The sequence below is a fragment of the Neopsephotus bourkii genome, unplaced genomic scaffold, assembly GCF_033783945.1.
Source record: "Neopsephotus bourkii isolate Nb327-2 ecotype Australia unplaced genomic scaffold, CSIRO-AGI_Nbou_v1 NB_1376, whole genome shotgun sequence".
In the NCBI taxonomy this organism is placed as follows: Eukaryota; Metazoa; Chordata; class Aves; order Psittaciformes; family Psittacidae; genus Neopsephotus; species Neopsephotus bourkii.
Genome location: NW_026901855.1, coordinates 1,944,482 through 2,007,106, shown reverse-complemented (window position 1 = coordinate 2,007,106; position 62,625 = coordinate 1,944,482). Strand labels below are relative to the sequence as shown.

General features: G+C 51.8%; 2 protein-coding genes across 3 annotated transcripts; one reads left to right on the top strand and one right to left on the bottom strand.

The window, feature by feature from the left end:
- Positions 1-33,921: 33,921 nt before the first annotated feature.
- On the top strand, positions 33,922-51,089 carry SYNDIG1L (synapse differentiation inducing 1 like). Its single transcript, XM_061367368.1, has 4 exons — positions 33,922-34,762; positions 46,019-46,474; positions 47,472-47,609; positions 49,044-51,089. The coding sequence occupies exons 2-4, from the start codon at positions 46,046-46,048 to the stop codon at positions 49,200-49,202; spliced, it is 726 nt and encodes a 241-aa protein (XP_061223352.1). The 5' UTR covers positions 33,922-34,762; positions 46,019-46,045; the 3' UTR covers positions 49,203-51,089.
- Positions 51,090-55,375: 4,286 nt separating this feature from the next.
- Positions 55,376-62,006, bottom strand: VRTN (vertebrae development associated). 2 transcript variants are annotated; one of them, XM_061367366.1, is made up of 2 exons: positions 61,789-62,006; positions 55,376-58,359 (listed from the first exon to the last, which is right to left on the bottom strand). In XM_061367366.1, exon 2 carries the CDS (start codon positions 58,356-58,358, stop codon positions 56,334-56,336), a length of 2,025 nt encoding a protein of 674 aa, XP_061223350.1. In that variant the 5' UTR covers position 58,359; positions 61,789-62,006; the 3' UTR covers positions 55,376-56,333. The 2 variants fall into 2 exon arrangements, with proteins under 2 accessions (XP_061223350.1, XP_061223349.1); XM_061367365.1 differs by lacking the exon at positions 61,789-62,006 and adding an exon at positions 60,892-61,296.
- Positions 62,007-62,625: the final 619 nt, after the last annotated feature.

The following is a 62,625-nucleotide window of genomic DNA, read 5'->3' as shown; positions in this document are numbered from 1 at the left end:
TGTGTGTGTACTGAAAGTTCTTACTAAAGAAATTCTTTGAGATCGATGGGTATTGCTTGTACATTCCCATGTGTTGAGAATCTGGATTCTTTCAGGGTACTCTTGCTTATCTGTTGTTTTCCAGACAAATGGGTCTCAGAGTTTCTCTCCTGTATACTGCCCAGTGTTGCCAGCTCTCCAGTCCCCAACAGTGGGCTTTTCCAGATACTTTGCTGGTCTCTTACCCAGCAGGCTTCTCTTGGTCCCAGGAAGCTACAGTGTTTTTGCTGTCAGTCCCTGGAATGAAAGCTTTTACTTACTCAGAGTAAGTGAAGCTAAAAAAATGGAGGTAGGAAGAATTAACATCTTATTAATTTTATATTAAAAAATTGTGCATTTATATATATATATTAAAAAATGTGTGTATATATGTATAAAACCCAAAACACACAGCTCTCCATCCCCCAGTCCCCCACTGCTATTTTAGGCTGTTCCTAAATCACACAGAATCTCTGGTTTCAACACAAGACGTGTCTGGTGCCTTCCCTTGTCAGCAGGAAGGGAAGTTCAGGTGACCCAGGCAGAGGAGGATCTGGAGTACTACTTAGTGGTCCTCAAGTCCTTTTGACTTAGTTGTCTGGGAATCTTTGCTTCATTGTTTAATCTCTAACTTGTGCCTGGTTTGATGAAAGAATAAAATTTCTCCTTTCTTTTCTGAAACTGCCATGGAATGGGTAATCTAGAAGTTTCTAGGATAACATCCTTTTGCTTAGTTGTTTTCTGTAGATTTTTATCTGCCACTAGATGTCTTTTAAATTGGAATGATTCACCTGCTTCTGGGTGGGAGATGGGGAAGTTATTTTTTTCACCTGTCTTGTGTTTTATTTGATCATAACCGAATTGTCTAAAACTCGAGTCTCTCACCTGAGCGTGGGAACACTGTATGACTTTGGTCTCAAGGAAACTGCTTATGGGAAACAGCTTTTTAAGACTCTGTGCCACAGGTGTTTTTGTTGTTAAGCTTCCAAAACACCTTTCTCAACTAATGAGCAGTGCCTATGTACAGCACTGATTTGCCTAGTGATTTTCAGTGATCAGAGAGTTCAGTCAGCTAGTTTCAGTTTCATCTGTAGATGTTATGGGAGTCTGCTCTGACTTTATCTCATGAGGAATATGGCTGGGATTTGGAACAGCAGCTCTTTTGATTTAGCCCTTTCCATTTCCTGCAGTCAACAAGATCTACCTAGTTATGTTGCTGTCAGAGGGGGCTGGATGTAGTACTGTGCTATTTTGTAAAAGGGAGTAAAAGGATGTGATTAAAAAAAACTTCTCTAACCTCTTGCAGGATATTTTGGCCAGAACTGCCTTTGAGAAGTGTAAGACCTAAAAGCTTGTGTGGGTAAAAGACATCAAGTAAACTCAATTTCTTTCAGCTGGGGTAACTGAGAAATTAAATTTGGCAGGAGGAATTGCTTTCTGAAACAGGAAGTTTAGATCAATTCTTGATCCATTTCACACAGTCTGACCTCTAGGCAACTGTATTTTGGGATCTTTTAAAGAAAAGTAATGCTGGGGAAGTAGCAAACCAGCAGCTATCAAGGCTTCTTTCCCCTAAGCTAAAGCCTGCCTTCAGCCCCTGTTAAGCATGCGTCCTGCATCTTGGAGTAATGTTCTTTCCAAATGAAAATCTGCCATGTGTATTCAGCCTAGCTGTGTTCCACCTCCCTTCATTTACTCTACGCTGATGAAGTAAATCAGGCAAGTTCTGTTCATGCGTAGTGTCACCTCTTTCAGATAATTTGCCTCTCCCTCCCAGGGACTATACACAGCTTGAGGCTTTGGGTCCCAACCCCTGCCACCGGCAGTGTTGCTGGGATTGGCCGGTAAGCTCGTACGTGTGGCTTGCTCTGCCTGCGGTTCTGGCAGTACTGCTTTAACTGCGCTAGGTGGACCCCTTACTCCTTGGGAGTTGCTGAACTGGGCATACACAAGCATTTCGATTTACGTCTGGGATGAGGTTGGATCTGCTCCATGCAGGATCTAGGCAAAAGTTTCTTTGCAGTTGCCTGTTTGGAGACGGGAGCTGAGTTCATCTGGTCTCTAGATCAGAGAAACTGCTAGGAGCTGGAGAGGTTCTAGATACGCAACACATTTCTCTTGGCCTAGTGCTACTGTACAGGAGCAGCTGTAATGTACTGGCTAGAGCTATTAGTCTCCCAGTTCCCAGCAGTGAATGGGTGCAAAGGGCTGCCTGTTACCTCCAGAGTCCTCCTGACTCAGTCTCTCAGTACATGGATTATGGAAAACTTGTGGCCATGTTAGGAATTCAGGAAAGAGTGTCCTGTTAGCAGAGGGGGATGAAAGCGACCTTGGCGAATTTTTCCTGTATATGCAGAAAATGCCAGATCCGGTTCCTGTGGAAGAAAAAAACAAAACACCCAACCTGTCTAGATTTGTACACTGAAGGATGCAGTGATGGCACCACACGGTAGGCTGTGGGGCAAGACCAGCAGTTCCAGAAGGGTGCGGAGGATTAGACAGGGGATTTGGCCCTGCCTGGGCTATGAGGGACTGCCAAGGCATGCGTGTAAGGGGTCCGTAGTGTGGGGATAGGTGGGAGCCCTTATGCTGAGAAAAACAAGTATCAGGAATACGGAGCTGGAGGTGCTGCCTTCTCTTCATGGCAGATGAGAAACTGCAGTGGAAAATCTTTTTCCGTTCCCACATGAAGGAGGATTCTCTCAGTTCACCCACCTGACAAGGAATGAATGATCAAGAAAGATATTTATGGAAACCTATGTTAGGATGAAACTTCAAGGGAAAAGGGCAAAAATCATCGGTGGCACTGACAGGCGGGTAGAAGAAGATGGAATAGAAATACTCACTTTGATGAGCGCTTGTTAGAGCTCTGCAAGCACTTGCTAGTAGAGGACCAGCACGTCTTCAGCCTGTGACTCTGGATCTGTTCTTCAGGTCAGGTATCTACCATCATCTGTGGGTCCCTCTTTTTAGGCTTCAAGCCAATCAGTGGTAGAGAAATCACAGATTTTGTCATGCCCCTTTTCCTGTATAGGGGTATGTATGAGAATGCTGTGCTTGGAGGGCTTCTGTGTGGTATTACTTGCTATGGCAATTTTTTAGGGCACTTATTTTAGGGCAAGTGGCTCCTATAAGACCAAGGGCCAGACTAAGGTGGATGTTAGGGGAACAAGTGTCCCTCTCACCACCACGTTTTCACCTGCAGAATTTCATTAAGCTCAGTCCTTTCCCTTATGAAATTGCATCTGTACAGAGCTGTTGGGTGAGTCAGTACAGCAGCTGGGGTGAGGAGCCAATACCCCCCAGATGACACCCACTGAGGCTTCTGCTTCCCCACGCAGTACTGCATTTCCTGCTGCTGTGGGGCTTGCCTGAATCCATCAGCTGGGGGAGGAATCACTGAGTGGTGGAGGAGGCAATGACAGGAAGGCAGAAGTGCATTAGAGGAAGCCTCTCTTGTCTGTGTCCCATGCTGTGAAGGCAAATGCTTTTGTATCAAAAATGTCTTCAGCCTTGTAAGCATTTTGAACATCCACTGGCAGCTGGAAGTAAAAAGCCAGAATTGTATAAACACCACTATTCACACCATTAGGCGGGACTGGCCAGAGGAGTTAACTGAATTCATAGCAAGCGTGCTGTATTTCCAGGAGGAGCTGCTACAACATATGCTGGAGGACCAAGCTGCACAGTCCTCACTAACAAACACAGTAGTCTGATTCATTAGCAGAGTGTGATAGCATGTGCACCATTCTGATTCTTCATTCTCTTTGCCTGTTTCATATACACCAGTAAAGCTCTCACCCAGCATTCACAATGCTTCTCTGGAATGGGCTGTAGCTGCTGGAGAGGCTGGCAGCAGAGAAAAGGATAACCTTGTGTAATGATGTGTTTTATACAACTACCAGCCAGCCTGGAAATAGAACCCTGATTCAAGGAGATCAAGCATCGGCAAGAGCAAGCTGCAGCCACCTGTATTGTATCAAACTCTTACATTTGGGTATTGCTTTTCTGTTTTTAAGGAGGTGAGTCCTTGAACCAAACACTGTTAGGGGCTAGGTATAGGATTAATGGTGCAGTTCGGATCTTGCTGGGTTCTGAGGAATATGTTTGCTCTGCATGGTTCCCAGGATTAGGCTGCAACTGGCTTTGATCTGTGCAGATACCTGGCCAGGAAACAGCTCAATAGATCACGGACTTGGGGTGGGTTTAGTGTCCAGCTGTGGACAGAAATTCCGTGGTGAGGCAGCTGAAGCTGTTCCTGACAGCAGGATGGGCCATTACTCCAAGACTGTGATTCTCTGCCCTGTGGGGAGCAGTTTGTGCGCTGAGCTTCCTGCCTCTGGCCTTCCCAGCACTTGTATGGTCTTAATATTTCCTGCTTGAGCAGTAAGAGTTTATGGCCCTAGTCTTTGTGGTTGATTAGAGCCCAAGTTTGTGCCCCTGTTTTAATCAGTGCTCATTTACCTTTGGCATCCTTCAGAGGAGCAGAATGGTATGTCTTTCAGTTGCCATGGAAACAGTGAGACTAAATGCACATTTCCATGGCAACCTGCCATTATCTTCAGCTCTATCTGTGGGTCTCATTTTCTGACCATGGGGGTGGGGTAGTGAAAATGGAACTTCATTTCGTAAAAAAATAAAAATAAAAATAAAAAACCAACCATGAAAAGAAAGATGCCACCACTACCACAGCCATCACCACTCCTTTTCTTCCTCTGGCTTAGGCCTGGGGCTCAGAGAGGCCTGTGACTACTGCCACCATCCCATGCGCTGGGCTTCCAAGGTATTGTCTTCAGCTTCTTCTCTCCTTCATCCTTCTAAAAATAGAGACGTTCAGAACAATTTGATGACAATGTTCCAGCACTGCTCTCAGCTCTTTGTTTCCTCAACTAATGCTCCCAGAAAAGGTCCTTGAAGTTAATTGAACTTTCCAATGGATTCCAAAGGTTGTCGTGTCTCAACTCCTTTTGGTCCAAAGGGCCAATGGTTAATTACGGGGTCTAAGTCTCTAAGGAGGGGCCTTTGTCTGCTGGGACTGGAGGCACCAGGTCACATCAAGTTAACATCAGGAGCAAGGGGCCTTCTTACAAGGGAGGCAGCGTGGACAGCTTCAGGAGGTCATCAGAGAGCTAGGGATCAAAGGTGATGCTTCTCGGTTTTGTGCGTGACTCGGGGGATGCAGGGCAGAGAAACCAGGTGTTTGCTGTATTGGTGATGGGTCTACAGCCCCCCAAGCCATCAGTGCTCTCGGCCACTGCTAACATCTGTGCCTCCCCCAGCCACTGAGTCAAAAAAAAAGGACAGAATCTGCAGTACTTTGAGCAATTATGCGCAGCTGTTCCTTAAGCCTGTGTTCATTCTTCTTGTTCTAGCTGGCTTGACCTTTAACTAATTCCTCTTATTCACAGTCTAATCTTGGTTACTGAGGGAAGAAAAACTTGGGTCTTGCACTGTTCTAGCCTGATGTAATAGAGTCATCCATGGAGAGGATGTGGTAGAGCTCTCCTTCCATATCTGTCCCACTATCCTTTCATAGGGGCTGAAGCAGAGGATGATGAAGTTCTGTCCACTCAGCAGTTACCATGGAGGCAAATGTTGCCTTCATAAAATGTCACAGGTGAGGCAGGTGCTGCTCAAGCACAACTCTTTTTCCTTGCTGTAGTCTACCGCAGTGCTGATCGCACATGGTAGCTGTCACAGCCTAGGTTCATGTTGTCTCATCAAGGGGAGAATAAAGACCAAGGAGCGCTGTACATTGCTGAACGTGCAAGATTTAACCCTGGAAGAATTACAGACTGGTCACACTGCCAGTGTTTGATTGGGAGCTACTGCTTAGAAGACACTGAGAATGGCCTCTGAGATGTGGGAACTCTTGAGCTGAGGACCTGAGCACTGGCACAAACTCTGCATGGTTTGCATGGCCACAAATTGACTGGAGGATGTGCTGCTGGTGCTGGACCAGGCTTGACTCGTGAGGTGCAGAGGGTATGGAGGAAGGTTTGCTGCATATGCTCCATGTGCAAAGTGGTGGCTACCCTCCAGCTGCTGTGGTCAGCTGCATGGCAGCCTGAGGCCAGTGGCAGCCTGCAACAGACTCATGAACACCAGACTGCTGTGGGCTGGCAGGCTTGTGCCGTGGGCTACAGCAATAAGAAAGTTTGCCTGCGAGCTCAGTTGTATCCTGCTGCTGTGGCTTGCAGAGCTGCACAGCTGGGGTGGCTTTAGGCTCTTCCCCTCATGTCCATATCAGCAAGCAGGCATTGACTGAGGGAGTGAGACAGACCCTCATTCAGGTTCTCCTTGGCCATGGAGTCAGTTCTCCTGGCCAGCATCCTGCACTGTGTCTAAGCGAGGGTGGCCATGCTCTGGCCCAGGCTGCATGGCAGGCTTCCCTTTGCTCCCTCCCTACCTATGCGTGCCTGACATGAGCTTCAGACCTGGAACATTCATGTTAAATATAGAAGCTTTTCAGAGAAGTTCTAGCAGCATTTGGAAAAGGGAATTCATCAGCTGCCTTTGATGATAAAGGCAGAAATAATGGGGCAATGCTATTGTTAGCAGAACTTTATCTAACAACTCCTGCAAAAGCTTAGTGTGGAGCAGGAAGGCAGTGGGACTGCATAGCAGATCCCTTGGCCACTTAATAAAATGCTTCCCCCAGCTGTCACTGTCCTATGTTCCCAGATAACAGGCACAGGCCAGAAATAAGACTTCCATGGTGAAAGAAGTTGCTTAATCCTCTTCAAGCTAAGCAAAAATTTATCAGTGAAGAGCCAATTCACATGGCAGAGCTGAACTACATGGGAGAAAACTGTGTCTGCAAATCAAATAGAGCTCCAGCACTGTGAAAGGATGAAGACAAAGCAGGCTGGTATGGGAGAAGGGGGAATAGCCCAAACAGATACTATGGGGTGCAGGGCAACGGGAGGTATTTGCTGAGCCTCCCCCAGCTCTGCTGCAGAATCACACGTCTGTGGGCAGATGAGGTTATTAAAAGGTGGGAGGGCACTGACAGCTCTCCAAGTATCATGAGGCAAAAGAAGCTGGTGGGACCTGGGAGCTTCTGAGGAGACGAGGACTGGTGAAGAAATGGGTTAGTGTAAAAAAACCCAAATTGGATGGAGGAGCAAAGTGTAGGCAGCTAGACCAAGGGGTTGCAGGAGCTGAGCAGAGTACATACCTGTGCTTGCTGGGCAGCTGTCCCCCTGAGATACAGCCATAGGGGTGCCAGATCCTTGGCACTGATCCACTCTGCTTTGTTCTGGGTGAACTTTGGATGGTGACAGCCTATGGGGACAGAGCCTCAGCAAACAGAAAGTGGCAAAGTTTCAGAGGTGAAAACCAGACTGGCCAAAGGACTGGAAAATCGCCTGCTTTTCAAGGACTGGGCCCCTCTGGCCTGCAGAAAAGGCAGCAGATCCGAAAAGCAAGGGTCCACAGAGAGCCTTAGTTAATGTGTTACATGCTTAGGAGCATGGGCTACTTCTCCAAATGAATAAAGGCTTCTGTTGTAAGGAATTGAGAAACAGACTTCTGTTGCTTGAGGATGGCCTCTTCTATAATATGCTGGGTGTTGTGAGTTGATGTCCTCTCAATCCTTGCTGGATATGATAATTCTACAGGACATATGAGACCACTAGAAGTGTCAGACTGGGACGGCTTCCTAAAGACTAGGGCTTGGGAGAGATAGGGGAGGTCCTTGGCCCCCTGAGGCTGGTCCAAAGACAAGGTAGTTCAGCAGAAGGACAGCCTTTTGGGAGTTGTCTCAAGTAAAAATTAGGGTATGCCTTGGACAGTGTACGCTACAGCGGGCACAAAGAGGTCTCAGTCACTGAGCTCCTCACTTAATGCTCAGGTGCGAAGCACTTGCTACACATGACCCTGCAAGCTTCTTCTGGCCCAGGGGAACCTGATCACATACTTCCAGGGGTGCTGATTTCTGTTGGTTTTGTATCTGTGCTCCCTTTGCCCACCCCTCTCCTGCTCCTGTTTTCCAGATGCATTTGATTTATACATACTCATCCCCTTCCTCACAGGAATGAGTTTTGGTGCGTGTCAGTGTGACAGAGAAAAATTGATAGAGCAGGCTGCAGAGCAAAGCAGCTGGGATCTTTCTCGGGAGAGCAGCAGTCGTTAATTATAGGAGTCTAACTAAACGCCAGCTGAGGCAAGAAGCATTTTCTAGATTTCCCTCCTTTCTTTTGTACCTCCCTGTGCAGGTTGTCACATCAGAACCAGGATTCGGGGGCAAGTCAAAATGACACCCACCTTTCTGAGTAAAAATGGGATGCCAAGTGCTGGGGAGCAGCTCTCTTTCTGGTTTCCTCCTCTCCTAACCTAGTGCAAGAGGCACTGAGCCTCTCCCCAGTGCGGGCTGAAGATAACATTTGTCTGTCCCTTAAGCTTGCTCCTGCTTCTTCCTGGCCTCAGGCAGTGGTGAGTCAGCTGCTGCTTTACTAAAGCCTCTCGGGTCTGATCTGAGCACCAGCCTCCTCGCCCTGGCTCATCAGGTACCTCAGAATGGCAGGTTCTCCAGGGGTCCATTTTATTAGCAGAGTTACCACAGAACTGGGTATTTTGGTCCCAAGCAGCTTCACAGGGGCATCACAGGCAGAGCCAGCAGCACTAGAAAGGATTTTGTGAGCTCATCCCAGGGGAAGGAGAGTGGGGGAAGAGGGAGGAAACAACTTGAACATCCTTAAAAGCATAATACTCCCTATGTGTGTGCCTCTCTGATATGTTTCTGGCTGATGATCCCAGCACAGGCCGTGCTGTTGCCCTGTTTCAGGTTGCCTACACAGATAACCTCATCTTAACATCACTGGCTTGCTCACAAACTTTGCTCATGTCACCTCATGAGCTGTAATACTGAGATAAGAGCACTTGCCACAGCAGGAGCCTGCCTGCATTAACAACAAAGAGATGCTAAGAGGAAAGAGGGCTACAAACATACCTAGGATAGATAACGCTGATTTGGTCTCTCTGCAGAAGAAAGTTGTTACGTGTTTTCCTTAAAGTTTCATGGGGCTGCCAGGAGCTGTGTGTGCCTAGCCAAGGGAGGTCCTGTCATCAGAAGCTAATTTGGTGCCCCAGATGGATGCTCATGGCCTTCTGCTGGAGCTTGGGCAGAGGAAAAAAGGAAGGGGGGCACTGGCTTGCTAGTTAAGAGACTTTCTCTTTGCTGCCTTTCTGCTGCTCGGAGGGGGAGGCAGAACCCACTCCTGATGAGAGCCTCTTGCCTGTGCTGGGACCTCTCTTAAAAGCTGCTAAACATTAAAAAGGAAAAAAAATCTGTGAGCACTTTGATAGCCCTCACAAGAAAGTGAAGCAGAAGAGCCTTTGAGCTGCACAAATGAGAAAAACCTCTGTACATTGCTGCGGGAAGAAAGGCTGGTGGAGCCAGAATCTGGCAACAGTCCCCAGCTGGCGAGGGACGTGCTTTTCTGACATGATCACCTGTTATGACTGATGCAGAGATGCAGAGAGGAAAAGTGCAGGATCCTCTGTAGGGAATAACTGCACCTCAAACCCCCTAGGGTATCAGTGGGATGGGGAGGGCAAGCCAGCACTTGTCCTCTGCCTCCATACAGGGCTTGGCTCTGGTCTTACGATAGCAGAGGCATCCAGCCTTGCCACACTGCATCTCCTCCTGTGGGACCCCTATCAGCTGTGGGAGCCTCCCATCCAGGCAGCATCCCCCTGCTCCTCATCCCCAGGTTTCCATAGCAATAGGTGGTGTCAGCTATGCCAGGAAGCCACTGCAGGGAAATGAAGGTTTCTCCCTGTCTGGGGCCAGCAGTGTGCTGGTGGGAGAAAAGGGAGTATTCTGATGCTTCTGATGAAATCAGCAGCACCTGGCTTGCCCCAGTTCACCCCAGCCAGGCCAGGGTGCGATGGGTGTGTGTAGCCTCCTGGGGCTCTGCAGGGCAGGTTTTAGGGGACTGCATGCACCTAGAGTCAGCTCCACACAACTGCTGCCCTGCCAGGGGCTACCAGTAACGAATGGATGCCATCCCTGGTTTTGTGTCCTCTAATCCCACAGCCTCTGTCCCTTCCCTAACCCGGCCTGCTCCCTTTTTTCTCCCTTGGCACACTTTCAGTCAGTGAAGTCAGAAATTAATCTTTGGCTTTAATGGAAAGCATGCTGTGTGGGCCAGAGAGGCACAGGCAGCCTTGAAAGCACCATATTCATTCCCAGGATGGGGGAATAGGGCACTGAAGTAAAAGCCAAGGGAGGGGGAGGGGGGTCAGACAGTGGAGGGGAGTACGGGTAGCCAAAGCAGTACCCCAGGAAGAAGAGAAGGAGGGTCCTGGGGGAGCTCCCTGTAACCTCATCACTAAGGGGAGAGTGGATTTCATCATCTGCTAACTATCCCCAGCTCTCCCCACACAGACTGGAGGAAGGGGAATACCTGCCCATTTGAACCAAATAGAAAACTTGTGGGGATTTTCAGAAAGTAAAATAATGCCAATTCAAACTCCAAACATTTCATGCTATTTAGCATTTGTTAAAAGAAATCTTGGAAGATAGGTCAGCTTTGAGCTGGAACTGTCATATTGAAAAAAACCCCAAGCTACTTCATTTAGAAAATGTCTAAACAAAATGTTTTGACATTTTCGGGAAAAAATTATCCCATACATTTTCAGACAAAACCAGCTAACAAATGTGACTGAAAAGTTTGGCGTCCTGAAAACCTCATTTTGAGGCAAGCTTGACATGTGCCAAGCATACTTCATACGCTTCTGGCTGCAGCCCAGGCATCCAAAGTGCAGTGGTGCAGGGCAGAGCCTGGAGAGCTGCCCAGGTATACTCCATGCAAGCTGGGCAGGTCCTGGCCATGCCCAGGGCAGCTCCATGTGGTTGCCTTAGGGTTTCACCTTGACCCAGCTCCTGGCAGGACATCTCTGCCCACAGTGGGAAGGATGCACAGGTAACACAGGTCAATGTGCCTGCCCCTGCCTTTGGCTTAAGCCACAGCTCTGCTGCAGGGGTGAAAACTGGGGCCGGATCATTTTTGGCATATGATGGTGGGGAAAGGAGCTATAAATATGCCAGAGCCATCCCTCAATGTCTCATGCAGCATGGGGAAGAGGTTTCTGGCATAATCACATTCCCAAAAGGGGTTTCTTTGAGAGCCTGAGCACATGGTTTCCTGATCAGGAAGAAAGGAGCAGGCACACGTGCAGAATACTGCATCTCTACCTGGCCTATTGAGAAGTGTACGTGCTTTTCAGCAGCAAGATTAGATGTAAGAGGAAACTGCCATTTGCAGTGTGGCGTACCATTGTACACCAAGACCTCCGGTCTCGCACAACACCTCTGTGCTGGGCACCGGCCACACTACGGCTTTGGCTGCCTATATCTCTCCCCAGTGCCTATCCCAGGCCCCCAGCAGGTCAGAGAGCCTGACCTCTGAGCTGGGCAGGGGGGGCATGTCACAATTGTCCTTGCCAGGTTGGGCTGTCTGGCCTTGTCTCGCTCTCAGTAAAGGAGACATGTACAAGGTATGCCCTTAAGGTGGGAGGGTGGCTAACACCAGTGCCAGGCAGGACCCTCTGCATTTTTCATGGCTGAAATAGCTCAGCAGTTGCCCATCTCAACAACTTGTTCTGGCACGCTGGGAGACCTGGGAGTCTCTGACCTATTTTTATGAATTCAGGATTTTCCCATCTTTACTTCTGCTCCTGCAGCCTGGAGAAGGGAAGGAGGGACTTGGTGGAGGAAGTGTGAGGAAAACGCCTCTGCAAATGTAGGGAAGACAAAAGCAAGCAGCAGATGTGACTTGAGTGTCTGCAAATGCCCAGAGGGACTGGAGTGGTGCTGAAAGCATCTCCTCTGAAAGCTCACTCTGTGGAATGCCTCATCTCGCTGCAACAGGCTTGACACTAGTAGCTGTGGGAAGCCAGTGGGAGCATGGCGTGTGCCCTGAGCACCTCTCAAACCTGACAGCTGCCAATGTCAAAGCTTCCTTAAGTCAAAGCAGACTTCAGGGTTAGCATCCTTCCCTCTGCAGGGTTGAAATATCCCCCAGGCCTGGCTGTTCCAAACTAAGTCACATGTAGCAGCAAGAGACTGCAATAAAACTTCACAGGGACACAGGCTTTCTCTCTGTAGTTATTCCTGGTTTAATAGAAAATATCCCAAGAAATAAGGCTGGCTCCTGCCTGCAACCTGTGCCAAGGCTCCTTGCTGCAGCCAAGGACCATGCATCGGTATGAGGTGGTTGAGATGGCAGCTATGTAACCCAAAGCAGAGAGATGGAGAGTTAGAGGAGCTGCGCTCACTGCCTGCCTGGCTCCCACTGCTGCCTACAAAGCCTTTCTCAAGAAAACACTGCTTGCTCTGACATTTAGAATAGGCTAAAAATCATTACAGGCTCTTCTGGAACATCTTAGGAAGTGAAGCTATTGATTTAAAAACTCAACATCAGTTTTGTAAGAGAGGAGAGATCTCCCCAGCTTCCTCCTGTGAACACCAGCACCTGGGCTTGGCTCACAGCAGGAGGACGTTTATCACTGCACTGCCCTCCATCCCCACTTCATCTCTGCCTTATGCCTTGTGCAGGGTTGTGTGGGAGTACTCAGCTCCCCCAGAGCCTCTCAGTGTGTGGAGGGTGCTCAGGCTCTTTCATTTTGTTGATCCATTAGAGACTGGTGGTGTTTTTAGGCATTTCATGTAAAAAAAGCCCTAGCACCATGTGAACCTGCTGCTTTTCGCCACCTACTGCAGGCACCCGTGAAACCCAAGAAGGTGCCACCTCAGTCAAACCTCTGCCCTTTCCTTGATGCGGGATGCAGCACTGCAGTTGCCCCCCAGTTGCACAGTCTCAGCTTATGCTCCCAGCTTAAACCTAATAGAAATTATTTTTATTCTGAAGATATTGAAAAAACTCAGATGCCTTTTCCCTCAGCACAGCATGGCATCCTGCATCCTGCTCCGGCCCGTTGTACTGATGGCAACTGATAGTTTTACTGGTTTCAGTAAAAACACAGGCAAAGGTCCTCCTCTTCATGCCTCCTCTTCATGCTTGCATGCTCACCCGCTCCAGCTTTGCCTGCAGAATTGAAGAGCTGCCCGAAATTTCCCCATTGGAGCTTTGCTGTCGGCTTTGTTGTCAGCTGCCAGGACAGCCAAGACCTCCTCTTCTCTTGCCAGCCGGCCTCTTTGAGAGACGAGGGACGTTCATCCTACCTTTGTGAGTACATGGACTTACTGGGTACCTCCGACCACTGCTGAGAACAGAGATACTCAAGCGCATGTGTCCCTGCCATGACATGGGTTTGTGTCCTGACCCATCTGCAGAAGCTGGCTGTGCTGTGGTGCAGCCGGTTTCTGACGGCCCTGTGACAGCCAGACAGCAGAGGTGAGGACCCCAGTCCCAAGGGATTTAGGCAATACCTCTAGTGAAGACATTCTGTCATGCCAAGATGAGGCACCAAAGACATCACAGCAGTGCCACACCCAACACAGGGTGACAGCCAAGCTGTTGCCAGCTTAAACAGACCCATGTGCCATGATGGCTTCAGCTTGACTCTGATGTTCTTCTCCAGTGTGGGGGTTTTGCACTTGGGATGAAGGCACAGAGGCAGTGAGGTGCCACGTTCCACTGGCACAGGCAGTGAGGGCTCCAGACCTCCCTGTCCTCCAGGTGCTGGACAGGAGAATGAGCATTTCACACTACCGTGAGCCCCTACACTGTGCTTATCACCAGATGCCAGCCAGCTGTGCTTGGGCACTGCACAGGGCTCTCTGCATGTGTCATGAGCTCCTTAGAGCATCCCTGTGCCCACTGGGAGCAGGCAGGTCACCCCTGTGATGACACTAATACAGCAAACCACAGCAGTTCTCAGCCCCACAAACTTCTTCCCCTGTCAGCAGAAGTGAAATGAAATTGCCTCCACCGCTGGCTCTGGAGCAAGCTCCTATCTCTTGGCACCTAATCAGGGCAGAGATGAAATTTGTTATCTGTTTGGTAAAATGGTGCTGCACTTCATCCAATTATTTTTTCTGATAAGTGTGAGTGATGGAGCTGGCTGTGGGGACTCATACAGTCAGCAGTGTGCCAGCAGTGGGGCCCCTGCCTTGATGGGCACCTCAAACCATACCCCACACAGCACCAGCCAAAACCACGCCAAAGCACAGGTTCTGCATGCTGGCACGACCCAGAAAGGGGCCTGGGGTGAGGTGCTGTGGGAGTCAGGATGGCAGGCAGGACCTTTAGAGCTTGCTGCCCACCAGGGTCATGTCCAAGAATTCCTCCATGTGGCTGCATAGTGGTCACCTCTAGTGAGCACTTGCCTGAGACCAGGGGAGCCAGCCCAACAGAGACAGCTAAAGCCAATGGCAATGAATCGTCTTTCCCATCCTGGGTCACAATTGAGCCCTGTCCAACAGCATCTAATGCCTGGATCATCCAGCTCCAGCATTTCTCCATTCCCAGGGAGAAGCTATCCACCTGTCCTCTTCCTTGCCCCTTGGAAGTCAGTGGTGGTGTGGTTAAACATGAGGGAGAATCAGAAAAGCTGACCTGGCCACATGTGGCATTGATGTGTGGGCATCTGGAAGCTCCAGACAAGGATGGGAACAGAGAAGCAAGGAAGGTAGCAGAGGATTAGGAAGCAAAATGGGGCTAGAAGGTGGGAGAAGAGATAGAAGAGTCCTGCAGAAAGGAAAAAAAGGAGATGAGCCAGAGGAAGAGCTGGTGTGCCATGCAGTGCCCAGCACATCCCAGGCAGTGGGTGAAGGGCGCTGATCCTCCCTGCAGTCTCCTGGATCCTTCCCAGCACCTTGCTGGACCCAAATGGTTAGAATGGGAACCAAAACCCCTCTGTTGAGGAGGGGGAGCAGGCACCAGCCTCAGCTTTTGCTAGTAAATTCGGTGTTTCCAAGCAGGTGGTGGTGGAGGCTGCAGCAGGCTGGAAACCAGGGACATCTGTGAAAGCAGCTCCTACAGCGAGCATCTTTGCACGCCACCACAGCAGCAGCATAAAAAAGATGTTCAGATGGAGCAAGGGAAACAGCCCCTGCTCGCTCTGCTGCCCTTCCCAAACCAACAGACTCTGTCACCTTCACCAGGTCCATGCATGCAGTTGTCTGAGAAGGTGGACAGCCAGAATACTGGGAATATAGAAGTCGAGCATCAGCTTCACGAGATGACAGCTCTTTTCCCCCCCAACCTTTCAATAATGAGAATAAAAAGTGCAAAATAATTCAGTGCAATTCAGCAGTTAACATGCATACAGTTACCAGGTAATTGGCAAACCATTTTCAGGCAGGAATTTGCAAGCTTCTGTGTTAGCAGGGAAAGAAGGAGAAGCCTGTTCATTTAGGGCAGAAAAGGCTGATCTCTATCTAAATGATAGAAATAGCAATGGACTGTTTTTTCCCTAATCTTCTGAATTCCTGACTTTGAGTGAAACTTGAAGTCGTTCCTTTCTGGCTGAGGTTGTGTGAACAGTTCTGGGGGAAAGCCCAGCATCTTTGCTGTCAGCAACTCTGCCCCAGGCCAGCAGCTCCAGCAGCATGCTCATCACAAACCCGGAGCTGGCCCGCAGAGAAACCTGAATTTAATACCTGTTGTGCTCAGGGAGCAGGGGAGCAAGCACCAGCAGAGCACCCTGGAGAGGCAGCCTTGTTCCCTGGAAAAGCACAGGTGATGCAGACTGTCGCTGCAGTGATACTGGTTCCCACTGTTTTCTGAAAGGTTTCCTCTATTTAAATGTTGGCTGCAAAGTGGATTTGCTCTCGAATCCTCCGGCTGAGCAGTGGGGAAATTAATACAATAAAAATGTAGCTATGTAGAGCAGCTCTCCGCTGACCTCTCAGCCTTCCTCTGACAGTAGGCTCTGAGTCTGAACAGGATTAATTTGGCTTCCTTCCCCATTAAAGAGGCCAGCTCCTGCTCACCCCCTCCCCACCTATAGCAGAGCCGAGCTGAGCGTGGTGCCTAGCACTGCCAACACCGCCTGGGTGGGAACAGCGGGCTGCAGGAAATCTAATTTTGGAGAATAGGCAGCTCCTGCCTTTCTGGGATGAAATTTGAGCCAGGGGTGCTCATTCGGACCCAGGGTCATGCCTCATCCCTTGTCCTTTAATACCTCCGGGCACCTCACCAAAGCACTTCACAGAGATGGAGGATGTCCTGGGAGGGGGGAATAAGGTGCTAAAACCTGTCTTTCATATCTGGCTATGGCTATCCCAGTTATGAGATGGGCTGCAGCATTTTTTTTCCCCCCATCTTTATTTTTCATTACTTTGTGACACATTATTAGAGCAAAGCCACCTGTGAACAAAAGGGAGAGGTTCAATACCCTGAAACCTCAGGCCAGGTGCCCTGGTGCAAGAACATTTTAAATTCTAAGGGAAATATCTCATATACTGGCTTAATTTCAGACAGAAACCCCATACACATTATCAAAAGTAACCAAAGATCTATAAACTGCCTCAGCCCATGGAAAACAGACACAAGGTGATGGAGACAGCCCACTCCCCTGACACACCAGGCACTAAAAAGGGTTAAAACACGTGTGGCTCCAAAATGTCTCATTTTTTGCAGACACAGTGCTAGCTGGTAAAGGTCCTCCTGACATGGCATTTCAAACAATTACATTTTAGACCAGCCTGGCTCAAGAGCACACAAGGGAGGTGTTGCTCTGGGCTCTGCTGTAAATAATGCATGTGGATTGCTTCACAAAATAACTGCAGATGACCTCCTGTTTGTCAGCCTGGCAGCGCTGCTTGTGTGACGGCCCCTCCCTGCTGCTGGCAGGAGCATCCTCATCCGAAGCAATTGAGGACACAGTGTAAGAGCATCACATCACTGGAGAATAAGGCATGCCGAGGACTGTGGTCCTAGATTATGAAAAAGGAGTTTTAATGAGAAACAATTGGCTTTAATAAAAAGAAAAAAAGAAAAAGGGATGTGACCTCTGGTAGTGCCCAGATTAGGGAGCCTATGGGCCTGATACTCCATGCCAAGTCCTCTCCTGTCATGCTCAGAGGTTATTCAAGGCTGTAATGCATTCCTCCAAAACATAGGGTGTGGATGAGGTGGGCAGCCACATCACACTATCTTTACCTCTCACCAACCTAAAAAGTCTGTGGCGAGGCAGGCAGGGCTTCCTCCTGCCTGTGGCTGCACACAGCAGCATCTCAGGAACTGCTCATCCCCCAGCAGTGATGCTGTGGCGCAGGGACACACATCCTGTCCTGAACAGTGAGGGGATGATCCCCCCCAGGCCCCAGACAGTCCATTTCTGTGAGCGGGAGCTGCACTCCTGCTGTTTACAGACAAACAGGGGTTTGGGGAAATGCTAACCAACAGCCTGTCACATTGACAGCAATGTTTTCTTGATGACCTGTCAACTACTGATAAAAGCAATGTCCTCACACTTAAGAGCACAAGTCCCAGAATAATAAATCCCACGTTCTTGTCTAAGGTTGCGTGGTGGAGCGAGATGAAATTGGGTCATTGCTGCTGCAGATTTGCCAGCAAAGTTAAGGGACAGATTCAGCAGAAAGCTGGCAGCTTGTGAAGGCCCTAATCCCACGCTTTGATGGGCCTCACAAATGTATCATGGCATTGATGAGTTGATGGGCTGGGCAGTGGGGTATGCAAATCTTGAACTGCAAAAAGCAGAGAGGAAGCAACAAATATCAATGTTCTCTAACGGGAGCACAAAGGAGGGACTGCTGCTTTGGTTATTATGATGATTGGCCAAGAAGCACCGGGTTTGGTGCGAACAACGCATTGGAAAGCAGACCCCAGTAGTGCTTCTTCTTATCCCAAGGAAGCAGTCTCAGGAAAGGATGGCTCCTGCACTGGGGATACAGGCAGGAGCCATCAAGAAAGCAGGTGAAGAAAGCACCCTGCTGCCTCCTGCACCACAGAGCCAGAGAGGGAATCAGTGCAGCAAAGAGCAATCTGGTCATACCCATTTTCACAGCATCGGGAGTTTCCCAAGGATTCAGGGTAAGGCAAGGCTTTGAACAGAAATGGCTTTCAGTATATGTTGTGTCCTACTGATGAATCCCTCTTTAAGGCTTTTTGATCAGTGTACAAGGGAAATCAGCGAGTGAAAACATGCCCATGGACACAGAACCTAATTTTCTGAATGTGGCTAAAGGTACATTTTCAGGGCTGAGAGACAATTAGTCCAACCAGCCCTTGAGCTCCATCACCAGCCCTAATCAAGTCATCTGCTACCAGTGCAGAAGTCAGATGTAAAACTCTGTGGGCTAATGTGTCTCAGTTTAACCCAGTCCCAACTTCTGACACCCCTCTTTGTACGACAGTGTTCCACCCCAGATTGGCAAGAGTTAAATAAGTGGGTTTATATGACAGACACGTCTTTTTCTACTTGCCAAAACACGTTTCAGAGGAAATCCAGAGACCGCACAATCTCCGATGGCCTATACAGACTTTGAGGCTTACGCGCTCTGATCTATAATAAGGGCTCTGAATCAGAGAGCAGTTCCAGCTGTGTATGTAGGCTGTTCTGCTCCTTATAGTCTCTTCCTGCACCCCGTGATGTCCATCACTGAGTTCACATCAGAATTTGTTTTGATAGTCAGAAGACAACTAGGAATAAATACAGCATCCCAGGAGGAAAAGTGGAGCTGATTTGCTAGAGATTTGGGTGTGCAAACTTGAAGAAGAATGGGTTGGGTTATAGCTTCATACACTCTGCATGCTTGTACCAAAAAGAATTGATATGGTGTAAGAGCTGTCTTGGTTCTGGAGAGACTGTAAATACAGGAGAATAACTTCTTTTTTGTGCATTGGCACTCTCTCAACTTCTCTGCAACTGGCCAGGATTTCAGCAGCACAGAGCTGTGCTAAGCCTAGGAATGAGATCCCAGGGAGGCAACAGCTCAGATCTGTGCTGTGGTGGTGTCGTCCTTGATGTATAAAGCTTGGAGCAAGAGTGTGGACAAGAGTAAATGTGTTAATAAACCACTAGAACCTGCCAGATATAAAACAAGGGTCCTGAGAGCCCCGGTGCAACCAGACCCTGTGTGAAGAGCTGTAGCTTTTGGATTCACGAGCACAAGTATATCATTATCAACTTTTTATAGAGGATTTCATCCATATAAAGGAAGCTACTGAGCCTCCAAACTCCAGTGTTTGCTGTCATTCCAAAAATGCGAGTCATTTTGGAATACACTTTTTTCACAGGGATTCCTGACATACAAGAGTCTTGGAAATTGTCCACTATTTGATTCTTCCCTATAAAGATCAGGACAAGGTTGACTGAAAATACACTGCATGGTAAAGCCAACCTGCTCTTTTGAGTTCACCCTCCTGGTAGACACTGAACTTCTCACTCCATTACAGGAGATGGCTGGAGGTGTTGGGTCTAGGTGTCTGCCCTTGATAGGGTCTCCACACCCTTGGGCCATTGTCATGAAGGTGACTTGCCATATGCATGTCACACCACACCCTTGCAGAGGAAACAAAACAGAGGACTGGCCTACGTGCTCCCCAGAGCCAACAAAACAGCAACCACTGGCTTTGTGGGTCTTGCATGTGATGGCCAGGTGCCCAGTGATGTTGCGGGAGGAGTGGTGGGGAGGCATTGCAACAAGGAGTGTGTGGTGGCCTCCCGGACCAGCTCAAGAAGTTTCTTTTCCTTCCACTGAAGACACTTGCTAGGAGGTGTGTCTGACAGCCAAAACAGCCCATGGATGACGGCAGACCTCAGTTTGTAACTTGGAAACTGTTATGAAGATGAATGGTGTGCGTCACATCAAATCAACACCTTAGCAGCTAGCAGCGGCTTAGCAGAAAGATTTGCTCATCAATGAAGCAAGCCCTGTGTTCTTCAGAAGGAAGAGCATCTGTTCATGAACGCTTGACTAATTTCTCATTATCTCATTGAAACAGCTTATACCACTGGAAAAGCATCTCCAGCACCGCTAATGTTCAGCCAACAGTTGGCTACCTGCTTTGATTTACTGAGATCATCAAGAATGACACGCACCATGTAGGAACAGGCGCAGGTATTTCAAGAGAAGAGATAGGTGAAAACACTTGAAGATGAGAAACGAGTGAAAACCACTCTGTTAAAGCGAGGACAAACAGAATGAGCAGGAGCAGAGCTGGTGGCTCTGTGGGGCCTGATCTGTAGCCATGGCCAAGATGCTGGGCTGGGTTTGTGCAGGGGCTTCCAATAAATTTATTGGACCAGCTTCCAATAAATATAGCTGCTCCCTGAGGTCTGGGTAAGGGAGTTTTTCTGTGGGGCTATGTGGGCTATGCCTGTCTTCCATGGCGTTTGCCATGCCATGGTCATATCCATTGTTGTGTTCGTCTGCTCTGTTGGCTTCCTCACTAAGAGCTGCTCCCCTCAGACTTCCCCGGCGTGCTGTCTGCTGTGACCAAGGTCCAGTCTCTGCATGCACTGGCTACAGGTCAGTCCCCTGCCCCCTCAACAGCAGGCTGGAGGCAGAAGAATGTCAGACTCTGGGCTGAATTTCGCATTGCAGACTCCAGATCTGCAGTGGAAAGGTTTGTTACTGCTCCCACCATGAGAGTCAGGCTCAACTGTGGCTGGTCCCTGAGGCCAGCCCCCTTCAGTGATATTTTCCTTCAAAGAGCAAAGGGGAAGCACTCTGCTTGTGTCCCTCTCACTCACTGCAGAGCCCAGTGATTTGTTTCAGCTTCTCCATGTGTGTCACAGAGATAAAGTGATTTGCCTATCGCTGCAGAGCACTTGGTGATGGAGAGCACTTGAGAGCCAGCCCTCACCTTGCTCCAGCAGTAACATCACAGTTCCCTGAAGGAGCTTAGCTGGCGGAGCTGTCCGTTTCTGCCATCCTTCATCACTTTGGCATCTGCTGGCACGATGCAGTTACTCCCTGGGCAGGCTGGAGCTCCACTGCTCCGGCTGCAGGAGAGCTGGGAAAACAAAATATGCCTGGGGTGTGAGGGGAGGAGGGAAGGGGCAGGGAGGGAACCAGTGCCTTCTATTTCCACATCTCAGGTCATTCATCATCATTACGGTTGTAGATGACAGTATACAATTTACCAAGAGATGGAAGTAAGGAGGAAACAGAGCGGAGAGGTGGAAAGAAGAAAGAAAGAAGAGGTAGAGAGCAAAATGTAAGAGAAAAACGGATGCAGTTTAGGTAAATAAAACAACAAGCACAAGGAAGGACAGTGCCAGACTTTGTAAACAACACAGGGACAAGGGAGGGATGGAGAGAAGCAGGGTCTGGCAGGGCAACATGGGAGACAGGAGAACATTTCTCTGGGGATTAGCTGGAAGGAACTGGCTGCTTCCCTGGTGCTCAGGAGTACTGATGGATTATTGACCAGGGAAACCTAACCTGTTCTATCCCGCATTATTTTGTGCAGGGAAAGGCAGCTGATGTTTGGGAGAAGAGGAAGCAGGGGCTGTTGACAGCCTGCCCTCTGGCTTCAGGTGCTGGTGGCACTTGTAGGGCTAAATCTGGGTTGCAGAATGCAGAAAGAGGGGACAGGGATTTAGGAGTCCTCCACCCTGATGGGACAGCTTTTGGAAATAAAATAAAGGAACTAACAGGTGCAGGGAAACGCCAGGGACAGAGAATAATTGTCTGTCTAACATGTGGCAGAGCAGGGCTTCTCACAGAGGTTGAGCAACCACCTAAAGCTGCCACCTGTGGAAAATGCACTGGCGGAACATCTTTTATTTATATAAGCTTCGTGAAATCACACATAAAATCACAGCATCAGCAAACACAGGCAGAGAATCTAAGATGCCTCTACTGAAATTAAAGTGACCTAAAGGACAGACCCAAGGCACTTTGGTTCACATTCAAGGGTCAGGAAATACTAAGGTATCTGGGATTCAGCTCCCCTGTTGAGGCGATTCATTAACTGTTTGGCCAAGTGCCTCTAATCCCATGACTCCATCCCAGCCCTCGGCCTGGAGAAGCGGCCCGCTCTCCTGCTGCAGCGTGGCGTGCACCTTACAGAGTTTATTTGGTCAGCCTCCTCCATTTCATTTCTCTCCCTTCCAGTCCCCAGCAACCCACAGGTTTCTTTATCCCAGCCACTAACCCCAGGGCTGTGAGCCCTGGCTCTCCCTGCCACCTGCCAGAAGGGGCTGCATCGCCAGGCAGGTAACTATGAACCCTTGGGCTAGTTCTCTGTGTGTTCTCTCAATGGCTCGGTGAGTGTGGGTTTGGAAGCCCAAAGAGCCAGTGGTAAGTCACAAGCAGCCTGTGGGGCTTTGCACAAGTGTGCAGTGAAGCGCAGGGTGAGCAGGGATGGAGGGTCTCATTGTGGGAAGTGCAGAACTGGGACTTCTTTCCTTCAGGAATATGGTAGCCTCTGGGTGACTTGAAGCATCTTTGGCTGCCCTCCTACCATGCAAGCAGAGGCCGAAGTCCTGTGAAGAGGAAGGAGTTGCACATGGTTCTTAGCACACTGTCTGTCTGAGGTCTGTCAGCAGCCTGTGAGCTGGATCCAGTCCCTGGGGTGCTTCCAGACAGAGGGGTCTCAGGAAGCCAAGCACTAACCCAGCTCCCCAGGCGGCAGTTTCTTGGTGGCAAGGTTGCAGCTGAGGACACCTGTAACAGTCCCATGGCTGGTAAGGAGCTGGGGTAGCTCATCTGCATGCATAGAGTGTTTGCTCCTTTGCACCCCGAGACTCCAGAGGCAGGGAATTGTGTATGATCACCACTGCACCCCCTGCCGAGAGGAGCTGTTGGCTTCTCCCCAAGTGCTAGCGGTGGCTGCTCCCCACTGATGGCTGTGCTCCTCCGAGGCTTTCCTGGGAATAGGCTTCAGGGGATGGCAGAGGGACACAAGACAGGCTGGGACAGCAAGGACAAACCCTGCAGGGTCCTGGGGACCAGACTGCCCTGTGACTGCAGCATGGCTGTAGGCTGAGCTGCTGAGGATGGAAGGCAGGCAGGGGAAGCACCCACAGACAGGAGCAGATCTGTGTCTGGGTGGGCATGTGAAGGAGGATGAAGGAAGGAGAGAAAGTCCAGAGAAGAATAATCTAAGAAGAATAATCTCCCCCGGGAAGTGATTGGTTCCCAAGTGCTGGATACTTCTAAGATTCATCAGAACAGGGTGCTGGGACACCTAGTCTAGGTCACACTTTGCCAAGGAAGGTTGGACCAGATGAGCCTTGAGCTCTCTTCCAATCTGATATGCTCTGCATGAAGCAAGGGCATTAGATGGGCACTTTGCAGCAGCTGCAGCTCCATGCTGCCTCCTTCACCTGCCCTCCTCTGCCTCAGGACCAGAAGCCCTAGAAAAGGCAAGGAGAGAAGCCTTAGGGAGTTGGAGGGGGCCCCATCAGCTCCACAGCCCCTCACACGCTGTGAACTCATGTTCCCAGTGGGCTCCATCACTAGGTTGTCCCCTCCTCGGACCTTGCCACTCGGTGGCATTTCTCAGCCTCTGCAATGAGGCGCTTCTCCTGACTGTGGTCCTTCATGCTGGCTTTTTATAAGACTCTTAATGAATTTCAGTGTTTGCCTCTTGTAGAGCTTGGATTAAGCAGAATTTTAATGAACATTAAGAGTAATACCTTTAATTGAAAGATAGCCTCCGTCTGAAGTGAAATCTTGGCTCTGCAGGAGTCAGTGAGAAGCTTGCCAATAACTCACTTGAGCCAGGATTGTACCCATTAGTGTTCAGGACGATTTCAGGCTCTAGCTTTTTCACAGGTTTAAAGAGAAAATGCCACAATCTGCTGTAATAGCCCAGCTCCCTTTAATGAGCAAATTTAAGGAAATTGGTGCAGAGCAGGAGGAGAAAATGGGATGGTGAAGAGAAAGCTAAAAGCCTACTGTACCAGCAGGGTGATATTCTTCCTGTGGTGCTCCTCTCCCTGCAAACCAAGCTTGAAGTTCTGAAACCAGCGTGGGCACCTTCATGCAGGTTCTATCCCTGGCCCTGCACACCCAGCCCATGTTCAAGACTTACCAAACTGTTGTGCCTGGCTTCCCTATGGTCTGGCTTGCTCCATAGCATGGACAACCCTGGCTCTAGCCCAGGTGCTGATCAAAGTCATGTCTTAGCCTGCAGCCGCCAACCGTGCTCCTTTATCCTTTATCCTTCTTCAGCTCATGCTCAATGGCACCTGCTTCTGTCACCATAATGTGGCATTGATGGCTTTCTCTCTGCTGGCTTCTTCTTGAATCATCTTTAATCTTCTCATCCTTACCTCTGTAACTTTATCCCTCCTCTCTTTTCTGTTTAGCTTCTGATTACCCTTCCTGATCTCCTGACCATTTTAGTTCTAAACTCACTTGAAGGCACTTCTGTATCTGGCTTTGTGCTGTTGTGTGAAGCATCCCAGATACTCACCCCACATTTCCTTCTTTTAGGCCCATGCAGTACCTGCTGGCAGCATATTGCCTATCACTGCCATCTCCATGTGTTAGAAAATGGTATTTACCAAGCCTACATTGCAGCCAGGTGAGAAACAAGAGTAATACTAATGGTGCAACATCTTCCAAACCCAGACCCTCTTGCTCAATACCAGCATAGCTGAAGGAACAGAGTAGGCTAAGGTGAGGACAGAGGTTTGACAAGAAGATTTGGCAGGCAATTCCTGTGCAGGTGGAGAACAGGACTTTAGGACATCCACAATAAACACTGGTGAAGGCTTTAAGGACTAGTGAGGCCAAGTTTGTCAATGCGCTGCTCTAAAGGCAGCAAAAGTGAAGATGATATGATCAATACAGCTTTAGTCAGCAAGCCAGCTTGCTGCTGTTTCCAGAACAACCTACAAGGCACAATGGAGAAGCCCCGTGGAGAGGGAATTACAATAATTGAACCAAATGGCCATGTGGGTGTTTACTGCTCTCACAAGGTCACCAGGGGGTGAAGTAAATTAGGGTAAAACCTGTGCAAATCACACAGCTGGGGTAAAACAAACAGAATGCTCTTTGGTAGCCCACCTCCCCAGTTCCCAGGGCCAGCAAAGCTGCTGCAGGACCCCCACACTTCAAAAGCAGGCTTGTGTGGCATGCAGTGCGAGGGAGCAATACCCAGCTGTGAAGAACTTAGAGCATCTTTGCAAGGTTGGCACATCGGTCTGGAGCAGAAGCTTGGGTTTAGAACAGAGGACCTTCGGACAGCTGAGAGATGCTGCAGTTGGGAACGATGTGCAGCCACATGCTCTGGATGTGCTGCTATGAGCCAGCCCTGGCTGGGACACCTCGATTCAGAAGCTCATTTTGTTCTTCAGTACTTACCTCTCAGCCTCCATGCTATGGCCCTGAGCCCACAGGGCTGCGTGTGCGGGTCCTTCCCAGCCAGTGCAAGGAGGTGGAGGAGAAGGGCAGAGAGCCCCTTCAGGACAGCCGAGATGCTGTTTGTGCTGATGGGTTTGACACGGTGCGTTAGAAATGCGTCAGTGGCTTTTGGAGAGCCAGAGGGGCTTGTAAAACGTTTTTATTTTGTACTCTCACCTTTTAGAACTGTACTTTGGAGTTTGCATCTCTAACTCACTCACACATAACAGTATCTTAAGGCAATTGATTATGGCACTGTCCCTCCAAACTATTACTGTTTGTGTCAGAGCCTGGCACACCGAACACTTGAAATACTTTCCTGTTTATGAATTATCCTTGAGGTTGAGGCAGTTACTGGTACAGCTAAATCTATAACCCTGAGAAGGTGCCCAAATGAAAAACAAGCAGCCGCACAGACGTCATTCACAGCTGGCTCTTACAGCCAAGCATCCACAAGAAAACAAATATATTGGCTACTTCTTAGATAAAGTTCCCCACCATGGCCTGCCTGTTTGTGTATGTACCTTGGAGCTAGTCTGAGCCAGTGTGGTACCAAAGTGGTTGCAGATGCTGCTCTTGTCACAGGTCCAGCTCAGGGATTGTCCTGGGGTTAGAGAGGCAAAGCTGAATGAGCAATTTATACAACCACTGTTTCAGTTCTGAACCTCACTGGTGTTGTATTCTTGTCTCTATCCCCAGGCAATCTCGCCTCCCAAGGTTTGTAAGACTCTTTCCCCTGTTAATCTAGCTCCTACAAGGTATATATCAGTAACTGATGAGAATGATTATTTCCCTGCTATGGATTTCAGATGGTGCATCAGGGCCACCCACGATAGCATTTGCTCTTCAGCAGGAAGAGCACTGTCCTTGTCCTGATTGAGAGGGAGCTTCAATTATAAGCACTATTTTTCTGGTAGTTCATATTTTTCCACACAAATGCTACCCTTTGAGATGCATTTTGTCCTGCTTCCTTCAGCCCATAAGTGGCTTATTTCATAAAGTTTGATAAAAATCTGTTTGGCTGGTCTGTGTTATTCTGATAGGAGGGGGGTAAACTAGATTTAGCACTATGGATATCTTCCAGATAGCGTTTTTTTTCTCTTCCTGCAGTCTGATCAGTAACACCAGCATATATCCCTCAGCTACTCTGCTCACACACAGGTCCAGTGCTCTCATTATGTTGGAGGACAACTTCTTTGGTTATAAAGAGGAGTTTTAAGTGGATGGCACAAGCTTTAGCAGGGTCCAGATCCTGGAGGAGCCATCACCCTGAGAACATGAGACTCCACAGATGCCCGTAGAAAGTTCACCTATGCTGTAATCACCTTTGTCACTGTTCTGCACCAAGCTCTCCAGAGCCTCACCACAAGGCAGGTCAGAGCAGGAGGGGTGTTTCCCAGCCACGCAGATGTGTTTGCACAACCCCTTGCAGTACCCAGCCTGTGATCTTCTGCAGGCTCCAGCTTTAGAGGCTGCTCATTGCAGTCCCTCATGGAGGGCTCCAGCCTTGAGGGCATGCAGTACCTCTAGTAGCACCAGAACAGGGCAATGATGGCCAACAAGTGGCCTAGGTTGTGCCACAAAGCCCATGCTGGGCCTCTGGGAAGCCATGGCTGTGGTGTAGGAGCCTGAAAATGTCCCCCTGACAGCTCAGCACATCCTTGGCTTGTATCCCAGAGCTGCATTTCTTCCATTTTTCTTCATGACAGATTGCTCCTGGGGGTCCCCTTGCCTTCACCTCCTATTTCCTGGCAATTTCCTTCTGCCACTCATCAATTTTTGTTATAATCTGAGCATTTCACCATCAGAGCAGAGGTAACAGTGCACGAACACTGCCTGGAGCGGGCTCACTGCACTCCAGCCTCCCACCCAGCAGACTGAAGACAGGCCCCAGAGTAGCCTGACCACGCTCACAGGGCAGCAGCAAGGCTTAGATGCTGAGAAGGCTGGCCTGGTCAGGGAGGTGGCATCATCCCATAGCCTTGCCATCTCTCCTGGCTGGGTGCAATGGTCTGAGCCCACAGACATTGAGCTACTGCCCTCAAAAAGCTAAAGCCGTCCTCAGTTAGTTGCCAGTAACCCATTCTCCTGCTTCCCTACGTTCCTCCCTCCCTGACTCACCCATCCTTCTACTGCATCTCTTGCCTGCCATTGCCCCTTCACCTCTGTCACCCCAAGCTCCTCCAGACTCCTGTTTTGCAAGGTGAAGGGTCCAATCCATGGCGAGTATGGACAAATCAAGAGGTTTGGTGAGACACAGGCTGCTCTGGGCAATGCTGATCAGTGGCTCAAGCTTTAGGAGCTGATGTCCATGCCTTGCTAGAGGGCATTTACACAGATCAAATGTTCTGTTGGGAGGATGTTGAGGGGGCCATAGGGTTATTGAAAAGCAGTCTGAGGGCTTTGTGTGGAGAGACACAAATGGAAATGCTGACCTTGTCTGGAGATCAGAAATGGGCTGCAGAGCTTGGTTTGGCATTAATGAGCTGAGAGCAGAAGAAGGGCCTCTCTGTGGAGGTGCCTGCCCTCAATTTATGCATTTTCTCCCTATTAAAACCATGTCAGTCCCTGGGCACAGCAGCTCCAAAGCCCATCTCATTTTGTCATTTGAATGAAGTGTTTGATCTGAGAATTATTATTATTATTGTTTAATGTTTGACTGCTGATAATGCCTTTGGCACTCAGCAGGAGCATATGGGCAAGACAAAACCCTGGCCCAAGGCTTTAGGACCACAATTCCAGCTTCCAGTTAGTCACAAGACACCAGAATACTGTTCTTAATGAAAAACGATGTGACGCATATGTGGTATGAGTCATTATAATGTTAACTACTGTTACTTCAAGCCTAGACATCACCAAGATCACTTTCCTCCCCAATGATTCATGTGCCTCATGCATGAGAGTTCAGTCTTCTTTTTTTTTTTGGTTATTAAACTGAAATTCAGTATTTTTTAAGTGTTTAGGGGGCAAAGCCCTTCTGTTCCTGTTTGTCAGGCTCAATTTCCTTAAAATTTCCTCAATTTCCCAGAGGCTTGGTACCGCGAAGGAGGAAAAAAGGAGAAACCCCAAGATCTATGCAAGGAGGTTGCAATAGGAGGCTCCCCTGGTGCAAGCTCCAGTCCTCACCATGGCTGGACCTGGCACAAGGTCCAGCCATGAAGTGGAGGTTGGCCCATGCACCACTGGGGCTGAGGGCAGGGGGTTGCTGGAGAGTCTGAAGGAGTCTGTAGGATCCTGCACATAGGGATGCATTCACTGTGCAAGGACCTATGGGGAAAGTCCCTGTGGTGCTCACATAGCTGCACCTTGGTATCTTCTTCCTAACACTGCCGCCTGCCTTTCATATGGGGCTTCAGCAATCTTGTAAAGCATCATTTCCAGAGGCTTTGCCTCCTGTCGATAGCTGTGTCAGGAGGTCCCCAGGGCTCAGACTCTGAAGATGCTCCGTTCAGCAGTTAGCGAATGGGAGACCTCCTGTCAAGCAGGTGACTGCCACTGCAGGTAGTTGCTGTCTTTGCTGGTGCTAAACTTAAACCCTCTGCAGCCACATCATGACACAGAGGCAGCCTGAGAGCCCCCAGCCCCCTCCATGTCCCCACATGCACAGGCTGGGACAGGTCCTGTCTCAACATGGATGTTTGGGGCAGAGCAGGGCAACTCTGAAAAATGAGAAGGAACAAAAAAGAAAGAAGTAGATGAACCTTTGAGGAAATGAAGGATTGCAGATCAGGCCCTTATGGAATTACAGGATCGAACCCTGTTGGCTCAAAGCCGACCGTGGGATATGAGGAGTTCACTCTCTGTCATCTCAAAACGTGGCTCAATCTCGCTGTTTTATTCTTGTCCTCCAAGGCCCATGGGACTGGTGGCTGCAGCCTGTAGCAGCAGCAGAAGCAGACCTGGTAGCAGGAAGGCTGAATCATGTCCGTCAGCCATTGACCTCACTTCCATCCTGATCAAAGCTGTGCAAGGTTTTCCAGGCAAGCACATGTTATGGGATTCTATTCTTGGGACGAATTATGTCAAAATGATAGCCTCAGTTTATGCCCTAAATTCAACATAATAGGATGCAGAAGTGCACAGACAGGTCTGAAACACTCTGCCCTGGCGCAAACACATCTGTGTTTTTTCACAGCAGAAGCTCACTGAGCCTTGTTGGTACAGGCTACATGGGAGTACAGGTTTGGGGTTGTGTGGCTTTTCCCCCTCGATTTTCTTCATAATCTGGGGTTTCTCCTTCAACAGCAATCACAGCTCTGTCATTCAGTGACACCATCCAAACACTACATGATTGCAGAATCACAGTGCATCAGGGTGGGAGGACTGTACCGAGGTCATCCGTGGCAGACGCGTAGTCCCACCAGCTCTGCTTTGCTTTTTAAAAGACTGTTATCTTTCATGGCCAGATTTACCACAAGGTTCTGGCTGCAGGCAAAAGCAGCCAAAGCATATGGACCAGCTATTCTGGGTTTAGAGCTGCTTTGCCTTGCAAGAGCGATGCAAAGGAGCTAGACAGCACACAGGGTTCCCTTCCCTATCCTGCTCATTCTCCAGATGTCTGCTATTTGCCTGAACACATCCCCAACGTGACGTGCATGCAACCACACACACCACCTCCTTCTCCCTCCTTGCTCCCCTTCACATCCTTGTACCTCCCTCACTGTGGCCCTGCTCTCCCAGCCTACACCTTGGCTGGATCCTGTCCAAGAGCATAAGCACTGAAAGGAACATTTGGTATTCAAGAAGATATCTTTGCCTCATGAAGACTTGCCCTTTTCCATGATGATCTCCACAACCAGTTGTCCCAAGTGGAACAGGCATCCTAGTGACTGTCCTGGAGGATGGGAGTTTCCTGTACCGTGAGGAGCTGGAGATGCTGCCACATTATTTAGGCATCCAATAAGGCTCTCTGTCTGAACCAAGGGTCCCACTGAATGGCTATTCACAGCATGTCAACTGAGATCTTAATTACCGCAGAATCCAGGTGCTCTGGACAGCTTTCCAAAGGCACCTGCCTTCCCCATCCATCATCTGCTGAAGAAAAAGCAGGCAGCCTGAACGCTGCTCCAGTACTGCTGACAAGGGGCAGGGAGAAGAGAGCCCTGCTTTGACATGGCTGCACAAGGCACTCTCAGGGCCAGGAGGGACCAGGGGAAGGTAAGAAGGGACTTCCCTGTGGATTTTTCTGCATTTTTCTGGATTTTTTTAGGCTCAGCCTCCTCAGAAGCCCATATTTACTGAGAGGGAGGAAAATGACACTGATCTCATGAGGATGCCATTCACACATATTGCAGACACGGGCTTCTCAGGACCTTTAACTACATGGGAAGTTGGAGACTTTCATGTTATCAAGTGCATTAGCATTAGTATTAGAGACATGACACAATCTGGTGCTGGGTGCTCTGTTCTGTAAGGGACCTGCAGCTTACTCCTTGTTTACTGCTGCCTCTTAAACAGCCAGATTTCCTCATGAACACTTAAGAACTTCATTCTGGCTGCAGGGCCTGGCGCTTCACTCTTACAGAAGTCTTTAATTATTTCTTTTACTGTATTTTTCACAATAAATGCTCTGAATCTGTCTCCTAAGTGAAAACCAACCCTCAACTTGTCCACACCAGCTGAGTCACTGCCAACATGGTACTGTAATATTTTTGTTATTCTCTGTATCCCTCCATGAAAGCAGTCTGACAGCATGCTGGGGTTTTTTTCCTCACCACTGTGCATTAACCAGATGGTTTTCACTCTATTGTCCACAGATACACCCACATCTCCCCCCCCCCCCCTTCATGCTTCTAGTTAATTTAGAAACCACTAGTGATTATGAAGCGTTGAAGTTATTCCTTCCAATATGCTTTACCTTCTCCTTGTCCACGCTTAATTTCTTCTCCCATCACACTGCCCAGTTAATTAGTTTTGGCTGATCCCTCTGAAGCTTCTCTCTCACTTCTAGATTCCACTGATCTGATCATTTCTAACAGCTGCAAAATATAATCTTAATCTGTTCAGTGCTTCCCCCAGTCATCATAAATCAGTCCTTCAAATCCCCCCACTTCTTTTGCCAGCACAGGGGGCACCAAGTGCCTGATGTCCTTTGGTCCCACTGATGCAGCCACCTCAGCAGCAATGCCCAGTTATCTCAAGCATGATTTGTTTCCCTTTAACTGTGTCTCTGCTCTGTGTTTCTGCTTCTTTGAGGATGCTCTGCAGCGGGGTCCTCGCCTTTGCAGCGACCTTACAGCTATAGGGGTTTTAGTAGTTTCTGTCCCCTTCTGGCACAAAATCTTTCCTCTCAGCTCTCCACTTGCAACTGTTTGGCAGGAGTTCAGGCTTTCGGTCTTGAGTAATCTGGGTTTTTTGGCCGTCAATGAAGTAATGTTACCAAATTTGTCGTCGCGTATTTATCTGTTGCTATGTCTGTAGTTAAATGAAGAATGTGAAGCTCAGGACATATTGGCAGGGACGTTTTAATGTTTGAGAGAACATAACCAAAAAGAAAACCCCACTTTCCTGTGTGAGGCAGCTATGAAACACAAGCACAGCTTTTTTTCCTGTGCATTTTATGTCTATGGCAACATTTTTCCTACTCACATTTTGGAGGGGCATCATTGACCTGGTATAGAAAGTCCAGCACGATAGTGCATCAGCTAACATTTAATTTCATTTTCTTCTGCTGGATGGGCTCTTCCAGAGGTATCCCTTTGCAGCTGAGAGCAAAGGACATTTCCTTATCCATTTTCTTTTCATTCATCCCAGTGGATGCATAAATACGACAGGAAGGTTCAGTGTAGTGGGATGCTCCCTGCATTTTCCTGTACTCCCTTCAGAGTCAGTCCTGTTCCTTCTCCGGGGAGCAAAGTTTCCAGCTGACAGCTATCCGCAGTACCCTGGGGGTGGTTCATCTCCGACTGACTCTTCTAGGTCACACCACCCTTCTATCTCATGTCACCTCCCAGGGGCACTGCCCCTCTCTAATCTGGACTGAATGGCTGCAGTTACAAAAGCAAAGCCCCAGACCACATTGCTTTGTCTGGTTTTTGCCTACCTCCATAAGCACTGGCATGAACGTATAGTATCTGTGCATGCATACATTTCTCTCAGAGCCACCTGAGGCTGGAGAGGCTTTGATTTGGGATGCTAATGTCGCCTTATCATTGTTACAGCAGGAGAAATAGTGCTGCTAAGCAGTGTGCCTGCAAAAGCTGGTGAGGGCAAATCCCTGCCCACCGATCAGCTGCAGAGCCTGCATGTTAACTCAGCATTACGTGCGGCCTCGGTAGGGATGGAGCAGCCACCCCAGGCTGATGAACACAGCCGGGGGTGATGGTGCAGGGGCGGCACAGGTGACCATGCACATCGCGCTTACCATGGCACACCTCCATCCACCATCCTCCCTGCTTGCCCGCTCGCCTTCTGCCAAGTGCCATGGCATAAATCCAAGGTGGCTCTCTGGGCCTCTGCAAGCCATGGATGAAGCTGTTTCATCTGGAGACCAAGCTTTTCTTTCAGACTCCCCCACGGCATAGGGAGAAGGGCTTTCAAGCCCACGTCTTGCTTCCCTTCACCTCCACAGCCCCTTCAGCCTTGACAAAAGGCTGCTCATGCACGATAAGGCCCTCTTTGTCTGTAATTGGTACATGCGGAAGTGGCCACTACAAGCCATCTGCTCCATCTCTCTACCCCGAGGCAGTGTCACTTGCTGAGGATATTTCCAAAGGATGCCTCCAGCCTGGACTGACAGGTCTCAGATGATGGAGATGCCAAACCTCCTTTGCTATGTCCCAGGCCCTTTCCTGTCTGTCCCACTCCCTAGGGACATGGGAACTATTCTCTTCTTAGACCCTCTCAAGCTGTACTGGCTGGGTTTGGCCAAGAGGGACACCTTTTTTCCCTTGGGATCGCTCTTTCCGTAGCAGCAGCTCTGCCCTCTGGCTGACATCCTGGAAAACAGCCTTCTGGCTGAGGCCTCCAGCCTCTGGCTGGCATTTTGGGATCACATTCTTCCCAGATGTGCTCGGAAATGCCAACAGTGGGACATGTGGATCACCCACATGGAGGGAAAGCTGGCCACCCATCACTGGTTCTTTGGGGAATGCAGACACTTTGATCCCATTCTTAGCCCACATGAACCAGCTTCTTTGGTTTTGCAAAAGGATCTTGCTGCTACTGGAAGGATGCACACCTTTCTGGGAGCTGGAGCAGAGGGGAGGCTGCCCCAATATCTCATCCCCTAGCAAGAGCCCCAGGCCCTCTGGGAATGGGATCTGGGGGCCCACCTGCCCTGGAACATAACCCATCACCCTTCAGTTCATCACCTGGAATAAGCTCGGAGGTCTTAGAGACAAGCCTGGCCACCCAGAAAGGAACGTTGTGCTGAGAAGCCTCAGTGTGTTCCCGAAGTGGCCCTGGTATGGGCTCTGAGGAATGACTGCAGGGTGCGCAGGGCAGTGGACATGGGTGGCTGTGGAGCACACCTGAGTCTGCCTGGTGCAGTCTCCTTTTGGCACAGCAGCACTGGGGATGGGGGAAGGCAGACAGCTCCCTGACCACGCTGAGCAGGTTCCCCCCCACTGGACCAGGCTTCAGCTGCAAGTGTATCTGTTGTCCTGGTGCTGGGGCGAGCCTCTCGGGAAGCACTCGGGGAGGTTAGAGCAAGCGGGAGGACAGTGCAGGGGTCGGGGAGCTGCTGGAGCCTGGTGGAGCAGCACAGGCTCCCTGGGGCATTACCTGCACGGGCGGGGGGCGTGCAGGAATGATGCGGGAGCTGCAGCGTTGACTCCCACTGTGCTGGTGTAAATCTGGATTAACTCCACCAACTGGAGTGATGCTCAGGTGTGAAGAGGCAAATCGACATCCCACCCTGGCAGAAAAATACCCGGCTGAGCCAGCAAATAAGCTGCCTGCCCCTGGGATGCAGCCGCCGGCCGGGCTGCCTGACCCCGCAGCACCGGCAGCGAGAAATCTCATTTAGCCTTTTCCTTTAAACTCTGCTTGCTGGCACTGTATCTTCCCCTTGCTGGGGGTGTAGCAAGGGCTGTGCCCTGGGAAATGCAGCGAGCAGGAGAGAGAGGCAGGAGTTTCATCCCCGTTATCTAAACCAGCAGGAGAAGAAATCACGTCGGGAGAAGAGGAGCGATGCTAACGCACAGCTCGCTCCGGCTAGCGAGCCTCGGGAGCTGGTGATTCCGCAGCCAGCCAGCCGGCGAGCGCGGGGTCTCTGGGCACGACCGCCGAGTACGGCTGTGCTGCAGCTAGAGGGCTTCGCTGCTGCCGCACACACATCCCGTGTGCTGCCGGCTGCGCTGCCGCACACCCAGGCACCGGCGGGGCTCCGCCGCGCCGCTCCTCGCCTCTCCCGCTGCCCGCGGCCGGCCCCGCCGCAGGGCCGCCCGCCCGGGCCCCGCAGCACAGGCGCTGCCGCCGCCGTCATGCCTGCCGCTGCCGCTGCGCTCCTGCCGCCGGGCCGCCAAGTTGGCGGGTGAGCCCCTCCTCGACACGCAGGTAAGGACCCGCGCACCGCTCCGGGATGGGGCACCCCCCTCGGAGGAGGGCGGGCGGCTTCCCGGGGGATCCGGTCCCCGGGCCGGCCTGGTGGGGAGGCAGCGAGTGCCCAGAGAAAGACAGCCCTGCTTCAAGCTCCGATGGCCTCAGGGGGGTCAGAAAATTTGTTGGGGGCTGTAAGGATGAAAGGCTGCGACCTGGAGAAACCAGGATTGGATTACCTGATCGGAGGCTCTGGGGCGGGCCAAATTAAAGGATTTAAGCAAAAGTTTTGGATGCCAGGTATGTCAGAGTGGCTGCAATGGCATCTTGGACCCACAAAGCCATCGGGGCTCCCTCCCGGGAGGCAGCTGAGCCACTGACTGAAGTTTGGGGTGGTTTTCTTTCACTGAGGAGCTTCAGAGGCCAGCAGCAGCCAGCCCACTGCCATCCACCCCAAATGGGCATCCATGGGATGCACCCAGCCATGGGACCGGTCCAGGAACCTCGGTCAAGAGGGCTATGCCAGTGCATGAATTGTGCCAATGAAACTCCCCTGAACAGCACCATCTCCTATAGCTCTGGGGACACCCTCCCAGCTTGTGTCTGCAGGAAGAGCTGCACGTTCAGGAGTTTAGAAGGGAAGCACTTTCCATCTCTGCCCAATGTCTGTTCATAATTCCTTCTCCAAAGCCGCTGTGGGTTTCACAAAAGCTATGGTGCTCTCCCCAGACCCTCTTCTTGGGGCTGCCTGCTTTGCTTCTGAGAAAAACATACCCCTTTCATGAGCTCAGGATCTGCCACCAGTAGAAATCTTTTTGCCAGGAGGAAGGTAGCACTGTGTAAATACCAGGGATAACCAGCGTAGCGGGGTCTGAGCCTGCCTGCAACACACAAGACAAAAAAAGCCTTGGTCTCGGGGGGATAATAGGTGGTTACTTTGTAGGCTGTCAGGAGGAGGAATTACCGAAGCCAAAATGTAGTGACTGCATTTCTCTGGCAAAAGTTTTTTGTGTCATGAAAATGGCTGGCAGAGCTAAAGCTTTAGGGAGCTGAACCACTTCACTTCAGCTCCCTGAGCCACCATCACAAGCAGGTAATAAACACAGGTATTAAAGAATGAGTAATTTGCTGCAGCTCCTGCACAGTGACTTTGTACAGCAGATCGCTGCTTTCGCGTGGTACCCAACCCCTCCCTGGTGCCCTCAGCCCAGCCTGCAGGTGTCATCAGCGCTTGTGGAGGACTTGCCCGTTAACATCACCCTCTGCCACCTGCAAGCTTGTCAGAGCAAGCCCCAAAGGGGCCAGCCCTGGCTACCCTAGTAGCCTGTGGCAGAGCAGTCTGTGGGCTGCAGGGAATGGCCCCTGGCACAGGCGTGGGCACTTCAGGCCCTCCTGGTTTGACTGCCCCCTTCCTGGCCCCTCTGTGTGGGATGGGATGTTCTCAGGAGCATCCTTGACCTTGACAGGCAGTCTGAAGCTCTGCCCTTCCTGCCCCCAAGTGCCCCTAGTGCTGCCCCATCTGCGTTAGACCCCAGGCACTGATAGACTATGTCCCTTCCCCAAGTCTCTCTTGACCCTTCATCGCCCTCCCTCACATTTAATATCTGTGCTTGGAATTGTTTTCCAGCTGCTCTGCAAGCGTGGTCTCTGAATCAAGAAGATTTTGTCTCTTTTCTACCTACTTTCTAACTCCCTCTCCCCAAGCCTGGGACCGCCAGGCACCAGCTGCAGGATGCTGCTCTGCTGCTGCTTTCAGGGGGTAATCTCAGGCAAGGTCTCCAGTCAGTATTTGTCTATCTGTGGAATTACAGATAGGCAAGTGATTGACTTTTCTGGCTGAAGGGCCAAACCACAGCATTAGAGAGGGGAAAAAAAAATCCATTATAGATGTCCTCAAAATTGTCTTTCTGTTGCTGCTTCTCTGTCAAGTGAAAAAGGCATCAAATCAGCCCAAGGCTTTGCTCAGCCTGGAACAGAAGGCTCCAGTCAGCCCCAGCATTTTTCAGGTGTATCACTTGAACCAGCTTCCTTTTGGAGTCAAACACTTCTGGTATCCTTTGAAAACCAGAGCTGGTCACAGGATTTGTCCCCATCTCTCTCTGGAAACTCAGCTGTTGGTGTGAAAAATTGGCCAGGGCATGGCTCGGGGATGAGATGCCCCTTGCAGCAACCACACTGGTGCTGCTCCTGAGCTGGGCAGAGGTTTCTCTGCATATCCTCCCAGCTCCTGGGGCCTCCAGGGAGCAAGATGGAGGGTGCTGGAGCTTGTCCCTGTGCACGGTTATGCTGGCAGGGAAGACCCATGAGCAGGGTGCCCTTACTCAGCCCTTGTGGGGCCACCAGTACTGCTCACCTAGAGCAGGGCCACCTCCTGCAACACCGTGATTCCAGACAGGCGCAAGCAGCAGCCTGAGCTCCTTCTCAGGAAAGGCTGATCTAAGTCCAGTGGTGACATGGGCAAGGAAAAGAAACAGCGCAGGATGAGAGGGAAAACATCCACACAGCACAGGCAGGACCAGCTGAGAGGGCCCCCCAGCAGGGCATGGTCAGGACTTGACAGGGCAATAGAAAAGAAAATGTGGCATCGTTTTGTAGTATCTCTTTCCATACCATATGGAAGATAGTTTAGCATCATCCTCTGCATGATTCTGGCCACCTGGGACTGCAGGATGGACAAGAACCATGGGATGGCTGGGGGAAGCTGCTGCTTTTCCTCTTACCATATTCCTGAAGACAGAATCATAGACTCGACTAGGTTGGAAAAGACCTTTAAGATCATCCAGTCCAACTGTTACCCCAGGACTGCCAAGTCCACCACTAAACCATGTCACTAAGGGCCTCACCTACATTTCCAGGGATGATGATTCCACCACTACCCTGGGAAGCCCATTTGGTGAAAAAGAAAATTCCTAATATCCAATCTAAACCTCCCCTGATACAGCTTGAGGCCTTTACCTCTTTTCGTATCACTTGTTACTTGGGAGATCAGCCACCTCCTTTCTCCATCATCCTCTCAGGCAGGTGTAGAGAGCAATAAGGTCTTCCCTGAGCCTTCTCTTCTCCAGACTAAACAACCCCAGTTTCATCAGCCGTTCCTCATACGAGGAATAAATCTCTCCTACGTCTCTGGCCAGTGTAAGCTGCCTGTCCTTAAACACAGAACGTGCATGTCCACCCAAGGATTCCATTTCTTTGGCAATAGCAAACATGAAAGAGAGGTTCAACATTTGTTTTGGATTGCATCTATTGACCCGGATAATAATTTAACACCTTGAAGTTTGCCTGACTGCAGACATTGGCCAGAATGGGAAGAGAGAGATCCACTTATTTGCTGATCCAGGAGATCAGCTTACCGCTGATAACTACAGGCTGTGTTTGGAAACTTAGGGCTTGGAAAAGTAAGCTAGAAAGGTGTCATCTCCACAGCATAAGTTCATTTTTAAAGACAGAGCAGATCACTGGAAAATGAATTAAACATCTGAACTGTAGAGATGCCTTGTGTATCCCCAGGAGAATCAGGCCACAGCAATCAAAGTGGATATAGCCCTGAGCTGAAGGCAGGCAGATGGTGGATAAAATAAACAGGACGGTAGGGGAAGGAGGGTGCTGGCATGCACTAGCCTTTAGGGTGGTTATGAATCACTGGAGTATGGATATGTTTTAAACAGAGACAAATGAGCAGCCCTTAAGAGCCGCTTTACATTGCCAGCTTCGATTGATAGCAGGGGGATTTGCAAAGAGATGTGAGGTTGGAGTTAAGTGCTGTGGCTAAGCTGCTCTACCAGCAATCTGCAGCTGCCAAGGGAGGACAACTGTCCCCCCAGCGCCTGCTGACAACTGAATGCTACATCCCTGCCTCATCTTGGTGTTGGCCGGTGTGGGTCTCCCACCTAGAAGAAAGCCAGGTCCCATCTAACAGATCACTTCCATGCTGAGTGATAGGCAATGGCAGGGAGAGCATCCCTGTGGCAGGCTGGGCTGGAAGGCTGAGGAGTACAGGTCTGTCCCAACACAGGGTATTGCTGCTCCCTGAGGGTGAAGCTCACCATATGCCACCAGACCAGGCAGCCCTGAGTGGTCTGTGGAGAGGGAGCAGTGGGGAGGATGGGATGCAGGGTCCCGTGGCAGCAGCAGCCATGAAGTGGCAATGGTCTGTGGGACTTCATGGGCAGGAGAAGAGCCTTGAAGCGGAGATGTTGGGATTGGAGTAAAGGGTATGGGTGAAGCAGGGCAAGCTGGGAGAAGAGCATGGAGCCATCTAGGATACCCACCATGTTCAGTTCAATAATAGATATAAATAGCAACAGATAAAACCTGATGTGAAACTGAAGACTGCAACTATTAGCATAAGAAAATCACCCATGAGCAAAAATTACAATCCGCAGGCACGAGCTTCTGTGCATCTTCCAGCAGCAGTGAGAGCATCCTGGTAATAAACACATCTTGTGGGGCCTCTATGAGATCTCCTGTGGGACGCTTGCTGTCTCTTCAGGTGCATTAGGCTGGGAGCCTGGTCTTGGCAAGGAACAGGGCTGCATCTGTGTTGGAAGCATTTGTGCTTCCTGGAGCCCATGGCCATTCTAAGTAGTTTTCTACATTGAGGGTAGGGTGACAATGCTCTTCTCTCCAGACAGCAGCCTTAGGACATTTCCTTAATGTGGTCCTGAGCTGAGGAGGAGGAGGTTGAAGCCGGGACCAAGCCTGAGCTCATGTTTCAACAGGCCAGTGGTGTGGATGCTGCAGAAGGCAGGGAATTCACTCTCCCCTGACCCTGAGCTGGCATTTTTTTGCCTGAGGTGAATAGCCAGAGCCCATAGGCTTCCCAGGCTGTCCTTGCTGGCTGATGCCTCGAAAGGGCTGGAGACATCGAGTAACAGCCCCAGCAGCCTTCCCACTGGAGAGGCATCACCCTGACCTCCACTGCCTCTGAGCACTCCTGCCGGGTTCACAAACAGAATTGTGAAGGAGCCTCCAATGACAGCTATGGTTGGCATTATGTGCCCCTTTAAAGCACTTCACTGGGACTCTGTCGTTGACAGAGCTGCAGGGCTGGGGGCTGTTAGGATGCAAATCCAGCAGGAGAACCCCGAGCCTGTTGGACTGCGCCAGCGTGGCTGTTGTCCATCTCTGATCCTGTCTTGGACCCGTCATAACGCTGCTGTCCAGGTCACTCCTCCGGCACCGGGGCAGCCCCAGGAGCAGCCTCTCTTGTCACCTACTCTCTTCCCAGCTCCCACGTTCCCAGGACCCCCGCACCAGGACAGCCTGCGGAAACTTCTGACAGCCACCTTATTCACTTGCTTGCATCTCCAGCTAAAAAAAGGATGCTGAGAGAGTCCAAAGCTGCTAATTATACACCTAGCCACCCACGCAACCATGTGTTTTATTGCCACGCTTCCTCCTTGACAGCCCGGTGAAGCCTTTCCCGCTCTCCCTTGCATGAGGGGTGCATTCCAGTGGGGTACGTCCCGTGGCCGCATCCCTGCTTGCGAGCTCCGACTCCAGGCAGGCGCTGTGCTCACACCAGCCAAGAGAACGCCAGCCGTGGGGTGTGATGCGGTGTAGCCGTGGCCAAGGGTCTGCCCAGACGGGCGCTGCCCCAGGCGCTGCGTGCGGGGACCCCACGGTGCTGCGGGCGCTCGGCCCTGGGCGGCGAGCGGAGGCCGAGGCCGGTCGGGGCCGCGGTCGGTGCGGCAGCGGCGGTGCGTGGAGTGCCTGGGACATCTAGCGGCCACCGCTCCGAGTGCCGAGCCCCGCCGGATGGGTGCTGGGATGGGGGTGCCCGGGCTGGAATGGAGAACACGGTGGCAGCGGGGCACGGTGCCAGCCCCGCAGCCCCTTGTGCCACGGCGGCAGGCAGCCCATGTGCAGGCACTCCTGGTTGGAGCTGAGCGTTTCGAGCACTTCTTTCCAGTGTTCGGAGGCGATGGAGCTCACGTTGCTCCACTGCTGATGCTCACGGGCAGCGTGTTAGCTTGCTAGCACCGGGGCTGGGGACGGGGCGGTGCGGAGCCCGCAGCCCTGCTAAGCTCCTGGCACGGCTCCTCCAGAAGCAGCACAGCTCTTTCCTGCTAGCCTTTGGGTTGGATTTGCTGTTTCTTACCATTAGGAGGAATGCCTCCTGTTTCTTACCATTAGGAGGAATGCCTCAGCTTCGAGCACGGCTGGGTCGAAACACTGCTGCAGAGAAACATTTTTATCAGAGAGAATAAAGACTCGATTTCCACCTGGAAATTGCCCAATTTAACTTGCGAACCTTGAAAAGCAGCCCATCGCATCCCATTTCTCAAAGCAATTTAGTCTCTGTTGGAGCCAGGAGGGCATTGGTGAGGCACTGACTTTCTACATGTCAGGAGATCAGAAGAAGCACTTTATTCGCTCCTTTCCAGCTCTATCAAACCAGCTGCATTTAAGTTGTTAACTAGATGCTCTACATTACGAGTGCCTCAGTTATCATCCCTCTATTCCATTGTCCATGCACCCTGTGTCACCTTCTTCCTTCCCTCCTGGTCTTCACCAACTCCTCCCCCTCCAGCAGCTCCACAGTCCCTTTCTTCTCCCTCCGAGTGACCAGGGCCCAGTTCTCTGCCTGGCTCACGTCACTTTGCTTCCCCTGCTCTGTGCCCTCTTTCCCACCATCTCCCTTCTCACTGCTGTCCCTACCATGCCCCTTTGCTTCTCTGGGTACCACCTCAGCCAGCCCTATGGGGCTGTCGTGCCCCAGTGCCCTCCCCTCCTGCTCCATGCTGACAGCTGCCTCCCGTGCATCACTCCCCTGTCCATTCCAGCCTGCTGGCCGCCACACCTGATGCTCCTGCCACAACAGCCGTTCCCAGGGCTGGTGAAGGCTCCATTACACCCTAGCCTGAACAGCCCCCCACTCTGCATGCTGGTGCTTGCACCCGAGGCAGGAGCAGCGGTGTGGAGGTGAGCAGCCACAGGGGGGCTTGCCTGTTGGTTGGAGCATGACCGCATTCTACAGCCATGTCTACAGGGCTGATGGAAGCTTTTCCCTATCCTTTGAGCTGTGCTTCACCCTGCAGGGCTCAGGGCTGGATCATAGCAAGTATGTGTCGGCTGTGCTGGCTTCTATGGCTGAGAAAGGGCTTGGTCTGCCACTGCCAGACACGTTGTCCACAAGCTCTCACAGCCCTTCCTTCATCCCCATATTCCCTCTCCAAGATGCCAACTTTTCCTCTCTGTGGTGCTCTTGCCTTTGCTCCTTAGCAGCCCTTGTGAGCTGGTTTCCTCTTGGGCAGAATCTCAAGTTTGGATGCCCAGAGGCAGAGCTACTGTGCCCCTGCAGGACTTGGACCTCTGTCTGGAAGTCCCAAAGCACCTCCTTTGAGCTTCCAGTAAAACCTGGGCTTTAGGAAGGGTGCTAGCCACATCTCCTGCACTTTCTTGCTTACCTCTGTCCTGGGGCTATGGCAGCTGTACCTAGCCTTGATCCTGCTTCCCATCAGCCAGGTCAGGAACAGCTATTCATACTCTCCTGCCCTCAGACCAGGCAGGGCATGGCAACACAGTGGGGCAATGCTTCCTGAGGGCACCCGCCTCCCCCGGTGCTCCTGAAGGGAAAGCCAGGGTGGGCTAACCTTCTCACTTGGAAGCCTGGGTACATGCAATGCAGTCAGAAATTGCTAATGAGCCCGGGAAGTGAGGCAGAGTGTTTGCTTGACAGGGCAATTAAGTGATGATTGATTCCTGGAACAACTACTCAATTCATCATTAACTGGGCTTATCATAGCTGGCATCTGTGCTAAGGGTCCCTCTGAGAACTATCCCAGGGGACGTGGTGCGGAGGTGAGATCCCTTTAGCATAAAGCTAAATTTGCTGTGTTGTATTTTCATGCCTTATTTTGGCTCCTTTTATCCAGGAGGCTTCTTGACACACTGAGAGCACACAGCACAGTTGTGCATTTCCCACGCTGCTGGGTACTGCTGTAGCCGGCCTGGTGAGGTGGGGGACCCTGCCCCACTGGGTGGTTATGGGAGCAGCAGTGCAGCAGGGAAGGCAGTTCGTTACAGAACCAGCACGTTAATCTTGGCGGTAGGGCTGCAGCAATATCCCAGCTCAATCAGGGCACTGGAATCTGCCTCCTCCCAGATGCGCCCTCCCCATGGCCTCACTCTGTGCATGCATACGTGTAGGTGTGCATCCTCCCTGTGCACCTAACACCATCCCGCCTCTGTTACCTCCTGCCAGCACTGCCCAGACTATCCCTGTGGGGTGACAGATACTCATACTATCCAGTTGTGCTGGTAATGAGGACAGAAAATGACCACTCTTTGCCAATTTTGTCTTTTGCAGCTTCCCTGCTTTCATCTGCTAGCTTCATTTCTCTTCCCCCAAGCCTGGTTATTACCAAGCTTACTTTATTACCAGGCTTACTTTATTAAGCCCCTGTGTGGCTACATTTACTGTAGGATCCAGATAATCTAGATAAGGTCTGGGACAACAGCAGGGCTGGTTTGGCTCTGTCCTTCCCTGTGCATGTGCACGTTGGGCTGGTCCGTGCCCTCCCTGCTATTCCCTTTCTAATATCATCTCTAGAGGGTTGATGGCCCTCATCTCCACCTGCAAACCCAGATTATTCAGTGCACACAAGCACACACGCTTCCACATATGAGCGCAGTCTCTATGTGATGCAGGGATCTTGGTGACTAAGGAGTGGGAAGCATCTCTAACCCCTCCAATACTGGGACTTTTCACATCAGTTATCAGAGAGGGAGGTTTCAGCCTGGCTGCTTTCCAGCAGGGCTGAGTATGCTGCCGTAGGCACTCTGTGATGCTATGCTGGCCCTCAGCATCTCCTCCACACTGCTGACAAATACTAGCACCCAGACTGGATGCTAGGGCTGCACTTGGTGGTCTCTTTGCCTATTTGAGAAGCGCAGTGAGACCTCCTTCTGAGCTTGTACTTGTATTTGCAACCCATCCTACTCCCATGGAGAGCACGGTACCCAGCTCCCAAGAGTGGAAGGCAGCAAGGAAAAGAGAGTTTAGTACAGGTGAATCTTTTCCAATCCCAGAGGGTACAGGACTTGCATGGACTACAATCTTCTAGCTGTATCCCTGCCCTCTCGACACTTTGTGCAGTGCAGTGCCTCTGAGGTCCTGCTCTAGGGACAGCTCCAGGGCAGTCCGAGGACCAGAGAGGTTTGGCTGTTCCTGCTTCTCTGAGGATCCCAGCAAGATCCCATCCCTCCCTCCCTCCCCAAGCTTGCTGCCAGAAACACTGCTTGAGATGAGGCGTAGATGCCCTACCAAAACTGCCAGCTTTCTCTTGCTAGAGTTGGACTCCTGCTCCTGCCAGGGCTGCTGCTCTCAAATGACCCTCAGTGACTGGCCTCTCCCTACTGCTGTGTTAAAAAGCAAGATGTTCCATTGGAAATCTAATCTGGGCCTCGAGGTAAGCGAAGAAGGGGTTTGTGCTTTTGTTGCCTGTAAACCAGGATGAAGCTTCGAGCTTCCCTGGGTCTGTGCAGGAAATCAAACCGTCTGTGCTGCAAAATGCATCTCCCTTCAATGTTTTGCAAATACTTCGTGGCCATCTGCTGCACGAGCCATTACCGGCTTTATTAGCGAGGTGGGAGACTGTAGGAAGCAGGGAATGATCCTGGGCAGGGAAAAGAAGAGAGCGCTCACCGAGAAGTGGAGAGTTCCAGCAGTGCCAGGGTGCTTTTGAATGGCTCCCTCTTTCTGAGGAGCCTTTCAAAATGTGGCAACTGCTTCCAGAAAAAGCACATCAGCTTTTTCATGAGCATGAAGCTCATCAACAGGACCGTTTAAAGTCAGGCATGGCAGTCAAACCTGTGCCATAGGGCAGAGCCTGGCCAAGGGGTTGGGACCACTTGGGTTTTCACTCTCTGGAGCCTTCAACTCCAATTCCTTTTTTTATGCTTTCTTTCCAAGAACAGATTTAAAGCCAAGTGATGTGCTTTCTACCAGAAAGCCTAGTGCACCTCAGGGAACCTTATAGCAGGGGAAAGCATGTCTCTGCTACACAGCATCCTGCAGAGGAGGCAGTGACGGAGGTCTCTAAGGAGGACAGGAACATTTGGGGTTGCAAGGCAATAAGTTGGCACAGTCTAAGAGCTGGGAATGTGCCAGAGAGCAGCTGTAAAACACAGGGCTCAGGTACTGAAGAGTGCAAAGTAATTGTTTCTCTCTCCTGGGGAATGCTGATATTTCACTACGCATCTTCTTTGTGCCAAGGTGCGTTGGGAAGCCAAAATAGGAAACGCTCCTCTGAAGAAAAGCACTTGGAATATTTCATCTCAGAAATCTTCATGGAAAGAAAGAAAAGAGAAAAGGGCAGCACAAGGTTTCAGTGCTCTGAAATGGAGGAAGGCAGAGGGGTTGAGTTTCCCAGAGGAAGGAAGAAACCCGGGTTGACATTTGTAGCTGAGCATTCCATTTGGACTTGGCATTTTCTGAAGCTGGTGGCCCACAGCCAGGGCTGCACAGCTGCAGCTGTACCAGGAATGGATCTAGTTCAAGCAGGGCTCTGATGCGGTGGGTCATTTATTTAAATTGTCATGATTTCAATGCGGACCAAACCCCCTGAGGTCTCCCCTTTAACCTTTGCACCCTCCGTTCCTCTGCATGGCTGGCTGGGCATCCAGTGAGCCCCACGCCAGACTAAACACTGCCTCCATGCCCCCACAGCAGCCTTCTGTCTTCCTTTGATGGCTTGTTGCTCTTGCCCTGGCCCCAGCTCGCCTTGGAAAAGCCATAGAAAGCCTCCCATGTACCTGAAAGCCATTAGGTGCATGTGCAATGCCTGAAGGGCTGTAATTCACCATGCGACCCTCTGCTTTAGCAAGTCAGGGATGCCACTCAAGTGTCTGTCAGCCTCTTATCTGCTTCTGTCCTGTCTGTTAGGCTTTGCCACAGCACACATTATGAACCAGCAGAAAAGATGCAGTAGGTCCTTTCCTGCCAGGCTGCACGTGGCCGTCTCAAGATGCATTATAGATACAGCGAATTCTCATCTTAATCCAGCCTGAATCAGATCATCCTGTTGCAGGGCTGCCTCCTTATCTTCCTACCAGCTGGGGAGAGATGAAGAGATGCTCAGTTTGTCGAGATAGCATTCAAGCTGTGGAGACGTGGGGAGGGCTCTTGTTTTTTCCAGCATTGCCAAATTTTTCTGTTCCCACTAGTCTCATCTTGACATCAGCTCTGCATGGGCAAGAGGCTTCCTGCTCCCTTTCCCATTTCATGCCAAAATAACAACTCCCCCCACACTTTCTTTGCTCCCACAGGATTTCTCCCCCACCACTACCGGCAGCATGGAGAGTGTCCGGGAGCTCCAAAACCCACTCTTGGCCAAGTCCAATGGGCACCTGCACAGCAGCTATTCTTACCACCAGCATCACAGCCAGGACTACTCCAGCCATCGCTGCCAAGGGAAACTGTATTCCTACATCTTCCAAAACACCGGTGGTGCCAGGACTCACCAGCTGCTGGATGCCAGCTCCCTGCAGCTGGCCGTTGAAGCCTTGTACGGCCCCAGTTTCATCCTCGTGAAGGATGAGACCACTCTTAAAGCCAAGGACAGCAAGATGGAGAGCTGCGAGACCACCTTTACAGAAAGTAAAGAGGCTCCATCCGAAGCTCCTGACACGCACGAGGCACAAGGGTCCTGCCTGGTGGAGAGCGACATCCGCATCCAAACCGTGTCCTATGAGGTGGAGGAAGAGGAGCTCCAGGAGTACGAGGTGAGCTTTGCCAGTTGGGATGGCACCAAACTCCTTTGCTAATGCTGGCCACTGGCCCAAATTCTTGGTCATTTATTCTCCCTTCTTTCCCCAGAGCTTTCCCCCTAGACCCTACTGTCTCCTGCATCAACACCTCTCCCTGTGCAGCCAGTATTTCTCTTTCCTCCTTATTATTTCTGCTCACCTCTCACCACAGACATCAGAAGGAGGTCAGCTTCCCTGAGGGCAGCCTGGCTGCATGCCCACTGGGAGCAAAGGGGAGGTGGGGCCATCTCTGAGGGACCCTTGGGATATGGGAGCTTTCTGACAAGGGCAGCCTGCTGCTGCTCTGGCACTCGGTCTGAGGGAAAATAACAACCCTTGCATAACAGCAGTATTCACATGCATGATGGCAGCAGCCGAGAGAAAGCTGATTGTGGTGATGGCAGCAAGGGTGTCTGCACTTCTGTGTGCCTTCCCCACTGAGACACATCACTTCCAGGCCGGTCTGTGGCTGGTGGAGCAGTGCCACAGGAGGGCTGACCGCAGCTGCTCTGAGCAACGCGCTCACTAAGGGGATGGGGTGCGTCGTCCCTGTGAGGGAGGCTCCAATTCAACTGTTCCCTCACTTGCTAAATTAGCTTAGCGGTGTATTGATCTCCTAGTCCCTAATGGGGATAAGGCACTTTGTTTAAGTTTATTTAGCCTAACAAACAGCCAGCTCTGCCAAAGCTGAAGATATTTCAGTTTAAGACTATCTATTTATCTCCCAGGGAAACCCCAGACCCCCATTTGCTCTGGTGGGGAGCCGAAAATCCACTCTGCTCCTGGCTTTGCTGAGCTACACGTTTTCTCACCAAACCAGGCTCAAATATTTGTGAAACTTGCTCCTTGAGTTTGCAGGTGGGAAACAGATGAGAATATGTGATGGGGCCAGGAGAGAGCAGGAGAGGGGCTGAGACAGCCTGCAGGGCAGCACGGGGAGATGGGCGCGTGCTGAACCCATCTGGTTTTGCAGAGTGACTCCTCCAGCGACAGTGAAAGTGAGGACCATTTCCTGATGCTTCCGCCCCGCGACCACCTGGGCTTGGCCCTCTTCTCCATGCTGTGCTGCTTCTGGCCCTTGGGGATTGCTGCCTTCTACTTCTCACAAGGGGTAAGAGATCTTTTCGCTTGCTTGCATGCACTGAGTGCTGGAGCAAGGGCCCTGCAAGCCACAGCAGCCCTGGGGGGCTTTTCCTATGGGTCTTTTGGGTGTTATTTGGGATTCCCTTGGACCCAGGTTCTCACCCTCCAGCTAGGCTCAGGAAAACGGCATTTTCCCACCTGACCCCCCCCAATCTGCAATAATGCAGAGATCATACATACATCCTGACCCAGTACAAGGCAGCCCATGCCCTGGGAGTCAGGCTGCTCTGGAGCCTGGACATGAAAGGGAGTCTGGTCTCCATATCACAGCACAGCTCCTCTATTGCACTTGTTTCTGATATGCTTTGGCTAAGCTGTGTGAGCCAACGCCAGGCTGGCAGAGGATGCAGAGGGTGGTGGCCTTTGGTCTGCACCAGCTCAGAGAAGCTGCTGCCTTCTTGAGTGCTTATCCCAGAGCCTGGGCTCACTTACTTTACTGTACACCCAGAATAATTCATGCAGAGCCAGGGGATTTACTCAGTGTTTGCATAGATGGTGCTGTACCAAGAATAGATGGGGGAAGACATTAAGAAGTTAAATCAGGAGGATGGAAACAGAAATTGAAAAGTATATAACTTGAGTACCTGGCACAGAGGCGGTGAGAGGCAGGGGAAGCTTTAAATGGAGTGGCTGATTCCACATTTTTATGTAGTGCAGGGTAGCACAGTGTGTTCTCCATGTGATGATGTACTTGGTGCTATCTGTTGGTAGTTACAGCTCCAGTTGCTGTAACTACCACTTTGTTCACTCACTGAGACAAGGACCATCTCTTTACTCAGTGCCTGTGCGCACTGAGTGCCCTGATCTCCACATGGGAACTCAAACACACATAGTAGGTAATACCAAGAGTAACTCTGAACATGCCCATGGCACTCAGGGAAGCTGGAAGTTGCCAGCCCAGAGAGCCAGCAGCCACATCTGTCTCCATTTCTGGCTCCACCAGCCCTTCCCTGGCAAACAGGCTTTAACTGAAAACCCCATGCAGGGAAAATCAAGTTGCAGCACAGCCAGACTGATGTGCCATGCTTTCTGGAGTCAGCTCCCTGAGACTAGGCAGCACTTGCTATATGTCTGTGCCAGGTGTATTGGTATCTAGACAGTATCACACAGACATCACCCATATTCTGACCCTTTGTCTGGTCTTGAGGGTCCAGCCACCCACTGACCGCTCTGATTGAGCACCTGGGCAGCTGGGGCTTTCAAACAAACAGCCAAAGCCCACGCTTCCCACAAAGACAAAATCCAGAGGGAAACGTGGATGGACACCTTGCTGTCTGTCACCAGCCTTCATGGTATGCCATGGCTGGGGAAGGGGGGGTTAACTCGGTAGTGAAATGTCTGCACAGAGGTTGAAAGGCCGCCTGGTACCGCTGTGAGCAATGAGCATTTCTTCTCCTTCCAGACCAGCAAGGCTGTCTCCAAAGGAGATTTCCACCTGGCCAGTTCAGCTTCCCGCCGGGCTCTCTTCCTCGCCGCACTCTCCATAACCATCGGCACAGGAGTGTACATCGGGGTGGTGGTGGCTCTGATCGCTTATCTCTCCAAAGGGGGCCACGTATAGCTGCCATCTGCACGTCAGCACTGTCCCCAGCCGCCGGCCCTCCTGGGATGGAGCTCTTCTGTGGAGCACAAGGTGCCAGTGCCTGCAAGGGCTGCTTGCACAGCAGGACCCCGGCTTGGATGCCCTATGCAAGCTCTTTCCCCTTTCAGAAGAACAGCAGACCCCTATTCTCCCTGAAGCTGTGAGGTGTAACCATCTAACAACAGGGAATTGGGCACCAGCCTGGCTGCAGGGACCAGGAGGAGCACGTTTTCCAGGTGAAAGACATGCAGGAGAGACATTGCATGCTGCTGCTGGGCTGGTGCCAGCACCCCTGATGTGGGGCCATGGATTCTCCTCCCAGCCCAGGAGTCAGGAGATCCACCCCTGGTGCTCAGGCTTGGCCCATGAAGGGGGCACAGAGGGAGGAGAAGGAATATGGTGCCAGGGAATGACCACTCTTTCTTCTGGAAGGCCAGGGTGCTGGGGAGGGGGGTCTCCCGGCTCCTGTGATGGGGACAACATTCTCATTTCAGTGCCACAGGGTGGCACCTGCCTCTCAGCTGCAGCCAAGTAGGAGGGCACATCACGGTCATGACCAAAGGACATGCTCTTCACATCCCTCTGCAGACAGACCCCTGGTCCACAGGAGAACATTCCAGCCACTGGCTCATCCCAGACCAGAAACAAGGAGGAAGGCAGGCTGGTGGCTGCACACCATCACTCCCATTGTTGAAATAAGCTGGCAGAGACAGCAAGGTTTTCTCCATGTTAACAGTGACTATAATGATAATTGCAAGTCAGAGCCCCTGTAAGGTGGGTGTCCCACAGTGCTGGGCCCTGGAGATACTTGTAAGCTGCAATTTCTATCCAAGAAGAGACCTGGGAAGGGTGGGGGCCTGAAGGACTCCACTCTTGACACTAGATCAGGGCCTTGCACGTCAAGAGGAATGGAAAGAAAAGGCCAACAAGACACACAGAGCCTAGGGTGGGAATGCTGTTTGCAAGGGAATGAGATCCAAAGGATGAAAACTTGGAAGGAGCCCGAAACACAGGGTCTGACCCAAAAACACTTCTTCCCATGCCTCAGAGAAGGGTATCTCCATCCTTCCAAAAGCCTCTGCTGACAAGGAAGTCCCACGCAATCCCCACTTACATCTCACTTTTGCTAATTCGTGTATTGTCAGCAACAGTCAGGTGCTTCAGAGGTGGGTGTGATGGCAATGACTGCCTCAGGGGGCTGGTGTTAAAAGGCCCTGCCTCACCCCTGCTCTGCAGCATCCACCTTGACTTTCCCTTCCTGCTGCCTCCTTCCCTGTTGTGCAGAGGGCTGCAGGCAGACTCTGGGTGCCCATCACCCCCTTCCTGGGGTTTCTGGGCAGGCTGCAGCTGGCTCTTCAAGAGATGCAGCATGTTCTCCAGCTGGGTGCCATTCAAATGTACATTTCATCTTTAAGAAGCATGTTAATGTCTGCGATGCTGTTGTACTTGAGCCATAAAAGAGCGAAGTGCATCAGAGACCTGTGCAGAAGCTGGTCTGAAAGTTCTCATTATGTTTTGTAACATGGAAGAGCTAATAAAAAAAGCAGGAGAAAAGACCGTGTTTGTAAGGACATGGAGCTGGCTAGTGAAGAGGTGAGCTTTGCAGGAGTGCTGACCTCATTTAAACCTGTAGGTTTTTATGCAGTTCCTGAAGGAAGTTATAATCCAGCTGGTGTCTGGGCGACTCGGAGTTGGACTGCAATGTAGATCACAGCAAGCAGCTAGTGTTGAAAGCGGGATGTTGATGTAGGCTTTTTGCCATGCATGGTCAGACAAGAAACAGGGAGAGAGAGAGTGAGCATCATGTATATTCTGTGTAGTAGAAGCATAAAATCAAATGTGCTCAAAGAGGGGCAGAAGAACACAGACATCAGGAGGGAATGAGCAGGTCTTACTTCTCATGGTGGACAGTGGGAGACAGAATTTGCAGGGAAGGACTGAGAAGTCCAGAAGAGATGAGATAGCTTAGGGAGGAGGGGGGGGGGGCACCTGCACCCAGCAGCTAAGGGATGGTTTTCATTGCTCTCTCCTGCATGTGCCTTCCTGGGCATGCATGCCCCAGATAATAGGACAGATGTCTGTGGGTGCCTGTGTGATCACCCCCCCTCCAGTGCCATCTCAGCTAAAGCCCTCCCTGTCTCTCCCCACCAAGCACACAACCATTGGAGCTGCTGGACCAGAATCAGCAATAACAAACTGTGTTTGCCTCTGAATCTGTGATTCTGCCAGCTGGTTCCCTTCAGGGGCTGCCGTGGCCAGGGGGAGGGCAGCATCCCTTTGGACACCTCATCCCTCTGCACCCCAGCCCACCTCTTTGTTTCTAATTGGAGACACACTGGGAAAGACTGTTGGGCTAAAGGGCCAACAGAATTAAAGTGTTTTCCACTAATAGCCTGAATCTCTAATGATCTTGTCAAACGGGCGGGAGGAGAAGGGGCTGTGCCAGAGCATCTCTAAGGGGGCATTATGCAAATGGAGAAATTAGTTGGAAACAGCCTGAAGGGAAACATGTGGAAATCTAAATCCGAGGACCAGCATGGAGACTGCTGCTGAATAACTTATTATAGACTCACAGCGTCTGCTGCAGCCGCCTGAGCAGAAGGGAGGGAAGCAAAATGGCAACAAGGCACAGCAGTCAAGGAAGCTCCAAAACTTGATTTGGCTTAAAAAATACAAGATGTTGAACTAAACCCTACCAGTGGATGTGGAAGAGGTGACTCTTCAACACTTCTCTCCTGTCCTGCCAGAGGAGGGGTCCCTGTCCCACGCAGGGTCCACCAGCATCACAGCAGTGCTCCATAGTGGTCTTGATAGCACAGGGGGCACTCAGATGTTTTGGGTGAAGGATAGCTAGCCTCCAGTCCTGGCCTGACAACATGTCTAGCCCAGACAGAAGTGAGTGCCGGGATCCTGGCAGGTCGCAACTGTGGCAGGGGATGTGAAAGGCAGGGAGAGCAGAGATGGTCTGTTGTGATGGAGCAGGATTCCTGGTGGCTGCAGAGGGAGGATTTGTGGTTCTCTGAGCTGGCGGTAGAGCGAGACTGGTTAACTTGTGATGTTTTAACTGCACGTACACCTCAACCTGCTGTCCTTGTCTGCACCGCGGAGCTTTCTAAAACATAATCACAGGAGGTGTTGAAGAGTCCCTTTATACATCAGAACAAGACCCCCCTCCTCCACTCATGAGTAATTCACTACCCATAATTTACAACTGAGCTCCCCACCAGCTGGCTACAGGTGCCTGCACTGTGAAATGCAGGTGCTGCCTGGCACAGACACGGTTCTGCAAACCTCCAGCCCCAGCAACCCCATCCCATCACCCTCTTGTCCACTGCTCCCCAAATGCCCCTGCCCTGCCCCTGTTGCCCCACCAGCTCCTCCAGCCTTGCCCTAAGGTGGTGATACCAAGAGACAGACACAGAAACTCAAGAGAAAGCCCATCCCCTGCCCCGCTGCCCATGCCCATGCACAAACACTCCTTTCTTGTCTCACATGCTGGGCAGTTCTTGGGTTGCAAGAAGTGCCAGGTGTCCCAGATACCTGCCTTGTATGGAGGACAAGCCCTTGGGGACCAAGCAAGCCCTGCTCCCTGTGACTGGTGGAACATCCCCTCCTTGCACCCCTGGCCCTGGAGATGCTCCTCAGTCAGCCAGGAGCAAAAAGCTTCATGGTCTGAAGTGTGATGGGCTATGGTTTCTTTTCCCAGCGGTGAAAAACATGTCACCCTCCAGCTTGGGCTCCTTCCGTAACCTCCTCAATATCCAGGTGAGCACTTCCCGGTGGGCCTTTCTCTTCAGGATCAGCTAAGGACAGGGTGGACAGAGACTGTGCCAGGGCAGGGCTGGCCTTTGCATCCTGCCTCCTTCTGGGATGCAGCCAGGAAGAAAGCTGCTGAGGAAAAAAGCACCAGCACCTCAGTGCAGATCTGAGCGACCAACGCATCTGAGCCTGCTTCCCCCAGCTTCGTTTGCACTGCTCACCCCTTGGCAAGTGCTGTGGCATGCTGAAACCCCAGCTGCTGGCTACTGATGGGGGCTGGGGGCCATGGCGAGGGGTGCTGGGATAGGGCCGTGCTGAATCTCTCTCCTCTTCCCAGAAGGGTAAGGTGAGAGGGTGGAGGAGAAAAGAAACACAAGACCCCCGCAGGTCCCTGGCCCTGGCCAAAGGGATGCCCTGGGGCAGCCTCCCAGCCAAACTGTGCCTCCATGGGGTCAGCCCTGTGGTGGATGATGTGGAAACCACTGGGGCAGGATGTTGGGTGTCCTTCCTGTGGCACTCCTGGCATCTTCCTCTACCTGGGAAGCCACAGCCCCTTGCAGAGGCAAAGCTGCAGCCTGCTCACAAGGGGTGCTTCCTGCTGCACAGGCAGGCTCCCTGCACACACGCATGCAGCTGCAGAACTGCTGCGGGCTTTACTCTCAAGCATCTGGGTTTGGCAAGAGGCGTCCATCCTGCTGAAGCTCTCCCAACTTCCTCCAGCGCTGTGGTTACTGAAGTGATGGAGGAGGGATGGGGAGAGGGGCAAAAGCAGAAGCCAGGGAAAGAGAAATGAACACAAATAAATGCAGTACTTACCAAAATGCTGTCCTCAAAGTAATATACCAAAGTCTAGGCACAGGCAGTAAATTCTTGCAGTATTAGGCTAGAAAAATGGAAGTTTTTCCTTCCTGAAGTGCTTTCATATCTGAGCATTTTCTCCAAAACTCTGGTGTTTCCCAGGTGTTGACTGTGCTCATTTGCTTTCTAGAAGAAAGGCAGGGAACACTGCATCTGCACCTTGGCCAAGTCACTGGGATGGAGCCACACTGACAGTCGTCAGATGGGGGCTGGTTGAAGAAAGCTAGGACAGGTATTGACAGGTTATTAATATTTTAGAAGATCTGTTGGGCTGGAGGGCAAAATCCTTGAGGATCCCTATGAGGATTGATCTTCCATATTTTCACTAACAGGATGGTATAGGGAGTGCCTAGGTGCCATTGTTGATGAGACAAAACCAGGAGGGTTTGGAAACAGAAGAGTAAAGGAACTGGGCTACCTTGAAGGAAGGAGGGATGGGGACAGGAGGAAATGCAGGGAGATTTGATGAGGGGTTGCCAGCAGGAATTGCTGCAGCAGGCAGGATGCTCCTCTGCCTGCAGGGAACGAGCAAAGGCCTGAGCCATTGCTCCAGTGTGCAAAAGGCAGATCTGACATGAAGATCGACAGAGCAAATTAGTTCTGCAAAAATATCCATGAAGACAGCAGCAGGGCAGCAGCGGTCCACAGCTGGACTCTAGGAGTCAGGTACTGCACAGGAGAGGTGGGGCTTAATGGGAAGGAGGCAGAGAGGGTGGTAGCATGGGGTTATGGGGAATCTGACATCCATGGTCAGACCCTCCCCTGCTCAGCCAAGGAAATAAATGCTCCGGGAAGGTCACGAGTGTACACTCACAGCTGCTACTGCAGCCCTCATTGCCACTGAAAGCTGTCTCCAGCCTCTGGCAGTTTCGAGACATGGCTAATCATTCTGGAGTAATTACCAGCTTACTCCCTTAGAGGAGTTCACTTGTAGCTAATTAGTCCAATTGCTTCCTGACACACAAAGCCCAGGCAGCCAGGGCTCCCTGCAGCAGCACACAGCACTGCTCTGCAGCTCCCATCTCACCACGTGCCTGCCTTCCTCTCCCCATGGGCCACATACTGCCCCCAGTCCCCTCCCCTGGGACTTCATTGGGTACACTGGAGTGGGTGGATGGTGACAAGATCCCACCGACCCTAAAAACAAGGTAAATGGTTTCTTCAGAGATGCTCCACTGGCTCAGCACTGCTCTTCTAAGGCTGCCCCACCACATAGCTTGGGTCCAAGAATGCCACAGGGTAACTCTGAATGTCATTTTCTCCTGTGGGCTGGTGTAGAGGAAAAGCTCAGCAGGGCTTTCTAAGCCTGGGAGGCAACTCCTGGCTACTCACCAGGGAGAGCATGGCTCCTGCCAGGCCTCCAGAGCACACACCAAGCAGATCATCCCCACCATGTCCCAGGAAGCAGAAGAGGACCTTTTGCAGGAGCAGGAACTGAGGTGTGCACAGGGTCTCCCCACACATCAGCCAGTTTTAAAGGAGGGGGAAGCCTTGTCCAGAGATTACACAAGCAAGAGTGAGAAACTGCACAGGACTAGCATTGGAAGACTCTTTATTGCTTTGGTTGCTTACAAGTGAGATATATGCATCTAGCCTCGCTGCAAAGACACACACACATTGTGTTCAGCTTGCAGCATGGTGAGGTGATGCAGGGACACTGGGTACACAAGGTTTGGTCTCTCTGTCTCCTCCCAGGCACCAGGAAGAGACCCTGAGAAAGTAAAGCAGCTGGCAGCTGTGAGAAAGTGAAGGATTGTGTGAAAGGTTATTGCTACAAGACCAGAAAGGCCAGGGACAGCTTGTCCAGAGCCTGCAAAGGACACCAGCTCCTAGCTTGGCGTTCCCAGCACACAGACTTCAGTGGAGACACAAACTAGTCCCCTCCTCCATCAGCCTCTGCTCCTTCTAGGGAAGATCAACACAGCCAGAGGCAAGTACTAAAAGCCAGGAAGCCAAGGTGGCCTTGCTACAGACCCCAGGCGAAGCATTTTTTGTCCTTAGCTGGCTAGAAACCAATTCAAAGATGTTTCTCCCATAAAGCCAAGCACTTCCCACCCTTACATGTGGCTGAGCCAGCACAGTTCTGCTCACTGAAGGGATGCTGGGCACCTCCACACTCATCCTACACATCCATATTACTCATTTAAGCAAGTGCCTGGGGCAGAGAGACCTTCACATCCTCTGCCTCAAGAGGCCTAGCAGCATCCCATGACACTGGCACAGTACTGCCTCCCTCACTCACCCTCCAAGCAGAGAGAGGACAACCCCAATTGCCCTCTCCTTTGGGGCAGCTCAGTGCCTCCTCCTGTCTTTGGAAATGGGCACTGCCAGGATGCTTCCATACCCGACTGAACCACACAGAAAAGAAAGCCAGAGACTAGGAACAAAACAAAACCAAACCGGAACAAAAGTTACAGCAGGGCCCTGGCCCCGGTGCCCTACCAAAGGCATGTCAGCAGAGGAGCTGCGGGCAAGCCAGCTGGCAACTCGCATTCAGGCATCCACGAGCGTCAGCCCATCATGCAGAGCACGCTTCCACATATAATAGGTGGAACGGGCTGTGAGCGGGAAGCGGGCACTGAACTCCTTGTAGGTGGGGAAGGTCTTCGACTCAAAGCGCTGCTGCAGGAACAGCTTGGCCTGTGCCTTGAACTGGGCAGTGGCAATCATATCCATCACAAACATCCGGCTGTTGGCTCTCTCCGACATGGCATAGCTTGAAATGGTGTTGTATGGCATGGCCGGAGCTGGCTTATCTGGGTGCTTGGTGGCTACCTCCATGTGGCACTGGGGCTTAAGGCCTGGCTCTGCTTTTGGAGGTGCCAGGGAAGGCACGCGGTTCAATGGCTGGCCAGAGCTGGTCCAGGGCAGGTCGCGCTGCCCAACAGCCTGGCAATTACTCTTCCAAAACCAGTAGGCTGTGGAGGAGAGAGACGGGTAGCGCAGGCGGTACTTGCAGAAGGGCAGCTGCCATTGCTGGACCTGCCTCCTGGCCACATCTCGCAGCTGCCTTCTCCAGGACAGAGAGGGCTTCAGCTGCAGGAGACTCCTGGGTTCTGGCCGGTCTCCATTCAGCCTCTTCCTAACAGGCACACTGCTGGGCTTCAGCTGCAGGAATGGCTTTCCCATATCTAGAGGCTTCTGGTTATCCAAGGGAGATTGCGGAGGTTTGAAGTTGGGGTTCTCCTTGATGGCTTTTCTTCTCCAGTTGTAGTAAGTGGACCTGGAGATGCCAGGAAAGCTGCGCTTGAAGCACCGGTAAGGCACCAGAGTGTTCATGGAAATGCATTTCTCTAGATAGGATTTGGCTCCTTGCATGAAGATTCCTGCTTGGATGGGGTCTACGGAAGGACTTGGGGATCTTAAGCTCCCCTGTGAATTTGCTGGCTCATCCACATCAGCCTTTTTGGGGACATCCCTGTGAAGCTCCTGCAAAGCATGGGCCTCAGCCAGAGTGGGGGCATCACCATTGACCGTGGTCTGCATCTCATGCTTCCAGGCGTAGTACGTGGATCGGGAGATTTCTGGAAACATTTGCCGGAAACGCTGGAGGGGGATTATATTGCCCTCCTGAAAGCAGGACTGGAGGAAGTGTTTAGCTGCAAACCTGGCAGCCGCTTTCTGACGGTGCTCACGAGACTGGCGCTTCCAGCGGTAGAAGGTGCTCTTGGTAATGCTGTATCGGTCACGCAGGTTGGAGTAGGTGAGCTGGGGGTCACTGTTCAGCAGCTCCAGGGTCTTCATGGGCTGCACAGGAGGTTCTGGTGAAGGCACTGTGGGTTCTAGCTCTTCCAGGCCAACCACAGCCACGAAGTATTGTGCTTTGAAGACCTGCTGGGAGAGCTGCTGCCCTGACCACATGATGTGAAGTGTGGAGGTTCGCGGGCCACACTTCCTGGGTCGGATGAGCCGGTTGAAATAGGGCCGGATCTTCAAGTTGCTCATGGGGTAGATAGAGTAGATGTTACACTGCAGTACTGAGGCAAGGGCATAGACGTGCCACATGTTGGCAAAAGTGCCAGGAAAACAGGTAGCTTTGATATCAGCATCAAAGATGGCCTCCAGGATGGCCATAGGGAGACTGGTCATCTCTGGGGTCTCCTCAGTGCAGAGGGAGTAGCGGGCAGCCTGCAGCATCACCTTGGAGTCAATCATGCCATTCAAGTAGTATTGCTTGTGTAGCAGCATCTCCACCACTGTACGCACCTGCAGCTCCAGGCTGAGGGTGGGGTTGCCCCAGAGCAGCACGCTGGCCGCCTCAAAGAGGTGGTTCCCCTCACCCTTGCAAACCAGGGGTAGCATGTTACTTGGGGCATCCTCAGGATAGAGGCTCCTGGCTACCCGGTCAACCTCCAGCTCCTCCTGAAAATGCCTCCCACAATAGCCAGGTAGGGAGAAAGATGACAAGGTTCTCTCTGCCTCCAGCGCCGCACTGGTGAGGCCCTCCAGTCCAAAGCATTCGGTGGCTTCCTGCAGCTCCTGCAGCACAGACTGCACCAGCTGGTGCCGCGGGATCATCCTGAAGGATGGCAAAAAAAAAACGTCACTGGAGATGAAGACAGTGCAAGCTCCAGACCACTGGGACCTGGCTTCCGGGTCCAGCTCTTCCCCAAAGAACAGGCAAGGAAAAGGGTAGAGGAAAGGATGCTTCTCACCCCTCCACCCACACTCCCATAGACAAAGGAGGAAGCCTGGGTCCCTACAGGCAGACCTGGGACAGGGCCATGGGCTCAGATTGCTCTCCAGTGACCTCCTGTGGGCAGCAGACAGAGCACAGAGCTTCCAAAGATACTAGCCTAGGTGAAATTAAGGAGTGACAGCACCCATTGGGGTGCCAAGCCAGGTCACCTCCTACCCCTGCACCTCGCCTCACCCCTACACCTGTCTCTCCCACCAGAAGCTCCATCCCTTTCGTTTTACTGTGCTGCTGCCAGCACCCAAAGAGAAGAGTTTGTCACCTCTGCAGGAAGACACCCGTGACAGAGGAACACTGCATGGGGGCACGGAGGGACCTGGCTCAAGGGGATCAAGCCCAAGAGAACAACAGACAAGGAGCTTGCCCCTTCCCTCAGAAAAGGGCACTGCATCTGCCCCCACTGCATGCACCAAAACTGCTGTCACAGAAGCTGGGATGGGAGGAAGGGCCAGAGCCAGATCAAGCCTCGGTTACTGATGCTCCAGCTGACAATGGATGTCACTTGCTGCTCAGAGGACACACACCACCAGCCATGAAGAAGCCTGACAAGGACGGCTTCTCCTAGACAAGCTACCAGGCAGGAGACAACCCAAAAGCACAGCTGGAGCATGAGCACTGGGGTGCGTAGTTCAGAGGCTGCACAGAGCCCTCTTCCCTGCCTGAGCCCATCCCACTCCTGTCCTCCCTCTCTCCACATGCCAGCTCCCACTCAGGCAATCCAAAAGCTCAAACCTGCATCCCACGCTTTGTCAGCTCTCTGACACCTATGTGGCTCTGCCCCCACTGCTCCGGGGAGCTTTCGTGACAACGGCACAGTCCTTACCCCATGATCCAGCTCCAGCAGCACAATTCTCAGCACCCTTCCACCATCAGCCAGCCCACTCTCGAACCACTTGTCTCCCAGGCACAACACTGCACTCAACCAAGGAGCCCAGTCTCCTATGTTTTCTCCTAACATGTTCACTGCAACACACAGGGCATCACTTTGCAGTCTACTTGATTCACATCCCAGATGGAGCCTACCTTCTTACAACACCTCACAGGTACCACTACGCGCTCACAGCTCTGTGGAGAGACAGGGAGACGGCAGAGCCAGGCAGAAGCAGCAGCAGCCCTGCGGTAAAACAGATGGCCTGCCAGACCTCTCCCAGGTCTCAGACCTGCACTTTGCTGCAGATAAGGTTATTATTGCCATGGCATCTACGGCCCCTGGCCATGACCAAACAGCAAATTAAACGAGGTGCCACAAAGTCACACAGCCACATCCAGGCTACTTCACCACAGGGAGTCTGTGCTGCTGCTGCTGTCCCTTGCCTTTAATCAGGCCACAGCTACTCATCAAATCACCTCTCTTCCCATGTCCCTAACTCCTCCAGAGTCTCCTTCGTGTTGGAGGCCAGGCCCTTCTTACAGCTGTTCCCACAGCTGTGGAGCATCAGGTATCAGAGACAACAAACATAGCAGAATGGACACAGCTGTGATGCAGGGGAGATAAACTTGTTCTAACATCCTGGTCTGAGCAAGTATGAAGTTGTCACTTCAGGTCATGTCTGTATTGTTGTCTCTTGGGAGTTCACAGAAATTTACAGAAGTTTATAGTAATTCTGACTAAGCCCATAGTAAGCAACATGTGCTGGAGGAGCTGAAGCAAAGGCTTGCAGAGCCCAAGTCCTCCTTCATGGCCTGCCAAACCCTTTTGGAGCCAGCCACCTCACCCTGCAGCAGTCACTGCCTCTCCTTTCAGTCCCTGCAGCCCAGCTGAGCACTGTGAAGGCAAGACAAGCTTTGCACAGGGAAGGGGCGAGGAGCTGAGGTAGGCTAGGGAGCATCAGCAGCCCTGGTCTGTATGGCCTACTGGGCACTTCCCACCCCCTTGGGTGGGAGAGGGAGGACATGAGGGAAAACCGGAGGCACAAGACTTAATCCTTTCTGCAGTGATAGCTGCACGGTCTCAATGTCACCGCCAGCTCCTGATGCCCAGAGCAACAACAGGGCCACAAAAGCAACCCTAAGGCAAACCCCACAGCTGAAACAGGAGAGATGAGCTCCTGGGGCAGGGTGAAGAGGGGCTTAGATAAGCCAGAGGCAGAAGTCAGCCCAACTAGGGGCTTGAGATCACCACCAGATCAAACCCATCAGCTCTCTACACAGAGGAGCTGCTGCAAAAGGGAACAGTTTTTGCCTGCACACCCCCAGAAAAGCAGCTGAACACCACAGACAAGCACTCTCTAAACTGCCTCAGCACCAAAAGGTAAGCAAGGGAGCTTTTCGTGGCTGATAAAGGAGGTTTTACCTAACCTTGCTTCTTTTGCATTGTAACAGATAAGCAAACACTTGCAGATCACGTTCCCTCACCTGAACTGATGGTCTGGTGGCATCCAGTAGTGCAAGTTCCCCCGGCCAGAGGCAAAAATGCTCCCGCCAGCAGGAATCCAGGACACTTCAGCCCCAGCTGCCCCGGAATGCTGCTGCTTTACAGGAGCAGGAGTATCCATGTACCACAGCCCAGCTGGGCTCGGTGCCTCACCTCCCAGCCGCAGCTGCTCGCTCAGGTCACCCCAACAGTAAAGGCTCTTACTTGAGGAGGTGTGAACCCCCATAACCACACAACAGAAGCACTGAAGTGGCAGTCTCCAGAAGCTGTCTAGGCTAGAAATATCACCGTACCAGAAAGCCCAGGGGGGGTTCTGGTGGGTGAGCAGCATTGCCAGCCCAGGCAGCAGGAGAAGCCTGCTCCATCTGCCAACACCCACATCTCCGCCAAAGCCCAGACGCGGGGGAACCCTCTCCTGGAGAGAGAAAAGCCACACACCCTCCTTTAACCCAGGCCGAAGCGCCGCAGCTCAGCCTCGTTCCGACCGTCTCTCGGGCAAGGCACGGACAGCTCGAGGGCGAGCGGTACCTGACAGCAGCCTCCAGCCCCGTCCTCCCGTGAGCGCTCCCACCGCCCACCCCGCGGCCGCTCACGCCTCTCCCGACCGCGGCCTCCCCCCCGGGGACGGGGGCAGCCCCGGATGGGATCACGGGCTGCCGCTGCCGCTCCCCTCTCCCGACAGACAAAAAGGCGAACAGCCCCGGGGTGGGGGAGCGGTCTCCGGTGCCCAGGCAGCTGCCGAGCAGGGACCGAGGGCAGGGCGGGTCAGGGCGCACGCCCGCCCGCCGGGGGAAGGTGCCTGCCGCGGCGAGGGAGCCCACGGGGTCAGGGAGCCGCAGCCCCGACTGGCGCCCGGCCCGGCCCGGCCCCACACTCACCTGGCTCCGCGGGTCGGGTCGCGCCCTGGGCCGCCCCGCACCTTTAAGGGCGGCGGCAGGAAGCGGCACGGAGCCGCCACCGCCCCGGTGCCAGCCCCGCAGTGACCCTCGGGAGCGGGCGGCCGCGTGCGGCGCCGGGCCGAGCCGGGCCGGGCCGCCCCTCCCCGCCTGCCCCCTTCCTCCCCTCCCCCGCCAGGAAGCGGGCCATCCCCGCGGCCCCGGCCCAGATGAAAGCGGAGCGGGCCGGGGGTCACTTCCAAAGCTAAAGTGATAATGGCCATTGTCCCGCCGCCGCCGTGCTTAAAGGGCCCGCCGCCCTGCCCCGCTGCGCCCCGTGCTCCCCGCACCCTGCCGCCCCACAGCATTCTCCTGCCCCATACCCTGCCCTGGCCCGCAGTGACCGAGCCCACTGGGGCTGCGGGGTAGGATCTGGGTGCCTGCTCGGGGCACCCCTCATGTCCCACGGGGAGCAGGCAGGTCCCGAGTGGGTGCCACTGCGGCCCCCGGAGTTGGCACAGCCCTTGTCTGCGTCTGCCCCCTTGCCCACTCGCTCCTGCCAAGGCCATGGTCCTTCCTCTGTGATGCCAGCTAGGAGATAAGTTAGCCTTTCCTCTGCCCTCCCTAAGTGGTGCCCATCCTTTCCCTGGCAAGGCAAGGCTGGTGGGACTCACAGGCTTCTAGGGCTGACAAAATTCATCTGTGCTGCCCTTCAAAACCTTGTTTGTCTATGAGAGGCACCCAAGTGACAGCAGCTGGGCAGCCTCATCAACAGGCTTGAATCTGCCTGCCTGTAGCTGGGCCCTCTGTGAAAGAGCCTTCCACCCTGCTATCACTGCC

What these genes read in the sequence shown, in the direction of transcription:
- SYNDIG1L (XM_061367368.1), top strand. Translation starts at nt 46,046, where the DNA reads ATGGAGAGTGTCCGGGAGCTCCAAAACCCACTCTTGGCCAAGTCCAAT. An exon ending in AGGAGCTCCAGGAGTACGAG is followed by an intron (nt 46,475 to 47,471) that starts GTGAGCTTTGCC and finishes CTGGTTTTGCAG; the next exon opens with AGTGACTCCTCCAGCGACAG. An exon ending in CCTTCTACTTCTCACAAGGG is followed by an intron (nt 47,610 to 49,043) that starts GTAAGAGATCTT and finishes TTCTCCTTCCAG; the next exon opens with ACCAGCAAGGCTGTCTCCAA.
- VRTN (XM_061367365.1), bottom strand. Translation starts at nt 61,241, where the DNA reads ATGCTGCTCACCCACCAGAACCCCCCCTGGGCTTTCTGGTACGGTGAT. An exon ending in CCACCAGACCATCAGTTCAG is followed by an intron (nt 58,360 to 60,891) that starts GTGAGGGAACGT and finishes GCCATCCTTCAG; the next exon opens with GATGATCCCGCGGCACCAGC.